The 60,948-nt window shown below is 39.9% G+C and overlaps 5 protein-coding genes across 10 annotated transcripts; 2 read left to right on the top strand and 3 right to left on the bottom strand.

Annotated features, from left to right (window-relative positions):
• Nucleotides 1-15,928: 15,928 nt before the first annotated feature.
• si:ch73-109d9.3 (uncharacterized) lies at nucleotides 15,929-22,313 on the bottom strand. Of its 3 annotated transcripts, none has more exons than XM_061829161.1 (5): nucleotides 22,202-22,313; nucleotides 21,610-21,868; nucleotides 21,393-21,523; nucleotides 21,032-21,083; nucleotides 15,929-17,318 (listed from the first exon to the last, which is right to left on the bottom strand). In XM_061829161.1, exons 2-5 carry the CDS (start codon nucleotides 21,848-21,850, stop codon nucleotides 16,198-16,200), a joined length of 1,545 nt encoding a protein of 514 aa, XP_061685145.1. In that variant the 5' UTR covers nucleotides 21,851-21,868; nucleotides 22,202-22,313; the 3' UTR covers nucleotides 15,929-16,197. The 3 variants fall into 3 exon arrangements, with proteins under 3 accessions (XP_061685145.1, XP_061685144.1, XP_061685143.1); XM_061829160.1 differs by having other exon boundaries at nucleotides 22,054-22,264; XM_061829159.1 differs by having other exon boundaries at nucleotides 21,610-22,264.
• A 1,589-nt stretch (nucleotides 22,314-23,902) lies between these two features.
• si:ch73-109d9.2 (uncharacterized protein LOC565042 homolog) lies at nucleotides 23,903-27,165 on the bottom strand. 4 transcript variants are annotated; one of them, XM_061829156.1, is made up of 6 exons: nucleotides 27,056-27,143; nucleotides 26,751-26,987; nucleotides 26,321-26,646; nucleotides 25,602-25,717; nucleotides 25,383-25,473; nucleotides 23,903-25,245 (listed from the first exon to the last, which is right to left on the bottom strand). In XM_061829156.1, exons 3-6 carry the CDS (start codon nucleotides 26,592-26,594, stop codon nucleotides 24,071-24,073), a joined length of 1,656 nt encoding a protein of 551 aa, XP_061685140.1. In that variant the 5' UTR covers nucleotides 26,595-26,646; nucleotides 26,751-26,987; nucleotides 27,056-27,143; the 3' UTR covers nucleotides 23,903-24,070. The 4 variants fall into 4 exon arrangements, with proteins under 4 accessions (XP_061685140.1, XP_061685141.1, XP_061685139.1 ...); XM_061829157.1 differs by lacking the exon at nucleotides 26,751-26,987 and having other exon boundaries at nucleotides 27,056-27,165; XM_061829155.1 differs by lacking the exon at nucleotides 27,056-27,143 and having other exon boundaries at nucleotides 26,751-27,034.
• A 56-nt stretch (nucleotides 27,166-27,221) lies between these two features.
• LOC133505735 (uncharacterized) lies at nucleotides 27,222-38,881 on the top strand. Its single transcript, XM_061829153.1, has 5 exons — nucleotides 27,222-27,609; nucleotides 32,245-32,417; nucleotides 33,591-33,639; nucleotides 33,730-36,188; nucleotides 36,331-38,881. Exons 1-5 carry the CDS (start codon nucleotides 27,360-27,362, stop codon nucleotides 38,638-38,640), a joined length of 5,241 nt encoding a protein of 1,746 aa, XP_061685137.1. The 5' UTR covers nucleotides 27,222-27,359; the 3' UTR covers nucleotides 38,641-38,881.
• Nucleotides 38,882-39,017: 136 nt separating this feature from the next.
• Nucleotides 39,018-51,625, bottom strand: vwa11 (von Willebrand factor A domain containing 11). The gene is made up of 18 exons (XM_061829154.1): nucleotides 51,579-51,625; nucleotides 50,925-51,114; nucleotides 50,037-50,173; nucleotides 48,768-48,912; nucleotides 48,526-48,619; nucleotides 47,548-47,676; nucleotides 45,769-45,955; nucleotides 45,440-45,609; nucleotides 45,189-45,301; nucleotides 44,946-45,062; nucleotides 44,694-44,867; nucleotides 44,454-44,586; nucleotides 43,935-44,087; nucleotides 43,492-43,584; nucleotides 42,862-43,130; nucleotides 42,655-42,788; nucleotides 41,448-41,607; nucleotides 39,018-41,320 (listed from the first exon to the last, which is right to left on the bottom strand). Exons 1-18 carry the CDS (start codon nucleotides 51,584-51,586, stop codon nucleotides 40,940-40,942), a joined length of 2,787 nt encoding a protein of 928 aa, XP_061685138.1. The 5' UTR covers nucleotides 51,587-51,625; the 3' UTR covers nucleotides 39,018-40,939.
• Nucleotides 51,626-59,227: 7,602 nt separating this feature from the next.
• Nucleotides 59,228-60,709, top strand: LOC133506367 (prostaglandin D2 receptor 2). The gene has a single exon (XM_061830437.1). It carries the CDS (start codon nucleotides 59,228-59,230, stop codon nucleotides 60,566-60,568), a length of 1,341 nt encoding a protein of 446 aa, XP_061686421.1. The 3' UTR covers nucleotides 60,569-60,709.
• Nucleotides 60,710-60,948: the final 239 nt, after the last annotated feature.

The following is a 60,948-nucleotide window of genomic DNA, read 5'->3' on the forward strand; positions in this document are numbered from 1 at the left end:
CCATGCTGCCCACCGCATTCCAGTGGAAGAAAACTAAGGCGATGTTTGAGAAATTTTGAGAAGTTTTCTCTATTCAGTCATATGCCATTGCTATTTTACTAAAGGGCTAAAGTGGCTTAAAGTACCGTTGTCATAGTTACCCGAAGTTCAATATACTGTAATCACCACAAATATCAGCCAGTTGAAAGAAGCTACTGTAAATTCAGTTTTAATGGGTACTCCCTCGCTAATGAGGAAATGACTGTTGGGTTGAAATTAGGGTTTTTTTTTTCTTTTTAATTCCTTAAAAACACTGAGGACATGTACCAACCAGTAAAAATAAATGGTGGGTTCAATATCGAAAAATGACACGTTGTACACAGGGAGCTATATTGTTGCCATTTCTACGTCTTTGTTAGCAGACCCCCTTGGGTTACAGTGTTCTATTAGAGCACAGCATCCATGAAGCCAAACACCACACAACGCAAACAGTAGCTATGCCCCCTGCAGCATCTGAAGCCCAGCATGGGGTCTGGAGCAATTACCATCACAGGGTGTGTTAGAGTTCACCTATTTAAAGATCTACTAGATAGCTATCAAGAGAGCATTCAATCACGTTTACATATTTGGTCCAAATGGGAAAAAAATGTTTGATCTAATCAGAGATGCCTTGCATAATCATGTCAACAATTTTGCTAAAAAGGGCCTCGCGTTGATGAGTTGAGTGACTGGAGCATCAACATTTGCAAATTTGATTAGTGTCAAAATGGTCATTAAAAAATTATTTATGAAACCTGTCATCTGCCCACCAAATAAAAACAATGGTGTCGTGCTGTGTTCTGTACTTCTTACTTCAAAGCAAAGTTGTCGCAAAGTGACAGTTACCCAGAAAAATAAAGAAATAAAGGAAAATAAAAATCAACTCTGTTGTGACTGCTCTTGAAACATATTCTACCTGAGGATGGTGCGGAGAAATATTTTTGTTTACTTCAAACTACTGACAGCTAAAATACCAAAAATGTACAAGGCAACAATGCCATAATAGAGCATTCTTTGATGAAGTCATTAAAAGTGGCACTAAGCAGGCCCAAAAACGTCATGTAAATTCAACAAACGCATAATGTTAACAAGACTACCGAATCTGAATTAATAAGAAAAATCACTAAGTATATAAATTCAGGTTTCAAAACTTGAATAATAAGGGCCACCTTGCTGTATTCAGACACTGTGGGCGTGTCGAATGGATGCGCCACAAGGAATCAAACATACGGAGGGGGGTGATAGATTATACGATGTAAAATCACGTTAGGGCGTTGAGTGGTTATGGTGGACTATAATCATAAAAATGAGCACACAAGTCAACTTACCCTCATTGTTGGTGATATAATGGCACAGCCAAGCACGGCACCTAACGACAGTGGAACGGGAGGAGGCCTGTTTAACTCGTATCAAGTCATCCACGATCTATCGTAAAATGTGTACCGGCTCGCCATCTGTGTGTGTCTATCCACCGCTTTTTTATTTCCTCAATTTTGGGGAGCTTAAATAACCTAACTAAGCTGCTCTGTAAATTGGGGCATCTATTGAAGACCCATTTTCAGGATGTAGCCCTCATCAGCTCAGTAACAGCAAACTGGAGTAGTAAATGGGTCTATTTATAAAAGCTAATCACAGCTAACTCACAACTGAGCAGCATAGCCAAAACAAAAAGTAGATGCCCCGGCCTTGTGATGTCACCAGGCGCTGCTTTAGCCAAGCCCACACAATCAGGAAAATTCAAACGGTGAAAAGATACTTGTGTGGGTTTTCTCCGGGCACTCCGGTTTCCTCCCACATCCCAAAAACATGCAACATTAATTGGACACTCTAAATTGCCCATCGGTGTAATTGTGAGTGCGACTGTTGTCTGTCTCCATGTGCCCTGCAATTGGCTGGCAACCAGTTCAGGGTGTACCCCGCCTCCTGCCCGTTGACATCTGGGATAGGCTCAAGCACTCCCCGCGACCTTCGTCAGGATAAGCGGCAAAGAAAATGGATGGATATATATATTTGCTTATGTTTTCAACACTTCAAACATACTTCATGTATTTATATACAAAACACAGATATCTGCTTATAGCCTCTAAAAATGTGTTTTAATTCAAAATTTATAATAAGCCAGGCAGAGTTCTGAAAATCATTTGCGAAATAATGCTCTAAAACTTACTTCAAGTGGTCCCTAACTTTTGACTTTTAATTGGAATAGTTCTATGTATTAAAAAAATAACATCAATAAATAGGGAACGATTCATCATTCTCTGGACTTTCCACATTCACCATCTACTTGCTCCAGGAGCAGCTTTGTGCTGCCTGTAATGATCTGCACAGGTACGGTCCCAATTTTTATCGTGTTTGGAAAGGAAAAACCTGCAGAGAGTGGTGGGAAAGAGAAAGTCAGGGAGAACAACAGTGAGGTTGTTTTGCAGGATAACATCTGAGCAGAGACGTAAAAAGACAATATATGATGAAGATGCTTGTGGATGGACAGGGGGGAATTAAATCTTTTAATCTTCAAAAGTGCAAAGAAAGCAACTTGAGGCGTTTTTGATCAGATTTTGTTGAACTCCACAAGTAGGTCAATAGAGCTAATGTTGCGCATTAGTAAGATGGGTGGAAAGCAGTGAGCAGAAGAAGAAGAAGAAGATAAAAGTTTGGTGTCAATGCAGTGCACATGATTCATATGTCCTTGCACCAGAGGAGGCAGGAGAGGAGTTTGAGAAGCTTAAGGGAAGTTTATGTGGCAGTCTGGAGGAGACGTTGGAGCCGGGAGAGAATATAATGAAGTTGAGGGGCTTTGCAAAAGGACAAATAGCACAATAAAGAGAAGTCAGATCCTGTGGATAGAAATTCCGAGTTAAAACTGATAGATGTTGAAACAATTTCATTGACAGTTACGCGGTATGAACAGCACATAGGTTTTACATTACCTTGTATTCATGCGTACAGTAACTGTTTTGACACTAGATTCTTGTATAATTAGCAATGATCTGTTCAAAATATAATAAATGTAATCAAAAAGTTCAAGGGAGGTGAAGCACAAGAATGTCAATGTGTTTTCAAAACAGCAACGGGGGTGGCGCTATAAACACTTTCATCAATGTATTCATAGATAATGCCTGTTATGTCACTTTATATTGTATGAAGTGAATTCTAAAATATGTTTCTCAATTCACTCTATATGTTTGACGACTAACTGTTGAAAATGTGCAAAGACTGAGAACAATGTTGTTCTGAATTGGTGAGACACTGAATTGCATTCAAGTCTTTTCACCTGTCCGGATTTTTGGGGCGTTGCTAAAACAAAGCCAACATACCCATTTGGGTTTATTGGCACGAGTTGGCCCCTTCCCCAAGGTGTAAATTCTGAGCCTCTTCATTCCATCAGTGACAATCCGGTGCTATTGCAAGTTACTTAGTTATAATAATTTGCTTCGTTTCTGCCATGACAGCATGCACCTATGCAGCTAGCTGAAAGTTTAACGCAGTGGATTTTCAGCACATTTAGCGGACACGCCCACAGCATCCAACAGCTTGCAAGACATCTATTTTTTCACAATTTTGGAGCGTCATTTTACCTAGGCCAGAAGTGTTGTTTTCTTGAATTATTGTGTCATATGTCAGACGAGTAAATGAGAAATAACATTCGTAAGCATTTTACAATTAGTAAGTATGGCAAAAGTGATTTGGAAGTTATCCTCCCGGTGCAGGCCTTCCATCAGACTGGCTCTGTCTGGTCTTCCACAGCCGGCGACTTCCTCTTTTGAGCATAGATCTGTTTCCTGTTGAATTGCTGAAAAAAAGCTCAATAGCAAAGCATTTCTTCATTGCAGCAAAGCACTTTCTTTATAGGACAGCAAATTTATGATAACGATATTTACAATTATTCCAACAATGTACTTATTGATGTTTTTATTCATTAAAATGTGTCAGGCTTGTTATGAGCACTCTCAGTGTGTCAAATGTATAAAACATAGTTACATTCACTTTAAGGGGACTTCAAGTATTTTTACGCTCCTTTTAAATAAGTTATACTGTCTTTATGGTGAACATAATACAGCATAATAATTTTATGTACAGCCACCTAACAAACAAACATGGTTTGCGTAATGACAGAAGATCCTATTGTGCTACGTTGAATGCATACTTTGTATTCTATTCCACTCACTCATGGCTCAAACAGTACATTTTTTCATCTTGATAACAAACAATTGATTCTCGTGATGCTCTGTTTTTCACATGCAAGGTTGGCTTTAGTTTTGCTCTCAATAAGAAATGGAAGCTTCGGTCTGCTCCTCAATTTCAATAATTTGAAAAACGTTTGACCTTGTGTGAATCAGAACAGTATATAGTCTTTTTTTGTGACAGGTGTGACGTCTAACTAAAGTCCTATATAAAAGGAGGTGGTTAATAATGCAATTGTGCCCACATATATTTCAAAACACCCTGGTGTCATGCACAGGCAGCTGATGCTGATCAAGCAGTCACAGTTTTTGAACTAAGACAGATGATGGATGGAAGGGAGTTGATGACTGTGTTGGGTGACTGCTCATCCTCCCCTTTTTCATCTCACGTATCTCCATCTTTCTCTCTTTCACACTCTCTCTCTTCCCATTTTGTCCCTTCATTCTCTCATATGTTTGTGCAAATCTGGCTGCTTGTTAAAGCTGATGAATGATAGGGAGGAGATCTGCCCCAAAGCATCCCTTCTTTCTTGGCTGCCGGATTGTCAGCCTCTACCTCATCTTCGTTGTATCGGGCCCATACAATTTATAGAACTACTGCGGGGAAGATGAGAATGAGAAAGGGGGAGACACACACAAACAGATCTGTAATGAAAACGCTTGACGGAAATAAATTTGAGTGACAAAGTGATGGGGCAATGAGAAAATAACACCACAGGCACTCCAAACGATGACGGTTTCTGGTATGTTCGATAAATGCATGGCAGCATTTCTGGGAGGGTCACCACACCACAGCCCTCAAAAATAAATGCTACAACTTGTATTGGTATCATGACACGTAAAAGGTTTGTTTTTAAGAGAGGTCGACCCCAAATTGTCATTCAAGCTCGCTATTGATTCCAAAGCCTCTTAATAATCAGTGATGAGTAACTGAAGAGATCTATAGTTGCTCATGTGTGACTATTTAAGTAAACACTGTACCCTAAAGTCTCTTTTGAGTCACTTTATGAGCGACATAGTAAAGTTGTGGTCTGACCAGCAATTGGCAAATGATTAAACTGTGTGAGATAGTTATTAGGATTAACACAGAGCAATTAAATGCTAATGATATGCTGAATAATGAGCCCCCGCTCTCTCTCATGAGCAAACTGTTGTCATCGTATATGAGGCAGAGGGAGAAAAGAAGGGGAGAGACAGAGAGGAGGAAGCAAAAGAAAGAGCGATTAGCATGAGAAAATAATCTACTAGGCACGGGGGAGATGAGAGGAAAGAGAATTACCAATTGTACATTTCTCAATTATGATGTGTGGAATAGTTGAAACCAACTGTCATCCAAAGTCAAATGGGCATGCCTCAGTGGCCTCTCTGGCATATTGTATTAGCCCGAGAGGAAGCTGTATAGCTATTGCTCATGCAGCACAAAATCTCTCATTTCTTGAAAGTGCCCAGATTTTTTTTGATTGCGTTGATGAGAAATGTATTCTTCTCCAAAATGTTTTTTTAATAGAGAGAGTTAAGGCCGGTTATGCAGATGCATGTGCTACTTTTGAGGAAGGCGCAAATTGTCCCTTCTCAGTGCAAGTCCAGAAGCTACTTTCTATGGAATGCCAAGAGCGCCCCCAAGAGTCAGGAAATACAACCTTCTGACTGTCCAGGGGAGTCATCGTCACTTCGGAGACCTGGAAGTGCACTGGAGTAGATTAAGAGGGGAAATTATTTATACAGTTCTTCTCAATTATTTATTTATCAATTCTTCGCAGTGTTTACTCGGGGGTTATTAATTATTATGCCGCTATAAGCTCCTCAAAAGACACCCCTGGATACTTTTAATTACATTGCTCAGGATTCACAAGGATTCTCAGAGCTTCTCGCAAGACACAATAAGTAAAAGGTTTCCTCAATCAATTTCCTGTACTTTTTTAAAAAAGATATGTATATTATTTATGAACATTTGGACTACCTTGCCAAGCAGCATCATGTGGGTATTTCCCTTTTATGCGCAATGGAATAAATGTGACTCAGCTAATCCGTTTCCCTATTTTTCTATCCCTAACCTCGGTCTCCTTCTTCTCAGCACATTGCAAGACGGGTGCCTGTCTGCTGGGTTGGAGGCTGTCAATAGTTTGTCCAGATAGTGGCAGCAGGCTTAGCCGGGGAAAGAAAATTTAGCCTTGGATTTTCTTCTCCCTTTTATGGCTTCCATGACATGACATTTCATTCCGTGATAGAGAGAAAGAGACAGACAGACAGACCTAGAAACAGATAGAAACAGAGACAGAGAGAGAGTGGGAGCTATTAAAGGTAGAAAATGAACATTACGCTGCCAAAGCTGTCTAAGTCATCCTGGCTGCTACTGATAACACACACAGACTTGCTCATGCATTCACAAGATTTATTGGGACTTGTCTCCCATGCATATAAACTCGACATACACAAAATCAAATAAACAAAAAACATTACATCAAAGTGAATGCACCTTTAGTCCATGTAGCCCAAACTGACTTACTTAAAAAAAGAGGAATAATTAGGTCCTAACCAAACCAAAAGGAACCCATAGTTGCAGTCACAATGTCTTCTCCCTCCTTTAGCTTGTCTTTTCTTTAAATGATGAATACTTATTTAGGGTTAGTTGATTTGTGTATCATGAAAGTTGACAAAGTACTGAAGATTCTAATTGAAAACTCATACATGATCAAAACGTCATGTCAAAACAGGACAAGAGCCCCCGAAAGTGTGTTATACCAATAAAAAGGCACGTCTTTTTTTCCCTCGTAAAAGAAATGAATGGATTAATAAATAAACAAACAAATAAATAGATAAATAAATAGACAAATGAATAAATAAAAACAAACAGTAGCTCACAGATCAGAGACGTTTGACTGAGGTTTCTTGTATTTTTGTGGAACAACACTGACCCCTACTGAGTATTTTTTTTAATTCTCTCTTTTCTTGTTTTAATTGGTCGACGGTCTTCAAAATGAAAGGGGTCAACATACGCTTTTTTGGGGGGACGTGAACCACTTGTGCCTGACTTATATGGGACGAATTTACAAAGACGCTTCTGAAAACAAAATAACTATGGAATCAATGAGGTCTTGAAAAGGAAACAAAAAACAATCATCTTGTGACCAGTGGCGATTTGTATGAGAAAAAAAAGCGCCTTCAGAACCACAGAACACATTACCCCAAAAAAACAAATTTAAAAAATCCCAAAGTGACACCTCCTGGACCAAATGGGGCTGTGCTTGTATTGCTGTGTCGTGATCCAAAGGTTGAACTCTAGGTACAGGAATGTTTTTATGTACAGTAGGAATTTGAGTGACCAAATGTATGCTCTTTTTGTATGTTAACTCTTTTTACTGCTTTCTCCTAGCCAAACTGTTAAGAGCAATTTTTTTTTTTCATCATGTATTGCTTTTTGGGTAGAACTTAATGGTCTCTGTCCTTGCTCACGTAACAGTAAACATACCCACATGTGGTCATGCATTGAACTCATCGAGCGTTGTCGACATTTTCAAATGGGTGTTTGGGATTTGGCAGCAATCTCTCAGCTGATTGAACCGCTAATGCCATTCTGTTTTTGATTTTGGGTCTGCCTGTGCACTACCCCAAGTCAGACAGGGACACAGGTTTTCTAAAATGCCAGCTAAATTGAACAGCAGATGGGGCCAACTCATGGAGTGGGCGAATTTTGATGGCTTTTAAACAGAGATGTGAAACGGAAAATGCGTGCAAATACTTCATATTTGCATGCACGTAAAATGTACTCATTCAATCACTTGACAAAGGGTAAAAAGATAAATCATTGAAGAAAATTACTTAGCAGCATTATATTCTGTATATGACACATTTACATTGGAGGGAGTGGTAGTCACGTAATGCCAATATGTGAGTTGCTTTTTGAGATTCTTGACAAAAAGAGAGTGGCTGGCTGATTGCAGAGGCAACAGAAGCAGCTGAGATATTGCAGTGTGGGTGTGTAGATGCCGACAGCTAAATGAGGGGAAATGCCATTGTCCTTTTCAATGTTCCAGATCAACATAGAGCTACAGCTAGACAATCTTAAAAGCATCACTCCCATGCTTTAAAATATATTTAAGTATGGATAAAATTTTGCATAACGTAGAGATTGTGTATTGGAAAATGAATGAGTAAATGAACACTGTACTTTGAACCAGTGTGTTCATACGTGAAATTTGGAAATAACTTTTAGAGTGAAAATCAAAACATGTGAAAGTGGGGAAAATGAGAAGGCTGCAATAATCATCTATGTCAGAGCGTGCTGTTTGTGTTTGGAGGGTAATTTTAGCCACTGGTTGCATCGTGCAAGGTTTTTAAAACAACCGTTGAGTGTTAGCTGAAAGCATTAACACTTACTCTAATTTCTTGTCTATAATGTGCACCCTTAAGATTCTGGAAAACCCTTCTATCTATCCATCCATCCATTTTCTTTAAGACTTATCCTCACGAGGGTCGCGGGGAGTGCTGGAGCCTATCCCAGCTGTCAACGGGCAGGGTTAGGGTTAGGTTACACCCTGAACTGGTTGCCCGCCAATCGCAGGGCCCTTCTATCTATGTACTATGTATTTTATGATGCATAATTTTTCTACTACCTATATGATCAAAACATGAACTGTTATCTGTATTTTTTATTATTATTCTGAAGCTACGCACTTTATTTGCACGTGCAATTCTTTGCTTTTATTTACTTCCTCTTATTTTGAAATTCAGAGCCCCACTTCTAATTCATTAAAGAGAAAACACACGTGTTCTCATATAATTGATTACCCAGGCGAAATTTATAAGATGGGTACAAATATTTAAAAAAACATGAAAAGCCAGTATATTCTATATTGAATATTTGACAGGGTAACAGCCTTCCATATCATCGCCTGCACTCATGCCAAACCCCCGACTGTACAAAAAGCGTTTAACAACTGTTATATCATCTTCCCAAACTAGTTTCCATAGGTTTAAGAGCCAAGAGTAACTCAATAAATAAAACAATGACCGGACTAACCCAAAACTACGAGACGAAAATCAGTTAACATCCAAAGTTACCCCATGAATCACAGGGTTCCTTCTGCAAGAAAGCATTGCTCAAAAAGAATTTTTTTAAACAAACCTACTCAAATGTTTCTTACCTGACTAGAAAAAAAATCTCCCAAAAAATATAAAAACTTTCAACTTTCAAGTATGCCACGTAGCTACCACTATGTGAGCGATGAGGTCAAGTTTTACAGCACTTTCTAGACAATTGAGCGTTCAAGAATGTTAATAGATTTCTTATCAAAATTTTAAATTGGATAATACTATGTAAAAATTATTGACGATGTGGTGACAGATCAGTGTTATTCAATTATGAAAAACTATGAAATTGACCATATTTATTTTCCGCATGAAGGGGATGATTTGGGAGGGGATAGTGACTGGCTCACTACATAAGGGAGATGGAAGGAATTTCACCACGGAAAGAAACATTTTGTTTAAATATGCCAACAGCGTGTTTCAAAAAAGTTCCAGGAGCAGTGTCACAAAATATATATATCAAATCCAAACTTCTCTTCAAAGTAATCCCAATGGAGTCTGGCAGACTTTCACAGCTTTCTCTGCCACACCTTCTTCCACTCCTGAAAGGATTCTTCCAGAATGTTATGCAGCACGGTCATCACGGTTCTCTTGAGCTTGTCCACATCTTCAAAATGGGTCCCTGAGATGATCCTGTTGAGCTTGAGAAAAGGTATGGGGGGAATCAAACAGTGCCCGGTGCACGGTGTCGGATGAGTCAGGAAATTACTCCAGCATGGGAATGTTCTTCTCGAACAGGAAGTGTGGGATGCTCAGGAAATTGTCGGCAAGTGTGATATTATGGTGAAGCAGCCGTGTGTTGCTCTGCCAAAACTCTCGTCTTTTCTCGTGCAATGAATAAAGAATGTGTTTTTAAATTTGCCGGTTGATTCTATTGACCACAGTGAGGGATCAAAGGAAGGGGAAAATGCCTAGTTTGGGTTGAAAAATATCTTTCTGGAACTTTTTTAACACATCTCGAATGAGTCTTAATCTTCAGTCTTTTGATAAAAGTGTGTTAAAGACAAGTTATGGAGACACCTAGCACCTTTGTTTAAATTGTGGGAAAAAAAATGCATATCATCTTTAAATGATCTTTTTTTACCTCGAACGCAGAAAATGTCAGTACTGCAGAGGACATAAAACAGACTCAGATTAAAAAAAATACACAAAGGAAAGCAATTAATTGTGGCTTTCTGTAAACACATGAAAGTCCTTGTGATCACTTATCAAGCACTGAATACTCTTAATAGTCTCATTTAGGAATTAATCAGATGAAATGTAACAATGTATTAAAAAAGGCATTTTTCTCCCTATTTGTGGCAGATTTACAGTAGTCACAAACCAGCAATACCTTGATTTTCACTAAAAACTATTCTACTCAGGTGCCCATATCAAATGGACTTTGTATGACTTCATACCTGTCTTTTCTTTTCCAAGAGGACAACCTGTGAGCTGTTTTCGCACTTTGACAGTTTTCAAACAAAAAAATAACAGGTGAGTTCAGAATGCACCCTGGAGTGTTAATCCCTGGTGGTGCTATCCTTGTAAAAGGAGGAAGCGCGGGGCAAAGCAGTTTGGTAAACATGAGGACAAACGAGAAGGAGTTGTTTCACATGCTTTACTTACAGAGGCATGTTGTATGCAATTACTCCGGGGGGCATCATTTAGAATCACTATGAGCATGCTGTGTGGAGTGGTTTGCAAAATTCACAAACTCTCGTCACATATGAAGGAATTCTTAAAAATGCTGTTTACTTTTTTCACTAAACCACTACATATAAAATAATACATTTCCACGTACTGTTGAGCATCTTAATGTACAGCTACTATAATAATACATTTTCACTCCCAAATGTACTTATCCCTTTTATGCCCTTCAAAATGTTTGTCATTTTTCTCCTCCTCATTCCTATAGAGCTCGTGCACGTGACGTCACCATTTTCACGGCGCCATATTGCCGGTCAAAAGGAGGTGCTCGACAGTGTGGGGGACATTGAACCGGAGCAAAATATTCACAATGCCCGAGATTAGTTGTCCTGTTGGTTGTTACAACACACGAGACAGATATACAAAGAGGTCGTTCTATAGAATACCAGCTGAAAAGACGAGAAAAGATCAATGGATTTCGGCAATTAAACGTGATGAATGGTGCCCAACCAAATACACATGACTGTGTAGCAATTATTTCATTTCAGGTAGGAATTATTCTTCTCAATCTCAAATTCTCATGAAGTATTCATATTGCCAAGTTGGCTGATACAAAAAAATAATACAACAGGGAGTCGTCTCCAACGTACATGGAAGTGTGTTGCGGCCACACGTTAAGCTTCGGTAAACCTCTCCCCAACAGACGTTATTTTTTTTTAATATGCTTTGTTCTCAAATGAGTCCAATGCATATTTAAAAAAAGAAAATAAACCGAGGGTCACTGAGAGGTTTACGTAGGTTAACGTGTAGCTGCAACACGCTTCCGTGTACAGGGTCTGAAGCCTATCCCAGCGGTTTAGTTTCAACTACATGAGCCGTCAACCCGTCATCTTTTTTTTTTTTCAATCATAGTTAATGAATACGAGTTTGTGTAAAACCAGGGGTCAAGAATTTAAATATTGGTATTTATATTGAAAAAAATCTGAGTGGCTCCATCACTACGTGGAATTTATTCTTGATTGAGAACAGATCCAGCAACGAAGTATTTGTATGCGTCCAGACCTTTCTACGCTTGCAAACTCTTCTGCGTAAATCTCGACGACTTACTCACCAGATACGTGAGTAGATCCAGTTGTCCAAGACATGCAGAAGCGAATTAACAGTCCAATTTCTTATCGGCAAAAACATCGACTTCAGCAGTAAATATGGGTCCTCTATGCCAGGTGTCTCTAATTTTTCCACGTACTTTTGTTTATTATCAGCTTCTAAATGTAAACAAAACTCTGGCGTCGTATTTTTGTTTCGTCTCAACGGACTTACCATTGAATAATGCTTTGAATGTCCGGCAGTATGGTTAGTCATGTGATTTTGGTGATGTAGGTGCACAGGCTCTAAACCTTCAAAGCACAAACTGCACAGTAATTTGCCTTGAAGAATATTGAGGGGTTACCACTTTAGCCTCAACATGACGATATTGGTGCAGGCCATTCATTGTGAAGTTGTCATTGTCATTGTTTCTCTTTGCTTAAAGAGGTCACAGTCCAAAAAACAAGTATATGTACTGCATGTTAGGTTAATTGAAGATTCTGAATTGCTTCTCAGTGTGTCAACTGTTGACCTCATAAATCCCAGTTTGTCCTTGGTTCATGGATTCTTTCTGCACCAGTAAATGTCTGAAGATCTGCACATGACCCGAAAAGAGGCATCTCACACATTTTTTTTAAATCACCACAGACTTTTCTTTGGACATAGGCAGGTACTCTAAGTATTTTAAAATGATGTTGTTCATGTTCATTGTCGACTTTTCTGTGTTGTTGATTAAATAACCGTAAGTGCACACACTGGAGATACAGTGGACAGCCATTTGTTCCTCAGAACTGAACAAACAATACAGTATCAGTGGGATCCATGCTTCATCGCAAATCGTTTTATGTATTGTATTTTAACTCAAGAGGCAAATATAATTCTATCATTACTTCAGTCATTTACATCAAAGGATGTACTCTGTTCCGCTTCATCCAAGGGTTCCAGAGTACAGTGCACTACAACATACTTACACAGTAAGATTGCTCATTTGATTTCTGAGGTCTGTGCCAGACTTGAAGGACAAACAAGCTTCAAAGTCTGAGACTTGTTGGACAAGAAAAACTCCACGATGGCTATTATTATTACACAATCACACACAAGCTAAAGCAGTTATGTGTTTTCACACACAAAATACACACACACACACAATATGGATAGGCAAGTACAAAACATGACATCCTTCATAAAAAAAAATATATATATTGCAAGTACTTTTCATACAGTTTATTCTTTGAACATTGAAGAGAAGTGCTCATTGGAAATTCAAGGAGATCCTCCAAGTTTCTTTTCTTTCCCTTTTTTATTGTCAAGAGGTTGCATCGCACTTAACTCCTCATCACAAATTTTGGGTTTTTCACCAGGTGAAAAGCAGAAACCAGAAGATTGCAGAGAAATGCCATTCTAACTTTACGCCAACAGGTATACTTCCAAATACAGTAATGAAGGAGGTGAAGCCCAAGGACTTAAAGTTGTAGTGTGTTCAGTGCTTCAATGATGAATGGGAATAAAAGTTTGAAGGACACATCAAATCATTCGACATTCATTGCCTGTTAAGCACTAAATCTCATCTATCTTCATCCATCCATTTTCTGAGCCACTTATCCTCACAAGGGTCCTACGTGCCCTATCTCAGGTGTCATCGGGCAGGAGGCAGGATACTCTCTTGGGTCCTTCTGTAGAACAAGCACTCTCTGGCTCTTCTCAGCTTGTGTAGAAAGTAGAGATGCTGGTGAGCTCTCTTGGCCACGGACAAGGTGCTGCTGGTCCAGGAGCTGGTTCAGGGTTCGATCCCGGTCCCACCTGTGTGGAGTTTCCATGTTCTCCCCGTGTCTGTGTGGGTTTTCTCCACACATTTTGGTTTCCTCCCACATTCCAAAAACATGCAACATTAATTGGGCACTCTAAATTTCCCCTAAGCGGGATTCTGAGTGCAGCTGTTGGTCTCTATGTGCCCTGCGATTGGCTGACAACCAGTTCAAGGTGTAACCCACCTCCTGCCCATTGACAGCTGGGATAGGCTCCAGCACTCCCGTGATCCTCGTGAGGATTGGTGGCTTAGAAAATGGATGGATGGATGGATGGACTTCATAAAATTTTGTATTTTCTCCAGAGTATTGTTTTTTTCCTTTTCAGTGTGGCCATAATACTCATTTGTACCTAATATTCCATACAAATCAGGTCTGCATTTGAAGCACCTAAAATCAGAATTATGGGAATGTGTGTCGTATTTTTCCCACTGGTTTATTTTGGATAATGGATTTTTCCTTGGAAGCAATATAAATCTCTTTTTAGGGGCGATTGCATCTACAACCGAGGAACTGTTTGAAATTACATTCATCATCCTATTTCTCTTTCTCGCTCTCTCTTATGCTCTCTTACACATGCTCTCTCACACACACACACACACACACACACACAGACAAAATCTAATAGCTTTCTGCTAGCTATTTCTATCCTTTGAAAATAGCATAAAACATTTATCACCACCACCGTGGCACCACCTTCCATTTGAGGCTTTACTTTATTATACTTTACTAGAGATCAATCAGGTTTAAACCAAGGTTTAAGGTTTAAGCCAAGTAACAAACATGTTGAAGTTCTAGGGGGATATGTCAGGAACATATCATTACAACATCTAATTATGGGATTTAGAAAGAATACAATCCCACGACGATGATCAGCCTGATGAGAGTTGTCATCTCTCTTTGTTTAAACATTAATTCAGGTGAATAACAACATGCAACATGTTTTTGTCAAAATACCTAAAGAATTAAGTGTCACAGAATGTTACATTCTTGCTTTTTACAAGCCATGCTAGAATCTGCCAGTTCTGAAGAAGTGACAAGGGTTGTCACTTCTTGTTGGTTATTGTCATTGCTTTGTCACCAAAATAACTTTAAATAAGGAGATTCTTTCCTTTTTTATATTTTCAAACACTGTATTTGATTCATTCCAGAGAAACTGTCATGTTATATATGAATCGTTTTTGGCTTTCCCCATCTGGCTCTCACCTGTGTTTTTCTTCTTTTTTCATCCTCACATTTGTATTTATTTTTTATCTTTATATATTTATTCTTTGTACTCATTCTGTTGTTGTTGCTTTATTCACTTTGAAAAGTGACCTGGGATAGGCCTTATTATTATTATTATTACTACTGTATATGCTGATGTTAGATTTTGTCCAATTATATTTCAGGCTGATTGGTTGGTCAACAACTTAATCTAGCAAAGTACATAAGTAGCACTCTGCAAACAAGGTTACTTTTTCTTTAGGCTGATACCAAATCTGACATAAGGCAGAAAAAAATTGATAAGATTATAAACTGAATGCGGCACAGTGGCGCAGCAGGTAAAAGCGTTGGCCTCAAAGTTATGCGGTTCAGGGTTCTAAATTGCCCATTAAGTGTGAATTTGATACAGTATGTGGTGATTTTGACTGCGTGTGGGATTGGCTGGCGACCATTTCAGAGTGCACACCGCCTCTCGCCCAAACTCAGCTAGGATGGGTGTCAGCACACCCTCAACCCCAGTGAGGATTGGCGATAGATGGATGATTAAATTTCCTGTCAAAACATTCTACGTGATGCCCTTGAATAATAAATCACATTTCTTCTTTTCCATTATTCTGGTTGCCCATGAAGTGAGGACTTAAAACCACAGATGCCATTCTAAGATATCAAAACAGGTCAATTTTGAAAGACACAGATTTTTAAATGGAAGACGTACAGAGTTAAACTGAAACGGAAGATCTTTTGTGCATGCATTTGCTAGGCTGATTGTTGGTTTTGTGCATTCGCAGTCTTTTTTCTTTGTATTAAAATGTATATTTATTCCTTTTTTCCTGTATTGTTGCCTGAATGCTATTATCTTTGTCTCATGATGTGCAAAAATGTGGAAAACACAATAAAATAAAATGTAAAAAATAAAAAGGGGACTGATAGTGTCCGATTGAAAGAGTCCACATTTAATCATATGATGCTCGTCTCTTTATGACAGGAGATCTGATGAATTTGTTAAGTATTGTATAGTTCAGTACAGTATATGGAAATGGCAAAATGAGTATATATTCACAGAATAAATATTTGGTCTATCTTTTTTAAATTACACATTTGCCACCTTGTTTGTCCTCTATTTATAACACAAAAGAAGTATTTTCTGCTGACAAAATTGTTGTTTGGAGTTGTTTTTCTGTCCATCATCCGTCAACATGTATCCTCTGATGGCGTTTGAGGTTACATTTCTGCGTGAAGCGTTTGCCACAGGCCAAACAGCAGTATGGCCGCTCTCCGGTGTGGACTCTCCGATGGGCTTTGAGGTTGCTCAGTTTGGTGAAGCTGCGACCGCAGAGAGAGCAGCAGAAGGGTCTCTCACCTGTGTGAGTCTGCAGGTGGGCCTTAAGGTTGTTTGGGTGTGGGAAAGATTTTCCACACTGGCCACAGCGGAGGGAGTGCCTGAACATCGGGGGGCAGTCTGGAAGGGATAAAAGATATGCATGTTGAGAATTAATCGACGGAGGCTGTGATCTGTTGTTGACCCAGAGCGTTGTGGTTAATCTGTTTGCAAGGTGATCTCGTTGGACTGAAAGTGCTGTAGGGGGCGTAGTTTTAGATGTGGAGGGAATTCTGTTTAAGGTATTTAAGATTAAAGTCTGAGAGTGAGTCCGAGACGAGGCTGGAGAGCTGTTTAACGGTGTGGGAGGGGGCTTTTTCAAGGGCCGGCTGAAGCGTTTTATCTGAGCCTGCGGCTTGTGACATTCAGCATCTTTAAAAAGTAGCATTCCTTCCTGCATCATATTTTTATGGGAGTTTGGATTTTGCTTTACTGCGCATGAGAAGGATGCCATTCCTGACTTTGCAGAACCCTTTTTGCTGACATTCTTCATGTCACCACCACCATCTGAGTCCATGAAAACTTCCTGCTTAACTGGAACACTTAGTGACTCCGGATTCTTGCAGGTAGAAAGCTGATCTTTGCTTGTATGAACATGACTCCTTCCATCTTCAGTAACAAAGTCCACCAGATCATTCTTTGCTTGCTGTAAAGAAGAATTGTTCTGAGCAGGATCACCTTGCCAGTCAGATCCAACAACGTGATGATGAAGCGTGAGGCCTTTCCAGCCAGTGTGCATTTCCACAGACGCATCTGCAGATTTCTCTGGTTTCTCCAGCCCGCAAGGAAAGTTGTATACACTTGATACCTGTAGGTCTTTGGCCGTGTCTTTCCTTAATAACACATTGGCTTTAGCGGTTTCCTGGCTATCACCAGGATATGCTTCTATCGTCAGATTTACACCGGGAGAATCGGAACCCTCTTCATCTGAGGATGAGAACAATAGTTTTGATTACAAGTTTACCAAGGATAAGCAATTATTTCATTAAAAAAAAAAGATGAAATGTTAGCCTGTATTTACGCTGCAAGATCATGTTCTCAATTTCAATTCAATGCCTTTATTTTCTCTCTATTGGCATGTACATTTGAAGTGCCACCTATCAGACATTGGTATGGATTTGTGTACACTGATGCAACAAGTGAAACAACTCACGTGCACCGATGGCCAAATTGCACATAAGTATCTCCAAGTGTGGACACCAAGCATTGGCAACACAATAGTAAACAATAAAACATAAATTAAAACAAATGTTAAATGTTGCATACTGTTTTGATGGCTCAGGCCTATTCTTCTGCCAGATTGATTTACTTCAAGCTAATTTTGGAATTGATTCACAGGTCTTTAATAAAGGGGGTCTCTCTTAAAGCTCCACTCTCATGTCTATAAACATTACAAAATAGATATTGTAATGAAAAATACATAACATTATTCACTTCAATGTCTCCACAAAAAAAATAAATATAAGCAGAGAGCCTGTCATCCATGGCAAAGTCGCGGAAGTCTTATTCGAAATCTGAGTGATTGCCATAACGCCTGCAATGTCATCAGCAGATGTTACCACGGGACATACGTCATTGAAAACACGTAGTGGCAACTTGCTAAGGAACACGGAAGCTCTTTTCGAAGAAGAGAACATCTCACAATCGAGTGAAATGACCTGGGCAATATTACCCTATCATTTCTAGCCATATTTTGATGATACTAACAACAGACTCCCAGACAGTATGTAGCGTACTCAGGAGGACCCATGCCGGGTGGGGGCAAGGGCTCCTTTCTCCTCCCGCACGCGGCCAAATCACCTCCGCGTCGGGACCGCGAGCAAGGCGTCGCTGGCGGGCAAGCTGTGGCGAACAAGCCAATGTGGAAGCCGTCGCCGGCGAGCCGACGCGTGAAGTGCGGTGCCCGGACACTGGTGGCCGGTGTGGGGAGAGTCCGGCCAAACCACCGTCTCGCCTGATTCATGTCTGCTTCGGGGCTAACGCCGACCTGGCCATCCAGCAATTCACAAGGCCGACTCGGCCTTGTCAACAAGGCCGGAGGCGATCCACAAGGCCGTGCGGAGGCCGTCCTTCAGCGGCTGCTGCAAAGCTGTCCGACGCGCACATTGATACATTTAGCACCCCTGACTTACATGCGCAGATCTTTTGTTACGTTATGAGAGGATTAGGTCCACTGCCCCCTCCAACTATTGTTTGTTTATTAGTAGCTCTACACACACCTACCTGTCATTTGGAACCCACAAAGCTCTTGTCCTTTGCACCTGTGCAATCCATTTTTCACAATGAACCGGACCTCTTTTAAAAGTATGGGGAGTAAATCCATACTCCCGGGTGTTCAATACCCAGCAATACAACGAGCCAACATTTTGGCAAACACGAAGGAACAATGAGCTACCTTCCAGCAGGTAAAACGCGTATAAACAGACGAACCAACATGGAGTGCGCTGCTACTTTCTACCGTCACTTCCTGCTACTCAAAAACAAATCCCTCGAGAGGATTTTCATGGCGGGAGTTACAAAAAGCCGTATATGTCAAAATCATGTTTTGTGGTAAAAAAAAAAACAGTTGGGTCCATTCCAGCTGCCTTTTTTTTTTTTCATTAATCTTCTTCTTTTCCTTTCGGCTTGTCCCGTTAGGGGTCGCCACAGCGTGTCATCTTTTTCCATCTTAGCCTATCTCCTGCATCTTCCTCTCTAACCCCAACTGCCCTCATGTCTTCCCTCACCACATCCATAAACCTTCTGTTTGGTCTTCCTCTCGCTCTTTTGGCTAGCAGCTCCATCCTCAGCACCCTTCAACAAATATACTCTCTTTTGCCTCTGAACATGTCTAAACCATCGAAGTCTGCTCTCTCGAATCTTGTCTCTTTCCTTGACTCGCTGTATTTCGGGGTTCCACCACCAAGTCTCCTTCACCCCTTTCCTACCAAAAGACAGACCAAGTACTCTCCTGCCTGTCTCTCTGATCACCTTGGCTGTAGCAGTCAAGTCTTCTGGGAGTTCCTCCTGTCCATTGAGAGCCTGTCTCACCTCTTTTCGAAAGGCCGCACAACATTCTTCCTTTCTCAGCTTCCACCACATGGTTCTCTGCTCTACCTTTGTCTTCTTAATCTTCCTACCCAGCACCAGAGTCATCCTACACACCACCATCCTATGCTGTCAAACTACACTCTCCCTACCACTACTTTACAGTCAGTAACCTCCTTCAGATTACATCGTCTGCACAAAATATAATCTACCTGCGTGGTTCTACCTCCGCTCTTGTTGGTCACTATATGTTCCTCCCTCTTCTGGAAATAAATGTTCACTACACCCATCTCCGTCCTTTTTGCAAAGCCCACCACCATCTGCCCCTCAAAGTTCCTTTCCTGGATGCCGTACTTACCCATCACGTCTTCATCGCCGCTGTTTCCTTTACCAACATGTCCATTACAATCTGCACCAATCACAAATGCTCAGAACTACTTCATCTAGTTCCTTCCAGAATTTCTCTTTGAACTCTAGGTCACATCCTACCTGTGGGGCATAGCCGCTAACCACATTATACATACCACCCTCAATTTCAAATTTTAGTCTCATCACTCGATCTGATACTCTTTTCACCGCCAAGACATTCTTAGCCAGCTCTTCCTTTAAAATAATCCTACTCTATTTCTCTTCCCATCTACTTCGTGGTAGAATAAGTTGAACTCTGCTCCTAAACTTCTAGCTTGCTACCTTTCCACCTGCTCTCTTGGATGCACAGTATATCAACCTTTCTCCTAATCATCATGTCAAACAACTCCTGACCTTTTCCTGTCATAGTCCCAACATTCAATGTCCCTACACTCAGTTGTAGGCTCTGTGCATTCCTCTTTTTCTTCTTCTTTTTTTTCATTAATAACATACTAAAAATCATGCATTTCATGACAGCGGACCTTTAAGTCTGATAAATACATGAGATTTAATGTTCAATGCTTTTCCTGTCAGCTAAATTTAAAGGGTGTGTTTTTTTAATGCATTTAATTGTCTTGTTTTGTTTGAGGAAACATAGGTGCATACATCTACACGTTACCACTCTTTCTACTTTAATGTCATCAAGCTCTCATTAGTGGGATATATCCGGTCTGTGTTTTATGTTCCACTCACATTGGCACATATCTGATTTTTGTCCACATTTGGAAGAGATCTGAGTCCGATCTGGAGATACCCAATTCCGTGCATTATTTCATGCTTGCTGACGAATCAGAATTGTGCCATTTAAGGCACATGCACACACACACACAGACATACACGCATACATACATAGACATGTAAATAAACAAAAAAACAATTCAATAAATAAATCTGAATACAGTCACTTGAACCATGCAGTGTAAATAAAGCCTTGGTGAGCTCACTGGTGCTGTAGATCTATCAAACATTCTTGGAGATAATATTTTGATTTGACATCAATGAATTATACTGTTTATTATTGAGGTTGTAGTTTGCATTGTTGAAGAACTATAATGCGCCATGATGATAGCTGTGTGGAAATAGCGAGCAAAAACAATTACATTCTGTGTGACTGCGTGTTTGTTACATGAGATACAATTATCAACACTGCACTCTCCATCAAACGGATCACTTTGTTCTCCATGCAGAGAAAAGTTCAAACTTACTGACTTCTTCCTTCACATCGACACTTGGCATACCATCAGCATGTTTAATCATCTAGAAAGGGGAAAGCAGAAGTCTAACCATGTTGCTAAATTTCACTTGCCTCATTGTTAATCTCAATAACCACAAAGCTTCAAGTGGTTTGATCAAATTGCGTAATTTAGACATTTGTGTGCCTCTTTTGTCCCAAAAGTCAGTATAAACTGCAATTCCTTTTTTTGTATTTCTTGCCGGATGTAGTTTCAACAGACATAAGAGGATCAGTACTTGGGCTTTGCAGTTTTTGTAGGACTCTAGTGGCCTTTGTAACGCTCAGAATATATAAACTATACTGCAGGCTCAGGTCTGATGTGAGATACTCACGTGCGGATCGTTCTCTGGGTTGAGAATGGTTGGTGCTTCATCTGCCGTTGGTTCTGTTTCACATATTTGATTGCCTGCCCATCTTTCAGTAGAATCCCTCTCATTTTTGTCACAACAGGACATCAAAAGATCTAAGAAAAACAAGCAATTAATAGTCATGTTTTCTGTAATCCTTATTTCCAAGTACATGCCGGAAACGTTTTGCGTCTGTTCTTACCACCACGAGACTCTCCAAGCCTTTCTTCTGAAGTGCTGCCATCGCCATCACTTGCAATCACAACAAACGTGGCATCTGTTTTTCGTTCGATCAAACAATGATCACTTAATTTCATCTCAGCGCACTCCAACTTCATCCTAAGGGTCTCCAATTCCTGGTTCTTGCGCTTGACTTCTTCCAAAAACCCGTCTTCTACCAGCTGTGTGACTTTATACATGGCGGTCTTCATCACCGTCTCCATCACGTCGAGAAGCTGCGCCTGGAAAGTGACAATGAGGGTCTCCAAGTCTGACATGATGGCAACACTGTGTACGTTTCGTGTATATAAAAAAAAAATCGCACTAAAATTAAACTTTGTAAGTAAGATGGGAGTGTCGTCGCTTCCGAGCACAAAACAACGTTTTTTAGACTGCGCCGCTTGTCAGCGTAACAATGTATACGTGCCTGCCTGCCTCGTTTCGCTATCTTGTACTAACTGAAGGATTCCATTGATCAACGGATACCGGTGTTGGTGAGATTTGTGTTATCATGCTTTTAAAATCTCCCCAAGTCTGAACTATGGGGCAAATCAAACGAAAGTATTGCAACACACATTTGGGAAATCTGTTTGACAATCTGCTTCTTGTTGCTAGACAGTGACGTAGTACAGTGGCCGCTTAGGTCATGGATGTACCAAACGCGTTTCACATAAGTGGAACCAAAACATTGCTGTGCGCTACGGTCTCAGTTGTAATTTTAAATAAGTTCCTTATATTAAAATGGTACTCGCTTTTGCTCGTCAATTATGATACTATATCAATAGCATTTAACGACAATTATTACAGCTTTTCCTGCCGTTACTAAACTGTATCACTGTATTTTGGTTCAGGTTTTGAAGAGTTTATCGATCAGTTAAATACATCCATCCAGCCATCCATCAACTTTCTTAGCCACTTATCCTCACAAGGGTCACGGGGAGTGCTGGATCCTATCTCAGCTATCAACGGGCAGGAGGCGGGGTATACCCTGAACTGGTTGGCAGCCAATCGCAGGGCACATAGAGACAATCAGTTGCACTCACAATCACACCTAGGGGCAATTTAGAGTGTCCAACTAATGCTCAGTCAAATTATTTGCTAAATATATAAAACAATTTTAGCCTTACATTGGTTTCAAAGTAGCATTTTTACATAATTATTTTTGGTGCGCCAACTCAAAGGTCTGTACAGTGTACGCTACTGTGTGTCAATGTAAAAATCTGCAATATTTAAAAATAATTGCGGACAAGAACAGATATCATTTAGATATTTTGCACCAGAAAAAGCAATTTATTCATGTCTGTAGATTATATTCATTTCAGATCTAAATCTTTTAATGACAAAAAACAATTTATAAACATACAAAGTTCGCATTTTTGTCGGACCTTTCTGTAAGTACAGTATCTCAAAGATCACCAAATCTATGTCACAAACTGAAAATAATTTTTAAGGCGCTTAGGTTTGTCATTTCTTGTTCTCACCCTTAAGGTACCCCTGGATCTTACTATTTTATACTCCCTCTCCCGTTCTTTCAGTGTAGTTTTGTTTTTTTGTTTTTGTGTGATAAAGGCTGATTAGTGATTTGCTGGCAAACAGGTCAGGATGTAGCTGGCCTCCTGCCAGAAGATAGCTGGGATTGGCTTCAGCACTCCCCGTGATGCTTGTGAGGATAAGCAGCTCAGATAGTGGATGTATGGCTGAACAAACGGACTTTAGTTGTGCACTTCCAACAAGAAATTCCAATTATGAAGACTCACATTACTGACCATTCTCACTCACATTCATTAATATTGGCAATTTAGTCATCAATGAACCTGAAATGCATTTTTGAGGTGTAGGAAAGCGGAACCCACGCAGGCACGGGGAAAACATGCATATTACACACAGGCGAGGACGGATTTAAGGCCAGGTCCTCAGCGCTGTGAGGCAAACATGCTTATCAGTCATCCGGTGTGCCACGTTGTTTTCTCGGTGCAATGCAAATTTTGGTATAGATTTTAAGAATGACAAATTGTTGCTGCAACATGATTCACTATCAGGGAACACATAAAATGATGTGGAAATCCAGATCTGGCCCCGGGCCTTGAGTTTGACACATGTGGTTTTAAACATTAAATTTTGAATAGGGGGTGATTCCAAACACAGCCTGGAACTCTGTGAGGCTATTCTGGACCTGTCAAAACTATAAAGAAGAGAATTAAGACCTGTAAACCTCTTTCAGTGATGCCACTACAATTTGGCTCCTGAACAGCATTTATATCAATCAAAGAGAATCCTCATTTTACATGGAGGAAATATTTATTCTGAATCTTTGTCATCACAAATCATGTTACATTTCTTTAAATGATTTTTTGAGATACATACAAATATCGTTTACAGATTGAGTAATGTTTATTTATGGGAAAAACAACAAAAGCATTTAATCCCGTGTCACTTTCCCTTTTTCACAGATCTGTTACATGCTTGCGTTGATGTGATTTGAGATGTTCTAAGCGTTTAAAAGTGAGCCCACACACGGTGCAACCGTAAGGTCTTTCTCCTGTGTGGGTACGTTGGTGCACTTTTAAGATGTCAACACGTGTGAAGCACTTATTACATGTGGTGCACTGATGAGGTTTTTCCTGCGTGTGAATTCTCTGGTGCAACTTCAGGTTCCAAAGACGGGTGAATTTGTTACCACATATAGTGCAACCATACGATTTGTTGGCATTCTGGCCACACTTGTGAGTCTTCAGCTCCTTCAAAGAAGGAAAACCTTTACCGCATTGGCTGCAGAGATGAAGCCCTTGCCCTGAATGGATCTTCTGGTGGACTTTTAGATTACAGGCTTGAGTGAAGGCTTTTCCACAATGCTCACAGGTGTAAGGTGGCCCTTGCCCAAAACCTCTGTGTGTTTGCTTGTGGGCCTTAAGAGCACCAGAATCAGTAAAGGACAGAGAGCACTGGTCACAAATGTGCCTCCGACTTCCTTTACCTGTTGTCTGAACCTGAAGTCGCTCACCAAGATGTGTGGTATCACAAGCGTTGTATACATTTGAGGATTTGTACATGTCTGCTGGACTGTCCAAAGATTTGTCAATACGAATGCCTTGGCCTTGGTCATGGAAGCTCAATCTTCCACCTGAATCACTCGAAGGATGTGCAGGGGACACAAGGCTTTGGTTTTGATTCAGGATGTATCCTTCCTCATTGATCAATAAACAACTGAACTCTATTAAATCTGTGTTAGTCCTTGTGGGTGACCCTGTATTTGGTTCTGCTGTTCCCTTGTGTTTTCTTGGTTCACCTGTTTGGAAAGTTTGATCCTTAGCCTCCACTTGTGCTTCTACGTTGCCTTCATAGTGGCTCATGTAGGTCAGGTCGGTGCTCAGCCGTGATGATGATCCTTGTAATTCGTCCAAATTATATATCATGCTGGTGACACCATAGTCAGTCTTTTTAAAGTCACCTAAATCTTTCGTGACATGCCTGTTCTGCAAAAGTGGTTCAGATTGATCACCAGAATCAACATTGTGAGTTGATTCCAAGCTTTGGTCCAAGCCAGCTTCGCAGTGAGACTTTGGAAATCTCTGGAATCGAGAGTGTTTACTTGGGCCCGCGAGATGTGAGCACTCCATTTCTGATAAATAACAATGGGAGAAAAGTACCGATAAAACTATGGGCAAAAGAGTCAAATGTGTTTAGTTTGTAGTGTAATATATCTCTTCAAGGTGGTCAATTGTTCAAGTGTTTCACCAAATATGTGGCGGTACAAACCATCTAAATCCTCTGAATCCTTGGCTTCTGTTGCTAGGTGCAGGGTTTCCTCCTTGAGCAGTCTGCCTAGAGTTTGCACATATGATAAGGACTGAAAATCGAAAAGAGAAAAAAGGTTTAGTACTCACGGTCAAGCGACTGCATTAACTTTGCATTGTAATACAACATCAGGCAAGACTATTAATTTTGAAAAGTCAGTAAGGTATACTTTAACCTAACCTGTGATGCCTTCAGGCCACTGTGGGCCTCCATTTCAGAACAAGATGTTTGTTCATCAGTTCCCTCGTGGCTATTCATATGTACCTGTAGTCCACTCTCTTGCTTAAGAGTTATATCTGTAGCAAAAGAAAATGCACTGGATTTTAGTTAAACAGCCCATGGTCTTCAGGAGCACTTCAGTTTTGCAAAATAAGATATGAATGGATTAATTGCTCATTTAAGAAACTATGGAAAGTTAAGGAAGTATAACAATACAGAAAAAACACTATCAGGGTTCATCAATCAAAACTGAAAAAGTTCCATTAATCCATTTCCTGTGCCGATCCATTCTCACAACCATGTCTTCTTTATTGACCTTGGTTTTGGAACAGAGCCATACTGGAACAGAAAAGCCCCCCCGCTCCCGCGTATTCCTAAAAAGTTCAGAGTGTATAATCGAATAATTAAGATTGAGGAGGAAACAGCGGTTGTGATTGAACTTATTACAACAGTTCAATGTTTACAGGTCATTTTATAAGTCTATACGTGCTGTGGTTGGAAAAGTGGTGACAGTGCTGTTGAGCATTTCACTGGATATCAATAATAATAATATGAAATCAGCATGTTTCGTACTGTAGTTAGGTGTGGATGACATCACCATCTATTTGAATTCTTAATTTGTATGTTTCGTCTTCCAAACGGCACATTCACAAGGTAATGCATCAGGAGTTCAAGATCACCTGATTGAAGCATTTTCGGTTTCTCTTCGTTTGACATCTCAAGTCTTTCGTAATCAGCCCACCTCAGCTCATCGCCTTCGTCGCGCACTTCTTTGCGTCGGCTTTCAGACCACTTCAGTCTCCTCTTCAAGGACTCAACTTGCTCTCTGCAGCGCGTTATCTCCTCCATAAAACTGGCCTCCACAAGTCTGGTGATCTCATACATGGCAGCTTTGAACACTGTTTCCATCACCCCGGAAAGTTGAGACTGAAAGGTTCCAAGTGGGTCTGCCATATCGCAGCTATTCGCAACCCGATGAGAAACCAGTGCAGCAACCGAGTCTCACCTTGGAGAATGAGGGTTAAGGTTATTCGATCATACATTCAGAAGAATGAACGATATTTTATTTTATTTTTAAGTTAATGATATTTAGCAATAAATACTCCCTACCTTAAAACCTCCAACTCTGCTTTCAGTGTAATTAGCTGACGTACGTTAGCTTGATATTTTGGCCACCAGTTTTAGATAACAGACGGACACCGTGACTTTTTTCGTGATGCATATGGTTACAGTATTCTTCAGGAAATAACTACCGTCTAGTTAAAAATCCCGCTATCACCTGTTTTTGTGCAGCAAACGAATTTCTTCCAGGATCCTTGTGGACACAACGTACTTCTGACATTACAACTACGGTAGGTAAGATGGGACATATTACAATATATTGCGTAATTTATCATTCAGTAATACAAATTTACCTTATTGAATGCACCTCACAGATTAAACTTGTTACTGAGTGGCTTCGGGGGCAATATAAATATCCATCCTTTCTGGGGGAAAAAAAAGACAAAATATATATAGACTTACCGAGGCTCCGCGCATGCGCGTTTGTTGTCGACAGAGACGTACTGTCGATATGCGTTACACACAAAGCGGCGACGGATACGGAAGCCATGTTGATGACGGTCGTCAAGCGACATTTCGAATTACCTTTCGGGAAATACGCTTAAAAGTGGACCCTGCAATTCGAAATTCACGCCAAAAAAAAAGTAAGATAACACGATGTCAACGGGCGATTTTCAAACGAAGTACACCTCCTTCATGGAGAGTGTCATGAGGAATACTATCGCCGAAACTACCAAACTTTTTGAAACAATGGTTGAGGAATTAAAGGCTGAATTGACTAAAGTCAAGATAGAGAACGAGGCGCTGAAAAGAACATGCAGGCAAATGGAGGATGTGAAAACGCGGGCGACCCGTGTGTCCCGACAAAGTGGTGGTCCGAAGATGTTCGACACAGCCGTTCAATGTGGTGAGTTTTGACACTTTTATGCGTCTTGAAATGTGACCGAATCTTCCATGTTACTACTAAACCTAATGAGGTACAAGTCCCCCCCCCCCCCAACAGTGTAAGTAGATATGTACTTCTTGCCGCGTGGAGACTAACAAGCGCCAATCCAGATGACAACAGCTCACATTACGTTCGAACTATATAAAAGTCCACCACAAACATATCAATGCGAACACAATTCTTAAAATATCCGCTCGTCATTAGAGCCGCTGTCACAATTTCCCTCCAAGTTAGTTTGTGCGTGTGTCATTTTGTACGGTAAATTATGCAATGGCAGCTCTGATAGGTAACAAGCTTAGCAAGCTTCGTGTCATGGCGATCGAGGGCAGCCCTTTTTACGGTTCATATAATTATATACATATGACTGAAGGAACTGAACAAAATGTTGTACTTGAAATCTAATTTCGAATCTAGTTATCCACCAACTTGTGCTTTGTAATAATATGACGAAGCGATGAAACATTGATATGGTTTAATGATCCTCTGAGAGAAACCGTCACTCCAATGTGGCGGTGGCGTGCAATAAAGAGTTTGACTGCCGTGGTTTAAAGAATCTAGGTGCTCTGAATGATCCACGTTTCACTAACAAGTTGACTTGGTTTGTTGTATATAGGTGCTCAAGAAAATGAAACTGGCAGTAATTTCCAATTTTATTGATCCATTTAAAAGCAATTGGTAAATATCTAATTGCTTTTAGAGCTCCCCCTTTTCATCTCCCAACTCAACCCCAGTCCCACCCACTATCCCCACTGTCTTGGTGTGACATAAGTGGGGACCAAATTCACTGTATATCTGCTGTTGGGGGAAAAAACTACTACTCTAAAGAGTGGCATATTGACAGCAGCTGAAATAAGTCTCTAACACATCACCATTTTTCATGCTAATTATATTTCCAAAGGTGCTGTTGACATGAAAAGATGACCAGATATTGGGAAATCTCAAGTAATCCCTACATACAAAGAAAGTAGAACAAATAAAATCAGAAGCTAAATTATGAGGAAAATTAGCAGTTTCTCTGGGGGGAAAAAGTATTGAACATGCCAACTGGTATTCATTTAATACTACAGTTTGGACAAAAGCCACTGTATGCAATGACAGGTTCAAGATGGCTTCTGCATGGAGAAACTAGTCGCATGCATCGCTCAGGTGTAATTATTGGCCCATTCTTACACACGAGGAGTCTTCAAATCTTGATGCTTCCATGGGCTTTTTTATGGGAATTGAGTTTCAGTTATTTCCAGAGATTCTCAGTTGGATTCAAATCACGTGATTGCCTTGGCCATTCCATCAGTGTTTTTTTTTTTTTTTTTTTTTTTTTGCTTATCACTCACTCCGCCTTCTCTTCGCATAATCAGCCAACGCCAAATGTAAATAAACACACATCTTTAATTATTCTCTACATAATGTACTTTGAATGCTAATTTTTGGCAGGCAGTGGGGGGATGGTCAGTGGGCTTGGAACGTATTACGCTATTTACAAGTAAAATGCACTTCTACTTGTGAAAAATTCACATTACGAAACGATTTACGGAACGGATTAATTTTGTAAGTTAAGGTACCACTGTAACTTTATTTTGATTAATTTACTTCACACACACCAAAACTGTAGAGCATGTTTTGAGATTATGCCGGCATGTTTACAGACAACTGTTAGTGCAAGCACGAGTTTACTTGGCTACATAACGTTTTATTGCTTCATACTAGAGTAGCTCCAAATACCGACAACTAATTCCTTGTGTGTTTTTGACATACTTGGCAAAGCAAAGATGTTTCTGATAAAATACTAATTATCGTCTGATACTGATGAAGCTGATCAGAACAGTGTAAATTCTACTTTTAACCAGCTTTGACATTATTTTTTGGCAATGGGGTCTTTCTTGTTGCATCTCCATACCAGGCCGCGGGGGTGGAGTGCATTACTCGCTGTTTTCCTTGTGACAACAATACCTGCTAATTCCAGGTCTTTTTGAAGCTCTCCACAGGTAGTCCTTGGTTCTTGAGCGACACTTCTGATTGTTTTTTGCACTCCTGTCAGAAATCTTACAAGGAGTACCTCATCTAGGCAAATTTAGTTCCACTTTCCACTTACATATTTTGGCCCAAACCGTGCTTACTGAAATATTCAGAAGCTTATATATATATATATATATATATATATATATATATATATATATATATATATATATATATATATATATATGTCTGTCACCAATGCCATTATGTTTTGACAAAACTATTTTTGAATGGTCTTGAAGCAACTCTTTGCTCTTACATATCATGAGATATGCCTTGACTCACACCTTGGGAATGAGACAATTTTTTAGGCCATCAATTAGGTCTGAACCTTCTAATTTTCATTTGGACTGACAAGGGCTGGATTGCTCTTGGATTGCTGATTGGTTTTCGGTGTTGTCTTGGCTTTCCATGCAATTTTTTCACCTACCTTTTGCCACATTGAATAGTTTTTTCCATTTCATTTATTGTACTTTCTTTGTATTTATGGATTATTTTATACCTGGTGAAAATTTAATGTCTACGGCACCTTTGTAAACGTAATTATCTAGAAAAATGGTGATGTATTGAGTGTTTTTTTTCAGCAGCCGGAGTCATATTTTATGTTGTTGCTGTCAGGCATTTCCTCCTCCCCCAAAATGAAAACTTTTAAGAAAATAAAAAAGAAAAACACAATAACAGGATGTAGTCCATAGCCACCTTAGAAAAACGACTACTATACTATGAAGTGTAGAAGTTTGTAATATTTTAAGTTACTTTAACTTACTTGAGTTTGCAAACACCACTTTTTTGAAGTTGCTGTTCTCAGTCACTTATCCTCACCTGGGTCACGGGAATGCTAGAGCCTATCCCAACCAACATCAGGCAGGAGGCGGGGTATGTCTTGAACCAGTTGCCAGCCAATCACAGGGGACATTGAGACAATCAACAGTCCCACTCACAATCACACCTATGGGCAATTTAGAGCCTTCAATTAACACGTCCTTTTGGGATGTAGCTGGAGACCGGAGTGCCTGAAGGAAACCCACGCAGGCACGGGAAAAACGTGCAAACTCCACAAAGGCGGCCCAGGATTTGAACCCCGGTCCTAAGAACTGTGAGGCCAATGCTCAAACCAGTTGTTCCACCATGCCATCCAATCGGTGTTATACCTTACATTTGTTGTCATGTACTGCGACACACTCACATGAACGTAACAGCTAGAACATCAAAATTATTTTCATTCATAGGGGTGAGCAATATACAAGTATATTGCCTCGGATGTAATTGTGTAGGTTGCTTTAACAGTGTGCTATTTTACATTGAGTATTCATATGGTCTTGAAAAGAAGACAATCGAATGGGTTCATACGAGAAGGAGGGAAAGGAGGAACCACATGAAAGTCCTCATTCACAAAATCAGCAGATATGATTCAGTCATGTGGCTCAGAGGCAAGCAACTCAAAATCTCGCTCTCAAACTAATGGGCCGACTCAGAGCAAGCTTCTCGGGAGTTTAACAGCCTAACAATGAATGGTTGCTGTGGAGCTCAATAAACGTCCAGGTTTTTTTTTGTTGTTGTTGTTGTCCAGGAAATTGCCTGTGTATCCCAACAAAAAAATGACACGGGTCACTCAATGTAGATGGTAGTTACCCAAACACGGACAGTTTAACAGTAGCACAAAGAGAAACGAGAATGGATGGTGCGGTGGAGCAGCTGTAGAGCATTGGATTCACAGTTCTGAGGACCTGGGTTCAAATCCTGGGCCGCCTGTGTGGAGTTGGCATGTTCTCCCCGTGCCTGCGTGGGCCTTCTTCAGGCAATCCGGTTTCCTCCCACATCCCAAAAACATACATTAACTGGAGACTCTAAGTTGCCCCTAGGTGTGATTGTGAGTGCGACTGTTGTCTGTCTCTGTGTGCCCTGCAATGGGGTGGCAACCAGTTCAGGGTGTACCCTGCCTCCTGCCTGATCATAGCTGGGATTGGCTCCAGCTCCCATGACCCTTGTCAGGATAAGGGGCTCAGAAAATGGATAAATGGATGGATAGTGATTCTCTTCCTGAAAAATTGCGATAAGTGTCAGTACATTTTCATTTCATCAAGAAAGAAAAAGGCAAGGCGGAGATGCCTCGTCAATGGGTAAAATAAAATCTTCCGTGGTGCTATAAACCAAGTGACAATCATTTGTGGCAGACATTTTGTGACTTATTTTGCTAGATGTTGTTTTGTTCCTCATTTGTAAATGTTTTATAAAAGTATAAGCGGTGGTCACAATAAATTATAAGCAAGCTTTTTTTTTACAACATTATTATTATTATATTATACATATTATATATATATATATATATATAATTATTATTACAACAACACCTCAATATTCTTTGCATTGCATCCTATCCTACTGCGACTTATAAAATAATGCCAGTTATGTGATCCTATTGCATCTTAATTGCAGTGAAATGTGTGCGTGACTCATGTCACTTTGTAACTGAAGGGCATATGAGAATGTTGCTGGCATATCAAACATATTGCACAATACTTGTATTGCGATTTGACAAATACATTTCATGAAGCTAATTTCAGTTTGTGTGTTTGTTTGCAGACATTCTTCCAGGCTATCCTTTGCTGGAAGTGCATCCAGTCGGGCAAAGCACAGATGAACAACATGAACACTCTAATCAAGAAGACTTTGGGTACACGCTCCTGAAGGACCACGACTATGATGTTGCAAAATATAAAAATTCAAAGCTGACGCTTTCGCTTTCAGACCACGAGGTGAGTATGCCCCCTTGGCAGCGATGTTAAAATTCAAAATATATGAATATCTTTTGAGGGACACAAAAAATGTAAAACTCAAGTTTCAGTTCTTAAATATGCTCTTGAGTAGATAACATTTTTGGAGTTCGAACTATCTGCGTACATCTGCATATCACACTAGCCATCAGTACACTTCTGTACAGTGCATTTCATTTTATCCACCTTCGAAACACGACCTCTGGATGTTTGGAAAGTCTTTTCTTTTACATTTGTAAAATACCTTATATGAAAGAACAACAGTTATAAGAGAAGATTGTCCAGCAGAAACTACATTTAAGTAATGACACTCACTTTTTAAACTAAATATTACCTACAGTGTCCAAGTTGTTCACTTGTAAAGTGATTATGCAGTCAGATGTTGGTTCTGTTAAGGGATATTTAATGTTTTTTATTGGGTTTATCTTTATCTTGATTGATTACTTCATTCTGTTTCCAATTCTGCTCGCGTCGTAGAACTGTGTGTTGTGCATTTTTGTCCGTTTGCCCGTGTTTTCTAGCAAGAGAGAGCACTGAGTGAAGATGGACACTGATAGGGCGAGTTATTTACTGTTGGGGTCACTCCTAGCACAATGGTTCCCAAAATATGGTACTAGTGCCACAATTAAATGTTCAACCTCTACATAATACAATAGCTTCTAGCCTGAGCTTTTTGTTTTAAATCAGTATAGTACATTTGTGTACTTCAGCTGTATTAATTATTTTTAACTACAATACATTTCCACCTGATCTTTTAGAACAGTCTTTTTTTCTAAATGGATTTAGGTACAATTTCTAATAAAGTTTTTGTGCATTACTGTGCTTGTTGAAAATTAGTAACTTCATTGTTAATCTATTGAGAACATTTTCCAATGCCCATCCCTTATCCTTTCATCATCCGTGGCAATGATTGTGTTGCTGCTTTTTAAAAGCCTGAGTACCGCCTAAATTATTTTTTAAGCTAGTGTTATATAATGAAGAAGAGCTCTATCTGTACCTTTTCTAACCCTTTCTGTTAATGGAGGACAAGAATATTTCTTGCATGACTACTCAGAAGTAATAAGCCTTCTTCTCGTCCCTTCTCTAATTTATCTTGTGTTCAAAGTTAGTTGCTTTAAAATTGTCTCATTCTTCTTTCTTCTGTTTATTTTAAAGGATTCTGAACCCTTCATAGTTAGCAGCAACACATTTTGTGAAGTTGCAGGTGAGAACTTAAAACTGACTGAAGTTAAAACATACATTGCTATATTATACTTGAAAAAATGTTTAGAAGTTGTCAATTTACTTTTCTTAGATTCACCACCATACTCTGCTTGTGGGAATGAAACCGAAGCCCCAGAGTTTGACCAGCAATGTTTAAAGAGGGACATCAAAGAAAAACACGAGACTGAAGTGGCCAGAGTCCTGGAAGAGGATCACAATGTATATGAGGCACAGAATCAGTTAATAGAGCCAGTAAATTATCTATATTCAGTTGTTAGAATAAGTAATAACATGGAGGTAGCACCCAGTGGTGATCAAATATTAACTAAATTGGGGTCCCAAACATGTTCTAGTCTGATGAAAGAGCCCTTGGGGGCATCAAAGGTTAAAATTCAGCAACCATCAAATGAGGAAATGCCAGTACATGAACAAGCATATGTCACTATGGAGCTAAACACTGGTGTTCACCTTCCAGTGGAGCAGAAAGTTGAGTCAACACGACTGGATAAACTATTAGGAGAGCAAATGAAATGTGGCTTGACAGAAGATAACAGAAATGACAGAAAACAGCCCTCAGAAAAATTGAAATGCCTGCAAAAGACCCCAATGACCCCACCTTTGGTATCTTCAACTGGTGCTGTTGGTCCATCACATTTTGAAGTGAGGAAGTCACCTTCCAATTGCAAAGAGGTCACGTCTTCATGTTGGATTGTAGATGTCTCTCCAGATAAGCCACAAAAAGCTGTTGTTATTGTTTTGCCATCATTGGAAAAGAGAGCAAGCACAGCATCAGAAGACATAGAGGAGCATAACAATGGACCTCATATTGTTTCAGTATTATCTTTGTCAGAACTAGGTTTGCCTTCTGTTTCTGAACATACCTGCCTAGACATGAAAGAAGCTTTGCTTCATGCCCATCCTGACATTCCATCTGCATCAAAGTTGTTAAACAACCGGATGGCTTTATCACTACAATCAAGCTCACATCAGCTCAGGGAAAGCAGCACCTCTGTTGCGCTTCAAGATGCAGTGCTACTCGTTGAAGCAATGGATCAGTCCACAAAGAATGATACCTCCCTTCAAGAAAAGGCAACAGCCCAAGACCAGTGTACTTTCTCTGTTGCCTTACCGTCTGTGGTCCAATCTTCATTACCTCCCCAAGCATCGGCATTGCAGTCTCCACTAAGTGACGATGCAGAAGAGGTGTTACCAAACAAGAAACTTTTTTTCACCTTTTCAACAGAATCCAGAAATTCTCAGACACACATTAGAGTTCCAACAGTGCCCCATCAACATGGTGTTCAGACTTCTAATATGATTACATCTACATCATTGCTCACTGCTCCAGCAAGCAAATCACATGAGCCATTAGAGACACTGATGGTCTCAGACCCTGTCCCAAATAAAATCTTTTCGTCTAAATCACCATCCACTCATCCACCATGCACGATTACCCCACTGTCTCCAAACCAGATTTCAGCTGTTGTGTCAACAGTTGCTGGCACCCATGGTAAGTCCACCTCTTCGTCTTCAGAAATTTCTCATGGAAAAAATGAAGTTACATTCACAACAGCTGCTCCCCTTGTCATGTCCGACCCAACAATACAAAGGACAGGTCCAATACCACAAAAACAAATAAAAATTATAATTCCCAGAGGTACAGCCGTTGTGGCAGGGCAACCACAACTGTCTGAGACACTAGTTGCGGCGACTGATCAGAATTCAGTTGGACCACATCTCACTGTGCCATCATCACACAGGTTTGCTCAAATGATAAAAGATGAAAAGGAAATACCACTGCCAGCTGTATCAAAACCAATTATTTTGTCCGCATTGTCATCCCCAAAACTTGAATGTTCATTGCAGCCAATCAGCATTTATGAAAATATTCAAATAACTCCTGGGCATCAAATATCAGCATCATCAAGTAAGAGTGTAGAAATGGACTGTTTTCCACGAGCCCCATCAGTCAAACTAATAGAGGTGCCACATCTGGCATTGTCCAGAAAATCAGTTTTGGTTTCAGAACTGCTTTCTCACAGAAGGGAATCTGAAGTTGTCCCAGTACACAGAACCTCATCCTTGGTCAATGACCATGCATCAAAAGCAACGTCCTGTCCAGTGGAGCTGTCTTTGATATCAACCAGCATGTTTCCCAGTTTCAAAGAAACTTCCGTTGCTGAAACTGTAAATTTCTCTTCGATATCAAAGAAGTCATCATCATACTCAGGATTTATAGAAGAGCGAGCCACTTGTTTGTCACCCTTTACACATTCCAATGTGTCCAAACCAGTCTTGGCGAATTCAGCAGTTGATTTTCCGACGGCTGCGTATTCAGCTGAATCTCATCGAGCACATGAAACTCCTTTACCTCTGGATGAGAATATTATCAACAATGCAGAGCAGAATTGTGGTTCACAAAATGATTATCCTAACCCTTTACAGCTACCCTCCATCACCAAGGACATATCTGAACCTCATTTACAATTGACAAAAACTCAGTTCCTTGCACAGCTGGCAGTGTCACCTGTTGTCCAAGATACCCAAAAGGTAATGTAGAAGTTGCCACCCTAATACAAATTTTATCTTTAAAATCAACCCATTATTGTTAACACTGTAATTGATTGATTGATTAATTTATTCATTATGATAAAATAAACATGCGTAAAATGTCATTTTTCTTGTATCGTAGGTTTTAACAATTGAGTCTACAGATGTCCAAAGCGTGTGTAAAGCCACCAGTACCATTGGCGGGAGGAAGTCTCCGAAAAATTCCATTGTTGCCTGTCTGCGATGTCAGTTCAAAATGGACTCTCAAACAAAAAGAATAAAAACAACCCCAGAACCACTGACAGACCAACACCATCCCACTGAGAGACAAAGATTACAGAACAATAGTACTCCTGAACAAGAGTCCACCAATGACCTTATTCATGTTTGTACAAATTCAGCCAATTCCGTGAGTCCCACAGGGATGCTATCAGACACTGACTTTTTCCAAGAAAGTCCCGGGACCCACGAAAGTACCAATATCTGGTCAACTGAAAGTAGGACTGCATTTGAGCCTGTTTCTGTTACCCCTCAAAACCTAGCTGTAAGTAAGTCCAGTCCATCTCCAAAAAACACTACAGACGGCACTTTAATTATCCCGTCAATGGGACAAGATGAAATAAATGTCAGCCATATCAACCCAAATGAACATGCATTGAATTCTGACACTATAAAAATGGGAGATACTATTGAACACATTCTAATAAACTCTAAAAGTCCCTTAATTGCTCAAGATAGTGCAAGCAAAACATGTGAATTTACTATCCATCCACAGTCAAACTCAACCACCGATACAACTGACATGAAAAATAAGAAATTATCCCCGCCAAGTAGTTTTCCATTCAACCCATGTCCCACTGATGCTGTCTCTGAAAAGTCAGGAGAGTCTTGTCAAAGTCCCACATCAAGTTTAAGTATAGATAAATCTCTTACACAAACAATCTCTGCTGTGATCTCCAGAAAGCTGAGCACAAATAAAAATGGAAATAGCCAAAATAAGTTAAAAGCCATGACCGTGTGTCTCAGGTCAAGTAGAACTCGAGTTACCACCACCCCTCTAAAGACTAAATTTCCACCTGGCGGTCCGAAGGGGTGTTTGTCTGCTAAGGAAAATGCTAGTAATAAAAAGACCCGATTACATTGTCATCGGGATCAGTCGTCCCATACAAAAAAATCCCCTTCTCCTTCACCTCCACCCAAAACGAGATTAAGTAGAGATTCTCCATGCCCCAAAAAGTTCCAATTACCTCCGGTCAGTCAGAATGAGTGCAGTATGATTAAAAATGTTTCCAGCCCTATAATGCCTTACTGTGAATCTCTCAGGAGTTGCAGCTTTGCTGAAGAAGAGCCTACCACCAAAAACATGAAAAGAAAATCTAATTCGTTATTTGGGAAAACTGTTGCTGCAAGTGCTGCGTGGCCCAAACTGGCTAAAAATACTGCAAGTTCAAGTGATGCTGTAGAAAGTGCTGCTAAGAAATCTAGATTGAACCAAACGTGTACTGTTTCAGAAAATAATGTAAAGGTACAAAACGCAAAGCAGTTATCCAAAGCAGCAAAAGCTACAAATGTAACTAACATCAGGCTAACTAAATTAAAAAATAAAAAGCAAGTAATACAGCACAATACCGGTGATGAAATTGGAAATAAATATACTCCTCAGCTAGTGCTGACTACCCCTAAAACGCGAGCCAGCGAAGCAACCTCATTCAGAGAAACGAGGTTATCAGTTTCACCTGTTCAGAGACAGACACGATCTCGGAATCGTTCAGTAGTATCTCCCCCAAATCTTTCTGTCAAAAGCCCGCCTATCGTATCACCACTGCAGCCTCTAGCAGTCATTGGTGAGCGGCTGCTGAAGAACCAGTGTGGGGAATGTGGCCGTATTCTCAGCAGCAACGCTGCTCTTGAAAGCCATGTCAGTCTCCACACCGGTCACAGACCATTCTCTTGCACACTCTGTGGAAAGAGCTTCCCTGACTCCAAGGGTCTGAAACGACACGGCAGAGTGCATCGCAATGGTAGGATCCATATCTGTCACCAGTGTGGGAAGGGTTTTGTCTATGGCTTTGGCCTCACCAAACATCTCCAGATGGTACATGGGAAAGTCAAGCCCTTTGCGTGCCAGATCTGCAACAAGGCATTTTTCACAAAGCGAGATGTAGAGGCCCACACGCGAATCCATACAGGGGAGAAACCATTTCTCTGTCATCTATGTGAAAAAAAGTTTACCAGGAAAGTTGAACTCAATGTGCATCTTCGGTGGCATAATGGGGAGAAAAGACACTGGTGCCCATTTTGTGGGAAAGGATTTTTAGACTACAACAATATGAAAAGACACAAGTATATCCATACTGGGGAGAAACCACATTCTTGTCCACACTGCCCCAAACACTTTACACAGTCTGGACACCTGAAAAAGCATGTTAAAAATGTACATAAGGTCAAATGAGAGAGAGACCCTGCAAGTTAGCTTCTTTCAAGGTCCCATGCCACACCGATTTCGTGTGTATATATGTTTGTACGTATGTATTTATTTATTTGATCATATTTGAGCTTTTATTATCTTTGCAAGATAATTTGGGTTGTAAATGCCCTTTTTTTTAAGGGCTATTTCAGTCCAAAACACCTGGTGGATAAAATATCTGGATTTCTCGTTATTTGCTAAGTAAATGAGCTTTCCTTTTATTGGATCACTGTCCTTAATTTCAATATGAAAAAAATGTGATTGGTAGTAGGCCATATCTCACCATTGATCGATGATTATATTTCTTAATAGTGTGCGTGAGCGAGAGAGAGAAAGAACAGAGTGAGAGTGTAAAAGTGTGGCTAATGCTATTGCGAGAATGGTTGATGTTAAAGCACATCCGACTGCTGGAAACAATTACTTATTAAATACACCTCCTTCCTTGGTCACAATTCTCTAGGCCTTCTCTTTTTTCTAACAGCCGCAGTATTGGTAGCAGAAGTTATCAATATATCCTAGGTGCACACAAACAGTGATGATCAATTTTTCCCTCCATGTTTTTGCACAATAACTCCAGAAGATTGTGTGTGACCGTAGTAATACTCTTGATGCAGACTGAGTACCGCGACACAGCGTCACGAGTTGCAGTTAAGTGGGTGCGTACCAGGCATGAAGTGGGCAATGTACTTGAATAATGAAAATAACTCCATCACAATAACACTTCAAAACGATTGGCTAGTTTTCCTGGGGCAGCACATTGGACTTCTGCCTCACACTTCTGAGGACTGGGGTTCAAATCCCAGCCCTGCCTGTGTGGAGTTAGCATGTTCTCCACGTGCCTATGTGGGTTTTCTCCGGGCAATTCGGTTTCCTCCCACATCCAAAAACGTGCATTCCTTGGATACTCAAAATTGCCCTGAAATGTGATTGTGAGTGCGAATGGTTGTTTGTTTCTGCGCGTCCTGCAATTGGGTGGCTTGACCTGAAGATAGCTGAGATAGCCACCACCATTCCCACGACCCTTTTGGGGTTAAGCGGCTCAGATATTGGCTGAATGGATAGAATTCCTGGTTTTGGCTTTTCAAGGGCTAATGAATACAATTAAAAACTGGACAGACCGAGATCAAACCATGTAGTAGACCCTCTTTGACCTATGTTATGCATGAAACTGGGGGAAAAAAAATTGAGTTTGAAGGCATGAGACTCGTAAATACTTTTTTTTTTTTTTGTGATTGCCTTTTTGATTACAAAAATAACTGATATCGGTGATGTGTAAAATGAAAAGAAATTGTCCTGTCCAGTTATTTTACTACATTTATTAGTTTTATTTATGGTAGTTATAAAATAAGGAACCAGGTGTATTTCATTTTTTCTATCGTCTTCCCTTCCAAAGTAAATTTTGCATAACAAATCTCGGTCTTTTGGCATTCTCTTTGCTGAGTGTTGAATTAGTACTGTATTACCTTTCAAGCACTTTTGTACAATGCAAAATGTTTTGAATAATGCTATTTAATAGTTTGCATAGTTTAAATAAGTTAAATTAGTAAGTTAATTGTGTGCTAATAGTAAATTGTACTGAAGGTGCAGTAATCTAAAACATACTCAACCTAGTCAAATCATTGAACTTGGACTTACTTTAAGTAAACTGGTTAGGAAGTTTATGACAGTGTTTTATAAATTGGGAATTGGGTGTCGAGCTGTTCAACATTGTTGCATCTCGGCACCAAAACCACAAAATAAATGTCACATTTTAGTCAAAGAACATGGTACAGCTTAGCAACTGGTAAATTTACAAATTTGTAGATATGAAAGAATTCCACCTAAAGGATTCATATTTGGAAGACTACTGTAGACGAGAAAATTATCTGCACAAGAGAGTATAAGGTACCCTCACAAAAGGTTATTTTTTTATTATTCTTCCACCACGGTAATGACAAGGGACTTTTGACAGAATTATTATGATTTAAAGATGTAAGTATTGATCTCTTATTTCATAGAATATGGGCTTTATTAGCACTCTTCAAGATAGAACTGTTGTGGTAATATTTTATCCAGTATACATAAATGTGATTCATTGGGCTTATACAGTATTGTGCTGTTTTTTTATGAACTGTTTTAAGAATGAAAAAAAACTTTTTGCATCAATTATCTCCAGATTTATTGATTATTATGTCCAATGCGCATGCAGTGTATAACAAAATGGTGATTTTTGTTTCTTTCCATAAGTTCAGCCATTTTGTCTAATATTTGATGAATACAATTAGAGAAACCAGAGTCATGCACTTCAGCTTTTCACAATCCAAGCAGACACCAAGAGACACAACCACAAAAGGGCTGACGAGCTTAATGCCGCGTGGCCAGCAGATCGTACAATAGAGTGATAACATTTGCCAAGGTTGCCGACTTCATCAATAGCTACAAACTCAACAATTTGAGAACAGCAGGAGGCGTTGTAGCTCGCCTGGATACTAGCTGCGCTTAGAGAGGTGTATGACAGAGTTCCATCGCCTTGACGAAGGGAAATGGCCGCTATTCCTGATCCGTTTCCATCAGTGAGGTTGGCGGATAACTCCCACTTGAAAAATGTACACTGAGACACATCTTGGGGGCAGTCATCAGCCGACACGCTTACGACTTCACACACAGGCTGGACAAAATCGGTAATCTGAGGACAAAGGAAAAACAGAAAATATATTGTTTTGTATTAAATGTAACGATGGAATATTTTAGATCCATAGAATTACTTAAAGTAATGAAAGCCTTGGTGCGTGAGGTAGAAATTGTTTGATTACCTTCGTAACAACAGATAATCTCAGGACGGCATAATTGGAGTCAACACCATTGAGTGATTTAGCTTCCAAAGTCAAAGTTACATCAGTTCCTGATGTTGTGTCAGATGGCGGCGTAATGGTCACAGTTCCATTGCTATATGTTCCAGTTGTCAGGCTAAGACTGTCAAGAGAAGATGGAGAAATTCACTTAAAATGAATGATAGAACATATTGGATTCATGTGAGGGATTTCGTTCTATTTTCAGCTTTTTAATGTAACCACATCATTGTATGTGGTACCCATGGAAACAAATTATAAGCGTCAACCTTTGTGATTCTTGCTGAAATTGTTCATTATAATATGGAATAAATATTTAATACATTTCAAATGGCATGAGATGAATCACAGGAATTTAGAAGATGACATTTCCTGAAAATGTACACGTATGAACAACAAAAATAAATGCACAGAAATAGTCAAATCAAGCAGCATGTAGGATCCTGTCATACCAACGAGAAAGCAAATGAAAGCAACATTGTGCTCACGTCAATGTGGTGCGAAGTTTGGATAAGCACAAGAGGCCATTAACAGCTGCATAAATGATATAAACACATTTAATTTGACATTGTAATTCTCGTTGCTTTGATGCTTGACTCATCTGAGTGCAGAAATTATTGACTGTCTTGTGGTTCTTTATATTTAAAAAGAAAATCTGTCCTTAATGATGGGCGTCATGTTAACCGTGTAGCAGACCAAAAGACGGACCAGTATGAACTCTGAAATAATGTGACTTGCAGGACACATTGATAAAGTAAGAAGAAGAAAATATGCAGCAACCTATGAGGTCCTGGACACCAGGGCCACCCGTACGCATCATGCCTTGTCACAGAATGTTTTGATTTTATATTCCGTTGTCATGTCTCTTGTGGTACTAGAATGAGCAAATGAGCGGTGTATTTTAATTATGTGTTGGGACTAGTTCATATTCCTATGGACAACATAGTTTCTAAGAAGTTAGACGTGGACTAACATGTTGGAATGGATGATGTCCGACCATAGAACTTCTATTGTACAGTGAACTTTATGTAGTTTGTTGTTTTATTAGCAGACCACTCATAGCTACTGTATTATGACTGCCTTCATTAAAGCATCAGCAAAGAATTCCATCCTTTAGTTTTGTGATATTGCAGTTTTGATAACAACATTCAGATTTCGGTCAAAATCTCACCTCTTTGGATATGACATTGAGAAGTTCTTGTCATTCCTTGCACTGATTGTGAATCTACCGCCTGGACCTTGAGTCATAACACTGAACGGAAGGTTGAAGCCTTCCCCAGGCTCCAGACTCTTGTCCACCATAGCCTATAATTCAGGAGTCAACAGTTTATCAATACTTAGCAGTATCTGTACAATGTCTGGTCGCTGAAGTGCAGACCTGGATGTTCACTTTGGAGACAGACAACAGAGTGGTGGATTGCCTCTGAAATGCACTGCTTGACACCTTGTCAGTTCCTTTCAGGATGACCACAAACTCCCCAGCAGGGACTGCATCAACTGTCACCAAGGCGTCTCCGTTGCCCATGTCAGTTATTGTACCGTTACTTTCAGCTCCAGTGTTGGACACCACAAGGCCAACGTTTTCTACAGTGAGGGAGGAGGGACCTTTTCTTCCCATTATAGAGAGGATCAAGGTGGCTGGGTGGCCTGGTGGAGGAAAACAAAAGAAAGGACTTTCAGCGGCTAAATTCAGATGTATTCATCCCTGATTTGGACAATAACCTATGATGAAACATTACACATATTACTGATAGGATTTCTATTTTAATATGTTCTTAACATATTAACATAAATTTGATGTGATTTTGTTAATATAAGTACAGGAAAATAACGATCCTTTCTTTACACTGGACAGTAAGTCAGTCATTAATGGTATATTAAGCTGTGTTAGCTGCCACACATTTAAAAAAAAAAATGACAAAATACTAAATATATGGTTGTTTCCATATGATTAAATCATGTTTCTGCCTTTATCATTGTAATTCTGTGATTGACTGCACGTATTTACCAGCCTGTGGAAGCCCGCTGAGCACTGCATAACCTGGGTGAGGTCCCTTGAAGCTCTCCACAAAGTCGTAGATAAAGGTAATAGTACTTTGGCCTGAAACACGACAGACCCACAATAAGTACCAATACACACCAGAATAAGTTTCTTTTCTCTTCTGTTCTGTTCTGTTTTGTGTGTGTGTGAGAGAGAAATACCTTTTGGAATTATGTTCATTGGAGCGCAACACTTTATCCCACGAAATAGGGAGGTTTTGTTATGGTCCAATAACAAAATAATAAAAATAGCTTTATGCAACCTTATCCTGGGTGGGGTCGCGGGGCGCTGCTGACTTTAGGCAAAAGGTGGACTACACCCTGAACTCGTCACCAGTCAATCGCAGGGCATGTGTATATATGTTTCATAACTATTTCCTATTGATGACTCGTTAATATAATATTACTGACCTGTGACTTTAACCGTGTATGGATGTCTGGAGTTAATGGAGATTTTCCAGGAGCCCGCTTGTTTGTCTACATTGAGAAGAATTCTTCTCAGGTTGCCGACTGTCTGAATGAATGCCAGCGCACCAGTGGTCTCAGTATTACTTTGAGTCACACCTGGAATATACATACAAACGTAATGTACAAAAATGCACTATTAGAGTTTTATCTGTGAGACAATTTAATATAATCAGCAAAAAAATATCCATCCATCCATTTGCTGAGCCGCTTATCCTCACAAGGATCAAGGGAGTGCTGGAGCCTATCCCAGCTGTCATCGGGCAGGAGGCGCGGTTCACCCTGAACTGGTTGCCAGCCAATCGAAGGGCACATAGTGACAGACAACAGTCGCACTCACAATCACACCTAGGGGCAATTTAGAGTCTCCAATGAATGCATGTTTTGGGGATGTGGGAGGAACCGGAGTGCCTGGAGAAAACCCACGCAGGCAGGATATAGCAGAGCCGCCTCTGCACTTTATACCTGCAGGGTTGGTTAGTGTGAATGTTATGGAAGTTCCTGTGATGTAGATTGTGACGTTTTGTAGAGATTCATCCAGCATAAAAGGGAAGGTTGCTGTCTTCCCAGGATCCATTGCTCTATGAAAAACTGTCACCTGAGATAAGCAGAGCAAAAAGGTGAATCTTTGTAATTCAGAGATTTCACTGATTACGTAAAACAACCGGAGCAGAAAGTTGTTCGTAGATGTTAATACAGCCTTACCAAAGCTGAAGTGGAGGTATCAAGGATGACGGTTGTGGCCTGAGGCAACTGACCCTTGGACACCTGTATGGCCTGACCTCCTGAAGCCTGAGCCAGTTCCCTGTAGTCATTGAAGGAACCAGCCCTGACAGAACGGCGGCGTCTTCCAATGTTCTTGGTGATGTAGAACGATACCTGCCAAAATCAGGTAAAGTGATCTCACTTGTGAGAATAAAACATTTTTAGGAGGTACAACTGAATGTCAGAATTCACCGTTGACTTGGTGCTTCTGATGAGGGCCACAATGGTGTTTTTCAGGTGGATGTCTTTAGCTGTGGCGTCTGTGAAGACGTAGATGTGGGAGGAGGGCGGAGAACCGGTGAGAGCCAACTGGTGAGAGCAAAAAGGACCAGTTGGCTTGCTTGCTTAGTTGCGGAATGCGTTTCATATACTGCATGTACTCTTTTAACGCTTCATTTTAACTCACCCTTTAAACATGTAATTCGACTTTACTACCTGAAGTCCTGACAAGCACATTTCGGGGGGGTCATCGCCTCCTGTTGCTTTTATCTTTGAAATTTCTTTTTTCATTTTATCAGCATCTGTTGTTCTGAATAATGGTCCAAAATCTACATCGAGCAAAATTGTTTAATTAATTCCAGTTTATATATTTGTAACAACACACTAATATTAAACCATGATTCCAAATAATAAAATGTTAGACAACAAGGGGTTTATTGACTTTAAACAATGTGAAGCTTTCTTACATGGGTCATTGAAGGTTACCAAAATATATTCTGACGGTTCATCCTGCGTTCCTTTTTTGCTGTCAATGATTTTGTACACAGTTTTTCTGGCCGCTTCAATGTCATCTGACATACTGCCAGTATTGTCAATAACAAAACACACAACAGAGGAACGAGTGATCGCCATCAATCTGTGCAGAGGAAAGTGGACAAAGCAACAAAAATCAAACTAAATCGTCAAAAGATTCCATTATCCATGTGTTACACACAAAAAGACAGCGCAGCATATCTTGAGTTGCTTGCACCGCAAAAAAAAAAGAGCCACTGTTTGCTTTTTCTTGTCTTTTCACCTGAGGAAATCATTATTTCCTGTCGTCAAGCGGATGTCCTCCAGAAGTTGGAGGCTGGCGACTGTGGCTGCATTTACAGCGGCATTGTGGAAGGCCAAATTGTCAGAGCGACGCTCATCCTTACTGATTCCTCCTCGGGGAACTACTGCGCTGGTGAGATCAGCTTCACCTCCGTGGCTACATTTACCTGGCAGAATGCGAAAAACATGATGCTGCTGGCTCTCTCTTAACTAGGATTAATCTGATCTGGGAAAAAAGATAGATGGTGATCATGACTTGAATGTCAAGCAACTCATCTGGTATTAAGTCCTACTTGGATGAGTTCTGATTACAATTCACTCTAATAATGAAGGAAAACATCCATCACCTTGTCCATTCATTCATCCATTCCTTTGTTTATTTGCTGAACTGAAGGCATTCTCAGTGAGTCTTCAGCTATGATAGATGTAAAAGGGCATTGCCTTTAAAATGTCAAGTTATTTTCGATAGGTTTCTGCATGGTTAAAAAAAAATAATGGTACAATTCAGTTGAAAAGTTAACAGATTTATTTGCTTAACAAACAGCATAAAGAGGTGAATCTGTCTTAAGTATTTAAGGATGTAGATGTAGCTGATCAGGGTTTGGCCCGGGTCTATGGGCTGTCACTCCACAAATGTTATTTTATTTTGTTTTTGTCACAATCCTGCTATTTATATCCGCCTTACCGTGTATTCTTTTCCTAAAATGACATTGTGGCACGAAACATTTGTAGGGTACTATTCTGTGGCTGAGTAAACAAATGAGAAGTTACAATGAAACAAAGGTAGAACTTTTTAAACCGTGATCATTATTGTTTGGCACATGGGCAGCATTGCAAGCCACTGGGTGAAAAATGGGGGTGACAGATGCTTGATGCTGTCAGGCTCTTTTTATTCAGCTGCGAGTACTTTCGTCAAAATAATGAGTCGGTCTTGACACAAAATCCTTCAAATGTTTGCTGGAGATGAATACACCGTTGTGATTTTTTTTCAAACTCAAAAGCAAACATTATATATGATATGCATGATTAGTAATTCAACTATATATTATATACACATTTTATGCATTTCTTATAAAAAAAAAGTTTTTCTGGCCTATTTAAAAATACTCACAAGAGGTGTAGCAAAAGTCAATATAGTGATTATGTCACGTCAACGTTGGCCGGCAGGCTACTATTCTTCCCTGCCGGATCTGAATCAACATAATAGTTTTATCAGGGGTCAAAGTGCAATTGCAGGGCACAAACGGAAACCAAATTTGTCTGTGGTGTGAAGAGGATTATAAAAAATGGTTAACAAATTGAAGGTGTTTTTAGAACTGCCCACCCACCGAAAAAAAAAAGGTTAATTGAAGACTCAACTTGTGAATACTTTCTGTAATGTATCTGCCCTGAGATTGATTGTGCTGTGCCTCTCACTCAAAGTCAGTTGTAATTTGAGAAAGGTTTCAGCACACTCCAACCCTGAACAAGGTTGTGAGTAGAAAATCATTCAGTACTTGAAGTAAAACAATGTTAAAAATCTCACAAGTGGTGAGTGTTGGGTCTTCTACATAGAAGCAACCAATCAAGAGGAAAGGAGGTGATCTTAGCCAAATACTGTACATACAAGGCAGATACAAAACTGGCTCAAACAGATGTGGGTGTGAGAGGGGCCTTTTCCGGTGTTATTTTAAAGCCAAATTACAGGACCTTTTAAATCAAAGTAGATATAAAGAGTTTGGGTTGAAGATGAAAAATGTTTGATGACTGATATTGATACCTTGGGGCTTGCCAGCAGAAAGAATTCCCATATAGCCAGAAGTTAGTTTCTTCTCTTTCAGGATATTTTGAAGAATTGGGTTGGGACATGTTCCTGTGGCACAGTCACTACAGGTGGCAGTATCAATGTCTACAGAAAAGGAACAGATTATATACTTTAGTCCCCCTAAATATGTGTTCAAAGTAGCATTAGTGCCAAACAAGTACAAAACTTTGTTACCTGCTATTTTTAAACATTCCCACACTTTCTCTCTCTCTCTCTCTCTCTTTCTCTCTCTCTCTCTCTCTCTCTCTCTCTCTCTCTCTCTCTCTCTCTCTCTCGTAGACCCCTGACACATATTTTTCTAATAATATCCATCCTTCCATCAATTTTCCATTCCTCGCGGACATGCTGCAGTCTATCCCACCTATCTTCTGGCAAGATTCCCCTTGGACTGGTCGCCAGCCAATCACAGGGCAGATTCAGTGTAAACAACCATTTGCACTCACATTCACAACTACGGGCAGTTTAGAATCTTCAATCAACCTACCACACATGTTTTTGTGATGTGGGAGGAAAGCGCCTGTTTGGGTTTTCTCCGGGCACTCTGGTTTCCTCCAACATCCCCAAAACTTGCATTAATTGGAGACTAAATTGCTTTTAGGTGTGATTGTGACTGCAACTTTTGTCTGTCTCCATGTGCCCTGCAATTGGCTGGTAACCAGTTAATGGTGTACCCTGCCTCCTGCCCGATGACGGGTGAGATTGGCTCCAACACTCCTGCGAACCTTGTGAGGATAAGCGGCTCAGAAATTGGATGGATGGATGGATGGATGGATGGATGGATGGAACAAACAACCCTTCACTTAATCATTTACAACATTCTACACCATAAGGCCAGTAGTATTCTCCTTCAAGAAGGAATATTACACAATTTGTATGCATTATGTAATCATTATGAGTACACAGACATACGCACACATGCACACACACACACACCTGCAAGATTTTCTAAAGGAAGGTCAGGACGTATGAGAGCGACATACGGGTCTGTGTAACCCAACTCCACCCAGTTGCTGTGGCTATAGAAGTCCTGTTAGAACATAAAAAAAATAATAATATTGAGTATCAGATAATTTTATTATATACTTTTTATTTTCTCTTTCAGATCGTTATTTGAAATTCTTAACCATGTAAAACACACACACAATTGCCTTCTGTATTCCACTGCCCTCCCTCACCTGTAGTGTATGAAGTATTCGACCCAGTGTTTCTCGGGCAGCCTTGAAGTTCCCAATCCGAACATTAGCCTTGATAGAGGTCACACCATTTGTAATGAGACTACGTCCCTCTAAAAAGGCCTCAGAATTGAAATGATGTGGTGCACTGAAAGGATATGGACCACGTTAATCCGTTTCGCAGCCAACAGTACAATGGACCTTTCCGACCTATCAATCACTCGTACAATAATAGCCAATAAGATAGCCGCATTGTCTTAACGCCCCTCTCGCCGCCATGTTGTCCCACAAGCAATACTGGTTGTCAGTAGCGTGCGCATGGAAAAGTTAATGTTACAAAGAAAATGGTCCTCAGATGCACTTGGGGAACGTGAAATTCTGATGAAAGATATTCTGCTAGGTTACAAGGGACCCGGTTGATTCATTTTCCAAAGCCTAAAACACAGTTGACGAAGTGTGTACCGTGGATTAAGGCTTACGGAAGAGCGCACGTACAGCTAAATATGAACAATATCAACAAACACAAGGGTGTATGTTCAAAGGTAAGTGAGGGAGAAATATCTTATCTGAGTTTGATTTAATTATTATCAGTGCTTTATACATTGCAGGGGAACAACTTTCACTTTGTTAGTGTATCACTGACCTGCTGAATGAAGTGTGTCATGTTTTATGCCAAAAAGTCGGGCTAATGATATTAAATGCGTGATGTCATGCAAGAGAAATGTCTATTTGCCTATTTGTGTCACATCAGACTTTTAAGACAGGGCACTAGGTTCCATTACGAGCCAAGTCAAATGAATACACCCACTCACTTATAAAGGCTACAATGATATAACTCATGATCTTTCCAAGTAAAAAGTACTCACCCTGCTTTACATGCGCAGTACGATTCCACTATTTTATCCTGTTGGATTTCAATATGAAATTTGTGAGGCGTCGAACTTTTTTGCATCGATCGCCAACATTTCGCTGTAACTCTGACACTGCGTCCTGCTCCGTCCACAATTCCGTGTACATACCCTTGCGTGAAATAGTTGAGACCTCTCTGTAGAACTCTCTTGGACAAGTCTGACGCATTTGGCAAAAAACATACCCCAATATTATCTGAAATATGTGATAGAGAATCAACTTCAAACATGTTATGTTCAATTGCCATTTTGAAAGTTTGTGGGACATGGCTAAGGGGGCGGAGCTTAAGGTCGCCATCGGAAAGGTCCATTAAAAGTCATGAGAGTTCTCTGTTTCAGTTTGTCTGGATCTCCTCTAACCCACCTGTTGACAAAATTCCGATCGACAAGCCCATTTTGTGCATAAATCTCCTGTAGAGCTGAGTGAAACTTCACACCTGACACCTGACCTGTAGCTCTTGGACCAAGGCAAGCTTGGACCAGCTCCCCTGGAGAAGAACCCTGTAAGTTATAAAAGTTTAGCTGTCACAGAATATAATCTTTTCTTGAATCATCAAATCTCATTGCAGCAATGGGACCCGATGTGGAAGTCGAAAACCAAAGTCTGATACTATATCGTGCCCGCAATTACTGATCAATTAAAGTAGTTTCTTCTTAGCATAATTACTCAGATAAAAGTAAAGAGCATGCTTTACTAAAACTACTTTAACAAGTACAATTTTTCCAAAATGTTACTTGAGTCAATGTAACGGAGTAAATGTAATTTGTTCCCTCCCATCTCTGTCAACTATTCTGCGTCATTCAACACAACAGTTTCATTTTTGTCGATAGAGATGTTTGAATGGTGAAGGGATTGTAATTTTGGTGTAGGGATTGTATTATTACAAATATGCTATCTTTCAAGTTGTGGTTCCAATTCCGATGTAAATACCTGTACATGGAACAAAAAGATGTGCTATTGCTTCATATTCATCTTTTGATGTCAAACCTAAATGTTTTTATTGGAATGCAAGGGTTAAGAAAATGATCCTCACTGTTTCAATTCGTTTGGAACAAGTTGTACATGTTACACATTATCTATACGAGTGGACTTCGTTGATGTAATACAATAAAACCGTAGTCTGGGCGTAGTATCATGCGATTGCGGTGTTTTTTCATGAAGACATGGAACAAACCACCAAACAAAATCTTTTGAAGCTGTGTGATTCCTTGTGTTACGTCTTCTGTGTGCTGAATTCAGCTTCGGTCCTACCGCGGGTTCGAACTCATGACCAGCAGCCTCTGCCACAGCTCGACACGTTTCTGTCACTTTTTGCAAAAGGGCCGTTCCTGTAATACTGATATGAGAGGAGGCCCCGCCCCCGATGGGGACAAAGGCCACAGCGAGCCTCGATAGAATCAAGACCAGAACGGTTAAACCCAACCTTGACGTCATGTTCGATCTAGAGAGGAAACAAAAGATGAACATTATGCAAACTCTGAAAAGAGAGCTCATAGGTCGGGACATCCATTAGGTACACAACGGAACACTCGCAAGTTTCACACCCAACAAGATTTCACAACTGCCCTTTGTAATATTGATGTTAGTTAGTTTTTTGACCAAAAAAAAACCTCATCTGGGCAATACTATTACGTATACATTGTATTTATTATTAATGGTTGCCTGATACGATCGGGAAGCATAGAACCGATCTGAGAAAAACATCATAAAGCACTAAAATGAATATGTAGCTTTATTTCAGCAGTTGCAAAGTATACCCATATCTCTCGTACAGTAGTAGATGACAAAGGAATTTGTTAGACCATATCATTTACTGGAAAAATTATAATTAACCATAATCATCAAACATATTTGTATGATTGCAGTTGTCAAATAAACTAGAAGAGAACGGAAAGCTTACTGTACCTTGACATGTAACCTCGGACAACATGAACAACTCAAATCCTCTATCAGGAAGGTGCAGCTTGATGTGACGGGATAACTATGTGACTGATTATCACGAGATTACGTACACCCTTTTACTGTAAGCGGGACGCTTATTGAAAGGCATCAACACTGGGCACTCCTTCACAATCTAAAGACAATATTTCAAAAATAAGAATGAGGTAATAATACAGATTGTCAATCGAGAACAATTCATACACACACACACACGTTTACCCCCTTCGCCCCATGTCAATGTTAGGTCATAATAATCGTATCATCTGCAGTGAAGAAAATAAGTATTTGAACACCCAGCTATATTGCAAGTTCTCCCACTTACAAATCATGGATGGCTCTGAAATTCTCATCGTTGGTGCATGTCCACTGTAGGAGAGATAATCTATAAAGAAAAATCCAGAAATCACAATGTATGATTTTTTTAACATTTTTTTTGTGTCATACAGCTGCAAATGAGTATTTGAACAACGGAGAAAACCAATGTTCATATTTTGTAAAGTTTGCCGTAGTTGTTATCCAGGTTTGCACACACTGCAGGAGGGATTTTGTCCCACTCCTCCATACAGATCTTCTCTTGATCAGACAGGTTTCTGGGCTGTCGCTAAGAAACACGGAGTTTCAGTTTCCTCCAAAGATTTTCTTTTGGGTTTAGGTCTGGAGACCGGCCAGGCCACGTCAGAACCTTCATATGCTTCTCACTGAGCCACTCCTTGGTTTTCCTGGCTGTATGCTGCGGGTCATTGTCATGTTGAAAGACCCAGCCACGACCCATCTTCAATGCTCTGACTGAGGGAAAGAAGTTGTTCCCCAAAATATCACAATACATGACCGCGGTCATCCTCTCCTTTATACAGTGCAGTTGTCCTGTCCCATGTGCAGAAAAACATCCCCAAAAGCATGATGCTACCACACCCGTGCTTCACAGTAGGGATGGTGTTCTTTCTCCAAACATGGTTGGTGGAATTCTGACCAAAAAGTTACATTTTGGTATCATCTGACCACAAAACTTTCTCCCATGACTCCCCTGTATCATCCAAATGGTAATTGCAAACTTAGGATGGGCCTTGACATGTGCTGGTTTAAGCAAGGGAACCTACTGTGCCATACATGATTTCAAACCATGACATCGTAGTGTATTACAAACCTTGGAAATGGTGGTCCGAGCTCTTTTCAGGTCATTGACCAAGTCCTGTCATGTAGTCCTGGGCTGATTCCTCACCTTTCTAAGGATCATTGAGACCCCGTGAGGTGATATCTTGCATGGGGCTCAACTCCGATTGAGACCGCCATGTTTAGCTTCTTCCATTTTCTAATGATTGCTCCAACAGTGGAGCTTTTTTTCACCAAGCTGCTCAGAAATTTCCATGTAGCCCTTTCCAGCCATGTGGAATTGTACGATTTTGTCTCTGGTGTCTTTGGACAGCTCTTTGGTCTTGGACATGTTACAAGTTTGAGTCTTACTGATTTTATGGGGTGGGCAGGTGTCTTCATGCAACTAACGACCTCACACAGGTTCATCTGATTCAGGATAAAACATGGAGGGGTTTTAAAGGCAGACTAACACGTCTTTGAGGGTCAGAATTCTAGCTGATAGACAAGTATTCAAATACTTATTTGCAGCTATCGTTAAAAAAAAAAATATACATTGTGATTTTTGCATTTTTCTTTTTAGATTATCTCTCTCACAGTCGACATGCACCGAGGATGAAAATTTCAGACCCCTCCATAATTTCTAAGTGGGAGAGCTTGCAATATAGCAGGGTGTTCAAATACTTATTTTCTTCACCGTATTTCATTTTGGTTGAGGTCACACTTCTGCTTTTAATATGCTCAACATTCACTTTACTTATGTAATACTTCCTATAACGTGTCCCCTCTTTAAGACAATTCACGACGGGCTGCTTTCAACATCTTTCGAGCTAAATTGTGATATGGCATAAGAAGGCCACAACATGGATATTAATATCAACAAAATGTTTTCTTTCACTATTTCGTTTTTTTAGGAAGAATTTCAAGCAGAGCATAACATGCAGTACTTTCAGTACATACTGGTAGTGACATGAGTTCCCATATTCAGCAATAACAGTAATGGGGAGGGTCAGGGTAGAGTGATTCCCTTTCAGTTTTCATTTGATGTCATGGAGATTTATTTTTATATCAGATAAAGCTGGGCGTGACTGCTAACAATATACTGCAATTATGTGACTAAAAATAGAACACATCAACCAAGGAAGTTGCTCGAACAATACTGTCCTTTGTAATGCTCCAAGAGGTTTCACTTACATCGACACATTATTTTTTTCCCTCACTAAAGTTACAGAGTGAATATATTATATATATGGTATCTTTTAAAAGTAAATATATTCTCAACAGCAACATTATCATCGTTATGCATGTTTTTTTCTATGCATTCCTCTAATTTGGATGTTGTGCAGACTCGATAACCCTTTTGCACTCGATTCAATGACAAAGATAAGTATCACACATTTTTGTTACTAATAATGGTATCACATGATAATTATTAAGCAGTAGTTCGCATTGAAAGTAATCTAAGTGTAAAAAAGTACAGGGCTATTAAACTGCAGAAAATGAAAGGATGTTTTTTTCTGGTCTCCTTTTTTAGTAACAAGAGATCTAAATTCGCTTACCTCACACTACCACAATTTTTATTCTATTCAAAGTTAGAAGTACTGTATACCTACCTGTGCCTGTCTAAACTGTTGGGAAAAATCAATTGTCATTACAATTTAAATACAATAAATGTAGGGTCTATTAAACCCTGCATTTTGATATTTTTACACGCAAGACACTAATTATGTAAATTAGGTCCTCTGTTATAGACTGTTGACCAATTGAGTGTTTAGTCGCCCTTTGGATAAATGCCGACCTCAACAAGTGAATGGATTGGTTATAACATGTGAGGCATATTTTTAATGTTCAGTGTCTACCACCAGATGGCGATAAAGATGCACGGCTCCAGTGGAGCGGCTTCTATTATAACCTTTTGTTTTGGGTTTGAAGAACATTATCCATCCTTCCATGTAATTTCTGTGTTGCTGATCCTCACAAGAGTTGCGGGCATTCCGGGGCCTATCGGAGCTATCTTCAGGGGAGAGGCACGGTACACCCTGAACTGGTCGCCAAGCCAATCGCAGGGCACATAGAAATACACAATCATTCACACTCATACTCACACCTATGGGCACTTTAAAGTTTTCACTCAACCTACCGAGTATGTTTTTGGGCTGTGGGAGTAAACCGGAGTACTGTACCAGGAAAAAAAACTATGCAAACTAACTTCAACCCCTGTCCTTAGAACTGTTGGGCTGCTGAGCATACTGGAAAAACATTAAACAAAATATGGAGAAAATTACGAAAGTCAGGATTCCTTTAAAATTTTAATTTTTTTTGCTTGGGATTAATACCGGACACTGCCAAGGGTCCAGAAAATGTGTATATATATATATATATATATATATATATATATATATATATATATATATATATATATACAGAGAGAGAGAGAGAGAGAGAGTATGTGGTCACGAGCAAGCAAAAAAAGCTATTACAAGGAAATGGAAATTCTCCCACACTTGAGGACTGGATTAAGCGGTTCAAGATATCTTTAAAATGGAGAATTTAACTTTCATCTTGAGGCAAGAACAAGACAAGTTTGGGGTACATTGGGAAAACTGGACAAAATTTGCCATAACATCAAAAGATGTTACTACATAAGGTGAAATCAAGTTTATGTTATATTTGTTCATTGGTTCCCACCACTTATTCCTTTTGTTGTTGTCATTATTATTATTATTATTATGTGTTGTGTGTGTTGTGCAGTGTATTTTTTTTTCAACTCACAAGTATTGCATCTTGTCTTGTTGTCAGAACGGGTGTCACCCGAGGGTTCCGATACCAAGAAAATTTGAAACCTAAAAAAATCTTTTTACTTGAAGCGAATATGTAAATCATTGTACATTGTTTTTGGAACATTTGTTGTAAGGTGCTTTGAGGTGGTATAATTTTTCTTCCTTTTTCACTACTATGATTATTCTTGTTAACGCTTTAAGGTTTTTTTTTTTTTTTTTTGCTCACTTACAGGTATGAACTTGGTTGAGGATGACCTACTAGATCAGATAATTGGAGATGATAGAAATCTTCCTATTCTGTCATTTATAAAGGTATTATTATCCCACTATGATTGAATGTAAATAAATTATTTTTTCCTGTCCTTTTTTTCTTTTTCTGTTTTTCTTCTTTCTTTCTTTCTTTGTCTATAAAAATGTGGGGAATAAATAGATATATAAGAACTGTTGGGCTGCTAACCATTTGTCCACCGTGCCACCCTGAGAAGATTAATCAAAGTTTTTTCAAACCACTCGGCCGGTGGTGTGGTGTTGTGTTGTGGACAAATACTCTCTGACAGTACAACGTATTGGCTTTTGAGGAACATGTTCACACCAGTTTTAACAATTTAACCATCAGAAAAAACATCATCTGTCGTCAGAAAGTGATTGTATTCCCCCCTTGCAGTTCACCACTACATTTCCTTTCCAAGGAATTGAATAAAAACAGATCTAAGTCAAATTGGCAGTTACTGGACTTCAAGGCCCTCCCATTGGCATTTAGGGCGGAACAAGCCAGGTGCATTCTGGATAACTAAGCTGAAGTGACAAAGCACGATGAGGTGAGAGTGAGTGACAGTAAGTCACTAGCACAGCAGGAAATTGGAAAGGAGCAGCTCGACACCTCAGTCACGTGTCAAGTCTAGGTGAGTTTGACGTCATTTACTAAATGAATTTGCACTTACAAATTATATGTTCATTCACCTTGATCACTGAATGATTGTAAACGTACCATTTAATGCTAAATCACATGGATTAAATTCTTTGTTTTTGATGAAATGGATGCTGACATCGAGTCTCCGAGGTCTGATGAAACAAAGATACAGCGTTTTGTAACTCACTTCACTTTTAATTAGTTGCTGTCTCAGAGACATTCAATACTTCTTTAAGAAAGTAGTTACATACATTTATACGATAGATGTTTTGTATTTTTTTAATACAGGTACTTGTTAAATATTTGTTGTATTTTATCGAGATTTTCGACTGGGTCACTATATTTGATGTTTACAATAAATTGCAAAAGTATGTATACAACAAAACATTTTAGAAGAAAATGTCATAATGCTAAAAATCCATTTTACATCTAGTGTATAACATTTCAAAACTATCTGTTATAATACTTTACACATTTTTTGTCCTGTATTGGTGACCATTACCCCTTATTGACTTATCTATCAGCACACATCTTCTTTTCTTTTCCTTTCGGCTCGTCCCGTTAGGGGTCGCCACAGCGTGTCGTCTTAGATGAACGCATATCAAATAGTCTAATTGTATCGTAGTAAAATAATACCTTAGTCATATTGAGTCAAGGAGAATGCACAAAGGCTTGGTCATGCTTAGATTTACTCACGTCTGATTTCATGTACACACAAATGTTGTGATTAAGTTTAAGCCAACTCGTGCACAAGAATTCAAGAAAAATTGTCCTAAACTTACTGATGCCGTCTGGTTTCAAAGCAGACACATGATCTGTGTTTACCATGACAATTTTGAACATCATTTGAAGTAACAGACATATAGATTAGATATTTGCAACAAATCATTGAAAGTAGTTGAATTAGCATGTTGTGAATTAAATTCATAAATTTTTATAAATTTTTAAATTGGCTTTGGAATGTTTCTCAACAATTGATTTATTTTTTCTTTACAGTTGATGAAGATGTTTCTCTGCAAGCGACATTTTCTAATTGATTCACCACAGATCTGAACAACCAGCCAGGCAAGTTAATTCTTTAACTACTACAGTAATTCAAAACTCAGACTAGACAAATGAATCATTATTTCTTTGACCCTGAAAATTCCCACTGCAGTTGGATTTCACAACCAAGGTCCGACATGTAAGAGTAGTTAAGTCTTTTTTTTCTCTTTCCATGACATGTTGTTTGACTTAGTCTTGTTTGTGACACCCAAGTAAGATGTATATCTTATTTTTTTTTTCAAAGGGGAGATTAAACTGAATGGCGAGTTTCATGTTGTTAAACATTGAAAAACTAAGCTGTTTAACTCATCAGAATAACCACATACCAAGTCTGGTATGTGGTTAGTCAACACAAGAACAGGCTTTGACATGTTTGAATCAGAAGGGACACTGTGGCCCTAATATCTTTTGCTTTGTTTTTGTTTTATTGTTTTGTTTGTTTTTTTTTTTTTTTTTTTTTGGGGGGGGGGGTCTAATGCAACATCAAAACTGACATGACAAAAAAAAGTTGTCAGAGGACATATACTACATTTATGTGTAACTGGAATTTGTGAACTTTATAGACCGTAGTGCCATGCATGCACAGAATTATTTGTAGATTTATGATTTTTTTATCTGGTTTCCTTAATGTAATGTATTGTATAATATATGACTAGTTAGGGGTAACTGATAGTTATTACAATACAGTAAACATGTGTCACAATATATGTGCTTTACTTTGGATTTTTGATCTTCACAACTATTCAAAAGTATGACATTTAACACACAAAACAACTACAGCAAAACAGTCGATTACAAATGGTACTGTAATTTTCAAATATCCATCCATTCATTTTCGGTGCCACTTAATCAGGCACGTGCACACTTATCTTCTTAGTGTTTTGAGCACCAGATGGAAAAAAGTGCATTTTTCGACTGAGCCCTTTATCCATTTATAAAAATTAAAAAATAATAGGAATAATGAAGAATGCCCTCTGTGCCACCAATTTCGGCTCCAAGGGTGTTGGTATCTGACTGGCGTTTTTTTTAATCCTTGAGAGAATTGTGAATGCATGCTCCCTTTCATGCACGCACGAGAGCTCTGGCTCTTGTGACTCAGACAGTCCTTGATTAGGTTTTGTGCAACATTAAGCACATTACTACACTGCTGAAAACATTACATGGTTACTGCGCCAGCGATTCCTAAACACATAAAATGGAAGGGATTAAGTCGACACTCGCATTCATTCAAAGGACATCCATGCTTGCATATTGTTTAAGCTCCGTGGTTTTGTAATAATGAAATCCGTGATTTCAAAGCCTGGTCTTGACTGATGTTAAATTTGTTATGTTTAATGACGAGAGAGAAGGAGAGGCATGCAGAAAGCTGCACCAAGCGGACAGAAAGACAGCTAGGACTCTATTTTCGTGACGGGTACAAATCCGGTGTGGCAGGTGGCGGAAATCCGCACAGAGGTAGGTCAGACCGGGTTTTCGTAATTTCTCAGAGGCGTGCAGGTTAACTTATTTAGATAAGGGTGGTCTGTGCCAATTTCAGCATTTCCAGTCAGGCTCCTCTCCAACCCCTGATCAAAAAAATACATAGCACACCAATAAAAGACTACACAAGAATTTTATCAGTGTCAAACAATTCATGTGTAAGTGATGGACTTTGAAGGAGAATCTTCCATGACCCTGTCAAAATGAATTGATAAGTGACTGTTTATGGACAAAAGTAACATAAGTAAATGTACGCTTTGGTTTTTTTTAGTCGTTAACTCTGGCCACGTCTTCTTTCTTTCAGAGCACTCATGTCGAACACAAGCTTCATGTCCAATGTCTCGGGGGAGCAACATTTCTGTCCCCTGCTGCAGCTAATGCAGCAGCACGCCTTCAACAATCACACCAAGAGCAACTGGATCGTCGTTTGCTTCCACGGCCTGGTCTCCTGCCTCGGGATTTTGGAGAACGCCCTGATCCTTTGGGTGGTGGGTTTCCGTCTGCGGCGTCGGACCGTGGCCTCTGTCTGGGTGCTCAATCTGGCCATGTCTGACTTCCTGGCCACCCTGACACTTCCTTTCTTCACCCTCTACCTTGGCTCCTCCCACAGTTGGGAGCTCGGCAACGTCCTCTGCAAAATACAAGCCTCCATCTTTTTTTTGAACATGTTTGTATCTGCCTTCCTGCTGGCAGCCATATCACTGGACCGCTGCATTCTGGTCACCAAACCGGTGTGGTGTCAGAATCATCGATCGGTGGCCCAAGCGTGGAAGGTGTGCTTGCTGGCTTGGCTGTGGGCAGGGATCAATACATTTCCTTACTTCCTGTTTCGCTCAGTGACTGAGACTGTGGATAAAAGAAAACTGTGCTATCATAATTTTGCTCTGTATCTAACATCTGAAGCCACACTCGAGAGAGACTGCGAAGTGAGGCAAATAGCCACAGCCATCTCAAAGCTGTTGCTGGCCTTCCTGTTTCCCCTGGTGGTGATTGCGGGGAGCTACATCCAAATGTGTCTCACCCTGAGAAACAGGAGACAGAGGAGGATGCAGCAGAGCATCAAATTAAATGAGGCATTGATTGGATCGAACAATAATGAGGCATCAGGAACTGCAACTTTGTCAACTAATATTTCATTAAAGCGTCTTGCTTTTGGCCGATCAATGTCCCTGATACCCGCATCTTTGTCCCCAAACTCCTCCTTTAGTGTCAACAATCACAACCAGCTGTCACACAGCTTCACCAAGATGGTAACAGTCGTGATTGCGGTATTTGCCCTGTGCTGGGCTCCCTATCACATCTTCTGCATGATTGAGGTGTCAGCCCTGTATGATAAGGAAAACCTCAGAGTGGTGGAGGTGGGGTTGCATCTCGCCACAACTTTTGCATTCTTGAATCCAGTGCTGAACCCCATTCTGTACGCCTTTAGCTGCCCAGACTTTTGCGTGAGAATAAGACAAAGCCTGGGAGCTGTCTTTGATGGACTAGTAGAGGAGGGAGGAGGAAAGCGATTGGCTCCAGCAAGGAGTATACGATCTCATACGAGGCCCAAAAACGGTCGACCTGCCTGCTTTCGATCACCAAAGACTCAACACTCCCCAAAGACTTTAGCTGTCCCCACACCAGTCTTTGCTACCGCTGATCATTTATAGAGCATCGAGGAGGATCTGACTGTGAATCAAACACTTGTTACTTCATGTCTGATTTGGTGAAAGGCTTTAGACATCTGTTTCACGAAGGAGCGTCATCACCAATTGACACATCTGTTCTGTCTGTACAGCACAAGTATTAAACATGGGTGCAACATGAGTATTAAAATGAAAAACTGTTTGCATTTTCACTGATATCAATCTGCTTTCTTCTGCTACCAAATGCTAAATGTTATTTCTTCCTGGAATTTCCCAAAATTCATCCTGTACCGTCTCACAGAATAGTGTTCTTTTAAATGTACAGAGTTATTTGGCAAAGTCACCATAATTTTAGTTTGGTTAATCCAACCTCAATACAAAACACTAGAACTGGTTAAAAGGCC

Source organism: Syngnathoides biaculeatus, chromosome 9 (assembly GCF_019802595.1).
Source record: "Syngnathoides biaculeatus isolate LvHL_M chromosome 9, ASM1980259v1, whole genome shotgun sequence".
NCBI lineage: Eukaryota > Metazoa > Chordata > Actinopteri > Syngnathiformes > Syngnathidae > Syngnathoides > Syngnathoides biaculeatus.

Bases quoted from the DNA above. Each gene is read 5' to 3' on its own strand.
- si:ch73-109d9.3 (XM_061829159.1), bottom strand. From the start codon at position 21,904: ATGTCAGACTTGGAGACCCTCATTGTCACTTTCCAGGCGCAGCTTCTC. The intron at 21,524-21,609 runs GTAAGAACAGAC...TGTTTTTCTTAG, and splicing joins GCTTGGAGAGTCTCGTGGTG to ATCTTTTGATGTCCTGTTGT. The intron at 17,319-21,031 runs GTAAGTTTGAAC...TCTCATCCTCAG, and splicing joins CGATGTGAAGGAAGAAGTCA to ATGAAGAGGGTTCCGATTCT.
- si:ch73-109d9.2 (XM_061829157.1), bottom strand. From the start codon at position 26,594: ATGGCAGACCCACTTGGAACCTTTCAGTCTCAACTTTCCGGGGTGATG. The intron at 25,718-26,320 runs GTGATCTTGAAC...CTTTTGCTACAG, and splicing joins ACCGAAAATGCTTCAATCAG to ATATAACTCTTAAGCAAGAG. The intron at 25,474-25,601 runs GTTAGGTTAAAG...TTCGATTTTCAG, and splicing joins GTGGCCTGAAGGCATCACAG to TCCTTATCATATGTGCAAAC.
- LOC133505735 (XM_061829153.1), top strand. From the start codon at position 27,360: ATGTCAACGGGCGATTTTCAAACGAAGTACACCTCCTTCATGGAGAGT. The intron at 33,640-33,729 runs GTGAGAACTTAA...TACTTTTCTTAG, and splicing joins CACATTTTGTGAAGTTGCAG to ATTCACCACCATACTCTGCT. The intron at 36,189-36,330 runs GTAATGTAGAAG...CTTGTATCGTAG, and splicing joins TTGTCCAAGATACCCAAAAG to GTTTTAACAATTGAGTCTAC.
- vwa11 (XM_061829154.1), bottom strand. The intron at 45,956-47,547 runs GTATCAATATCA...GCATTCTGCCAG, and splicing joins TTCTGCTGGCAAGCCCCAAG to GTAAATGTAGCCACGGAGGT. The intron at 43,131-43,491 runs GTAAATACGTGC...TTCCTCCACCAG, and splicing joins CAGCGGGCTTCCACAGGCTG to GCCACCCAGCCACCTTGATC.
- LOC133506367 (XM_061830437.1), top strand. From the start codon at position 59,228: ATGTCGAACACAAGCTTCATGTCCAATGTCTCGGGGGAGCAACATTTC.